General features: G+C 37.5%; 2 protein-coding genes across 13 annotated transcripts; one reads left to right on the top strand and one right to left on the bottom strand.

Moving 5' to 3' along the window:
- The first annotated feature begins 6 nt into the window (after window positions 1–6).
- LOC131873597 (rust resistance kinase Lr10-like) lies at window positions 7–2,316 on the top strand. The gene is made up of 3 exons (XM_059216443.1): window positions 7–541; window positions 726–773; window positions 885–2,316. The coding sequence occupies exon 3, from the start codon at window positions 1,170–1,172 to the stop codon at window positions 2,019–2,021; it is 852 nt and encodes a 283-aa protein (XP_059072426.1). The 5' UTR covers window positions 7–541; window positions 726–773; window positions 885–1,169; the 3' UTR covers window positions 2,022–2,316.
- Window positions 2,317–9,124: 6,808 nt separating this feature from the next.
- On the bottom strand, window positions 9,125–20,989 carry LOC131056205 (alcohol dehydrogenase-like 6). Of its 12 annotated transcripts, none has more exons than XR_009371485.1 (7): window positions 19,604–20,212; window positions 17,507–17,553; window positions 17,059–17,381; window positions 13,459–13,550; window positions 13,151–13,283; window positions 10,936–11,006; window positions 9,125–9,731 (listed from the first exon to the last, which is right to left on the bottom strand). XR_009371485.1 is itself a non-coding variant. In XM_059216442.1 (6 exons), exons 1-5 carry the CDS (start codon window positions 20,912–20,914, stop codon window positions 13,161–13,163), a joined length of 597 nt encoding a protein of 198 aa, XP_059072425.1. In that variant the 5' UTR covers window positions 20,915–20,989; the 3' UTR covers window positions 9,125–9,731; window positions 13,151–13,160. The 12 variants fall into 12 exon arrangements, 6 of the variants coding, with proteins under 6 accessions (XP_059072425.1, XP_059072422.1, XP_059072421.1 ...); XR_009371484.1 differs by lacking the exon at window positions 10,936–11,006 and having other exon boundaries at window positions 9,125–9,453; window positions 9,640–9,731; XM_059216442.1 differs by lacking the exons at window positions 10,936–11,006; window positions 19,604–20,212 and adding an exon at window positions 20,903–20,989.
- Between the last annotated feature and the right edge of the window lie 48,551 nt (window positions 20,990–69,540).

Here is a 69,540-nt window from a genome sequence, read left to right as displayed (position 1 = left end):
CGACTGCGATTCATACTTAGGTATGCCTCTAATTAATATCAGTGGACACCAATACTAAATACTACAGCCCCAGCTCTATTCCATGGACAATTTGAGCCAAACCATCACAATAGTGGACCAAAAACTATTGTGGAATTCATGCGATCCATCCTTGAGTAATAACACAGAGTTCTGAACTCGTCTAGTCCTCAATTTCATATAGTAGATGGCTACAAGAATATAACCCTACGGCGAGACTGTGAACAGGAGAAGTTACCCAAGAACGCTTCCAAATTTCAAAATAGCGATGATTGGTATTGCACACCCACTTCAAATTTGAGTTTGACTCCGCGGTATTGTAAATCAGAAGTTCAACTACCGGTGTTAATCGACCCAAAAGTACCTCGATCTCCTACTCTGAATGAAATTCTGTTGCACGGGTTCGAAGTAAAATGGAATCTCAGCAAGGGTTGCGAGAGTTGCGTGTCAAGAAACGATACCTGTCATTACAACACCACAACCATGCGACCATTTTGCCAGACAGAGGCAATCACTAATCAGGGTAAGAGTTCCAATTCTCTTTCTTCCAATTTCAATAGAAGCGAGTGGAAATGATAGAGCAGTTTAAATCCATGAGTTTCATCAAACCCTCAATTTGCTATCTAAGTTATACTAGAAACTTTTTTCTGTGTCTTGGGTACGTTGCTCACAACTATTACTAAAAATATTAAGTTTTAATGATTCAGATAATTCAGGGTCTAAGTTCAAATCCATGAGTTTCATCTTTGTAATAGGTAAGCCTTGCTTTTTGGAAGCGGCCTACATTCAGGATCTGTGTTTTTTTGAAAAGCTGTAACTATGATTCACTATAGTTGAATACAGTTTCACCTTATATACTGTCACAGGTATCCTGGGCAGCGCATTGTTAGTGCTTGTGCTATTGCAGGTAATTGCTTATCGAAAGAAGATTTCTGGCTTCAGCCTTCAGGTGCATAGGAGGCGTGATAACCCGCAGTTCATTTCCCAGGTAGAGACATTTCTACACAATTTTGTCGATCAAATGCCAACCAGATATTCGTATTCAGACATCAAGGAGATTACCAACAACTTTACACATAAACTGGGTGAAGGAGGGTTTGGTGAGGTTTTATAAAGGAAGGCTACCAAGCGCTAGTCTTGTGGCAGTCAAAATGCTTGATCAGTCGAGGGAAAGCGAGACTCAGTTCATGAACGAAGTGACAACCATTGGAAGGATTCATCACATTCATCTGGTTCGCTTGTTAGGGTATTGTTTCGAAGGATGTACAAGTGCACTCGTCTACGAGTACATGGCAAATGGATCTCTGGACAGATTTATATTTGGAAGCACAGGAGGAGGTCAAATTCCGAATTGGGATCAACTGTATTCAATTGCTCTTGGGGCGGCTCGTGGAATTGCGTATCTTCACAATGAGTGTCACAGCCGCATCATTCACTTCGACATAAAACCGCACAATATATTGTTGGACGAGGAGTTTACGGTCAAAGTAGCTGATTTTGGCCTGGCCAAACTGAGTGGGAGGAGAGATGACCACGTATCGATGACGGCAGCGAGGGGGACGCCAGGATATGTTGCGCCAGAGGTGTGGTCTAGAAATTTTGGACCCGTAACAGACAAATCAGATGTTTACAGTTTTGGCATGATGTTATTGGAGATGGTAGGAGGAAGAAAGAACGTTGATGTACAGGCGAGCCATTCAAGCCAATTCTACTTTCCAGACTCTGCTATTAAATTATTAGAGAGAGGGGAGCTGAGGACAAGGTTGAGAGAAAGAGACTTGAGCGATGCAGAGGAGGCCAGGGCAAGGAGTTTGACTAAAGTGGGGCTTTGGTGTATTCAGTACAATTCGAGGGACAGACCGTCAATGATGAGGGTGCTTCAGATGTTGGAAGGAGATGCCGACGACATACCAAATCCTCCGATTCCGTTCGACGCTCGCCTGCGACCGGCACTGTTTTCTGCCAGTGAAGAATCATCCTCCATTGCAATCGAAGCGGCATAATAGATTTTACACGTCTGGGAAATTTTACTGGTTGCGGAATTTTTCAGTCAATATGTTTTCCAATTTTCCCACAGGTTTATTGGAGCTTAGAAATTATGCCCGTGTAAAAATTAGGCTGTTTCCTAATGTTTTTTTTTTGCTTTGATAGTTGCTATCAAAGAGTGAATTTGCTTTCTTGTTTTTGCTTTTGATATGTTTTAGTATTACTCTGTAGATGGCAGCCGTTTAACATGGTGGCATAAGTGTTCTTTGTAGCAAATCATGTATTAATATTAAGATTGCATCCTTTGTTAGGGAGTAATATGTATGAACATTTTTATTAGAGTAAAATAATTAAAAGAATCTAATTAATGTTTTGTTTTGTTTTTTAAATTACATATTTTATATCACGTCTGAAGAATATTAAATTATAAGTAAAACTGTTTATAGATGGAGAAATTCATGTTGAAAGTAAAAATAAATAATTAATAAAATATTGTAATTGAGTGATTGTGTTTCATTTTCACTCATTCTTGTGATATTTTAGTTTCTTATATTTCATAATTGAAAAATAGTTAACTAGCAATTGCACCTTGGTGTGCCATGGGTACGCCAAAGAGATTCTAGAAGGACAATTGGGAATTTTTGTTTTATTATTTTCATAAATTTGCACAACACATGAGGTTAGTGGAGAAGTGCTAACTTCATATCAACTATTTGTCCATTACCAATAGGGAGTGAGAGAGATAGAGAGGGGGAGAGGGGAGGCGGAGGAAGGGCAATGAGATGGAGATGGAGAAGGAGAGGGATATGAAGAGAAGTAGAGGGAGAGATAAAAAGAGAGAGGAGACGGGGATAGATAGAGATGAAATAGATAAATATATAGAGGGTGAGAGATAGAAATGGATGAATAGAGAGAGAGAGATATGTCTAGAAAGAGATAAAGATAGAGAGGGAGAGCTAGAGAGGAAGAGATAGAGAGATATTAAGGAAGAGGGGCATATGGAGAGATGGACAAAGATATAGATGTTGAGATAGAGTGATAAAAAGATAGAGAAATAAGGAGACGTAAAGGTAGGAGCAGGAGAGTGATAATGATAGAGATATAAAGAGAGATACAAACAAAGAGAGTTAGATATTGACAAATAGAGATGAAGAGAGGGAGAGAGAAATATGGGATATCTCAATATAGAGGGAGAGGGAGAGAGGTAGATATATAATGATATAGGGAGGTAGAGAAAGATATGGATAGAGAGAGGAGTGAGAGAAAGGTAGATAGAAATAGAGAGATAGAGATGTAGAATAGGAGAGATGGAGTTAATATGAGAGAGAGGAGAGGGGAGAGAGGGGAAGATAGATCAATAGATAGAGTGGTTTAGGGAAATAGATAAAGAGACAGGGAGATAAAGGTAGAGAGATATGGATAGAGAGAGTAGCAAGAGGTGGGATATGAATAGAGAGATAGATATATCTAGAGCAGGAGAGATGGGGTGAATAATGAGATATAAATAGAGAGGGTGAAGAGATAGGGAGATAAAGATAAAGGGGGAAGAGTGAGAGAGAGGAAGAGAGATAGAGAGGGGGAAAGATAGAGATATAGAGATAGGGAAGGAGAAATAAGGAGTGTGTATGTGAATGAGAGAGAGGGAGTTACCAAAATGGAGAGAGGAGAGAGGAAAGGGAATTAGAGAAATATAGAAAGAGGGAGTGATGAGGAGAGAGGGAGGGAGAAAATGAGAGACATATGTAACACAATAAATATAGATGGGGTGAGAGAAATAAATATAGAGAGGGAGAGATGGAAGGAGAGAGGAAGATGGAGAGGGAGAAATAAAGATAGAAGGAAGGAGATAATGATAGAGGGGAAGATAGAGAAATAGATAGGAAATGATATATAGAGAGAGGTAGAGAGAGATATATATAAAGAAAGATTAGGAGAGATGGAAGAAGAGATAGAGTGAATAAGGGAGAGATACATAGTGATAATGAGATAATATAAAAGGGGAGAGGAAGATATGGGAAGAAAGAGATAAGGGGGCTAAGAGTTCAAGAGACAAATGAGGTGATATATACAAGTAATAGAAAGAGATGGAGAGATAAAGGTATGGAAAGGGAGGGAGAAATAGGGGGTGTGTGTGTGTGTAAGAGAGAGAGAGAGAGAGCTATATAAATTGTAAAGAAAGCGAGGGAGATGGAGAGAAATAGAGAGAAGATCCAGAGAAGTAGAGAGATATAAAGTGAGGGATAGGTAGGGATAGAAAGAGGGAGAGATAGATATATTGGGAATGATAGAGAGGGAAAGAGAAAATGAGACATATGTACAACACAAGAAATATAGAAGGGGTGAGAGATAAATATGGAGAGAGGGAGAGATAAAAGGATAGAGGAAGAGGGAGAGGGAGAAATGAAGATAGAAAGAAGGAGATAATGATAGAGAAATAGACAGGAAATAAAATATAGAGAGAGGTAGAGAGAGAAATATATAAAGAAATTTTAGGAGAGATGGAAGAAGAGAAAGAGTGAATTAGAGAGAGAGAGATAGTGATAATGAGATAAGATAAAGAAGGAGAGGGAGATATGGGAAAAAAGAGATAAAGGGGCCAGGAGTGAGAGATAAATGAGGTGATAGATACAAGTAATAGAGAGAGATAGAGAGAGAGAGAAATAGGGAGTGTGTGTGTAAGAGAGTGAGATAGATAGATATAGGGATAGAGAAATTGTGTGTGTGTGTGTGTGTGTGTGTGTGTGTGTGTGTGTGTGTGTGTGTGTGTGTGTGTGTGTGTGTGTGTGTGAGTGAGAGAGAGAGAGAGAGAGAGAGAGAGAGAGAGAGAGAGAGAGAGAGAGAGAGAGAGAGAGAGAGAGAGAGACCTATATAAATAGTAAATAGAGGGAGGGGGATAGAGAGAAATAATGAGAGGATAGATAAGTAGAGAGATATAAAGAGGGATAGATAGGGATAGAAAGAGAGAGAGATGGAGAGATAGATCTATTGGGAATGATAGAGGGAAAGAGAGAGAGATGCAGAGAGAGGTAAGGAGATAGAGATAGGGGACAAATAGAGAGGGAGATAGAGGTAAGGCTGTTAGATTTGTACATATTGATTTAATTTACAATATATAGTATATTATGTTATATTTATTATTGGAGTTGAGGTAGCTCCAACATTTATAATATGCGATAATCTCTTTTATAGAATCTAATTTATAATAAAAATTAACTATAATCAATTATTTTTAAAAAAAAATTAGTAAAACTATTATACCTTAATTGTATGTTATATTATATTTATATTTAATAATTTTTATTATAGAATATAATAGATAATTATAAATATAGCTCTTTAAAATATATATATAATGTTAATGTTTTAAACTATGATTTTAAAATAATAATTAATTAATTTAAATTATATAAAATATCAAATATCAAATATCAAATATAGGAAGTGATATATATATATATATATATATATATATATATAGAGAGAGAGAGAGAGAGAGAGAGAGAGAGAGAGAGAGAGAGATGGATCTAGATAATGAGATAGAGATAGAGGGAGAGATGAAAGAAGAAATATGGAGAGATGAACATAGAGAGGGAAAGAGATATAGATATGGAGGTCTAAGAGAGAGAGGGGAAGAGAGAGGAAAAGATAAAGTGAGAGAGGAAGAGGAAGACAAATAGATAGAGAGATAGAGGTAGAGGGAGAGATAAGGATAGAGGTAGAGGGAGAGGGAGATAGAGATATACAACTTGGAAAACATAGAGGGTCTGATGAAAGGAGAGGAAAAGGGAGAAATAAAGATAGAAAGCAGGAGATAATGAGAGAGGGTTATTGATAGATAAAAAGATAAAGATATAAGATGTGATATATAGAGAGGTAGAGATAAGTCCATATATATATATATATATATATATATATATATATATATATATATATATATATATATATATATATATATATATAGAGAGAGAGAGAGAGAGAGAGAGAGAGAGAGAGAGAGAGAGAGAGAGAGCATATATATATATATATATATATATATATAGAGAGAGAGAGAGAGAGAGAGAGAGAGTCATGGTGTGTGTGTAAGTGTGAGACAAATATATAGATAGAGAAATGGAGGGGGAAATGGGAAATGAATGTGTGTGTCCTATACTGAGTGAAATATGGAGAGAAAGAAGGTGGGGGCGAATAGAGATCAAAAGAAGAGAGAAAGAAAAAGGGAGAGCTGGTGGGATAGAAAGTCATATGTAGAGAGCTCTTAAGATAAATTATTATATATTTAATTATATATTTATTTTGTATAATTATTTTTATAATAATTTTATCTCCTCTTAAGAAAATATATATATATACCCACTAAATATTCTGTTTTGAATTGTACGTATATCTGTATACTTGTGAATGAATTGTTCCTCAATAAATTGTCCCTAAATGCCTAGAATCCCTGTCTTCTTTGGAGCACCGAAAATTTATACCTCTACTCAAAGGTGCACCTCAAAAGGCCATAGAATTAGATTTCACTTTTCCCAACACTGGTTTAGTAAAAATTGCCAAGAGAAAGAGCGGTTTTGTGTAACGTCTCGCCTATCTACTACAATGACAAAGAGCGGTTTTGTGAAACGTCTCGCCTATCTACTGCAGCGACATAGGCTTGACACATTTCTTCTTAATATTGTGCCTAGTGGTAGGTGAGTGTCCAGCCATGGATTGCGCCTGCCACAAATGATGATTGAGACGAGATTCAACATTTTTAAACCATGAAATAGATAATGTTCCCCTTCTTATACAACTCTTTCTCTTGGCCTTTTCTCATCTGCCACTTTGCCCTGGATAATCGACCCTTTTGTCTCAGTGAAACCCTCTTTGTAAGTGTGTGTTTCATTACACGCTATGTGAATGTATTTTTCTTACACCCTCAAGCAAAATGGCACTTCCAACGTGATGCAAAAAAACAACAATTGAGATGATTTTTTGGAGTAAATTAAATGAAGGAGACGTAGGGGGATGTGTAGAAATATGGACACGATGTTGTGTTTGGACTATGTTGTTGTGTTTTTATTTTTTGCTAAGTTGGCAGTAGTTCAGTTGGCTAACTAATTCTCCGCTCTGTGGGGGACTCTGCTTTGGCTCTGGGAAACAAGCCCATTAAAACAACACTCACAAAATTCACCACTGTTCTAGGGGAGGGAAAATGGTATTATAAAATGTAAATGATCCGTTATTTTTTATTTTTTAAGTCAAAGTTCAGAATTTCTTCCTTCTCAGCTCTTTTCACATCTACCCATCTCAACTTTTTTCCTTGAGATACATTAATTTAAGTTTGACCTCTAAATCTGAAATTTTTATGTCTGTTCAAGTTTTGGGCTGGGACAGTCTTGTTTGTAATACAAATACTGCATTATTGGCGATTTTGTTGTGGTAAGAACAACGTTCACTAGGGTGAAGAGGAGTCAAAGCAGACATCTTCCAAAATGAAGTTTATGAAGCTGGTATCCATACCAAACATATTTCAGGTAGAGGGTAATATCAGGTTAGCACTTATCATGCTAGAGCTTCAAAAATAAATTTTGACTGCACAAACCTACTCCATATTTGCTCAGGACCAATATGGAGGGAAAATAACTCAGTTGTTTAGATTATGGAGTGCTTCTGGTAGAGGAGAATGTGTTGTACTACATTCTGCTAATTAGAGTCTCCTCCAGAATAGCATTATAATGACTGATGTTGAAATCATGCACTTTTCTCTTGCTTTTGAAAGTGGAAATTAGCTACAAGGTTATGTGTTTTTACTTCTTAGACAAACTTTTGGAGAGATGGGCTGATTGTTGGTAAATTTGATTATGCAATGTTTCAGATTTTCTTCTTTTAAAAGTTTGTTTATTAGTTTTGCGATCACTGACACAGATTGACGACCACTATCTTTCTATTCTTACTGGCCATCTCAACCTCTTTTTTTTAGCTAAACCAGTGACAAATTTTATATTTTTCATTGTATGTACTTCCAAATGGATCTCAAAATCAGTCATTTTTATTCATTTTTGGTTGTATGTCTGCAGAAGGCACACTCTTAACAGGTTTAATCTCTGGAATTGGCAATTTTTGGAATGGTCTTCATGGTATTCAAAATAGCATTTACGATGGAGATTTTTGACAGGAAACATGTTTGTTTCTCATTGAGAAAAGCAGTTGGCTAGCATAGTTTTGCCATTGGCCTTTACACATGTTCTTCATTCTGGAAACCTAGCTAGCTTCCGAGCCATCCGATTCAAAAGAACAGTAACTAACGTGGCAATAGATCTGATGGCAAAAATAAAACTGATGGGATGGTGATAAGAAAAAATAGAAGGAATGATGAGATATAAGAAGTGTACTTTCCTGTACAGTCAACGAGGAGGAGGATAAAAAATCAAGGGACGAAACTGTTTGAATGGTCTTGCATGAGTTTTTGTCAATTCTGAACCCTTGATTTTAATAATCAACCGGTTCATCTCATATAAGAGACGCCTTCAGCCTAATAAACAATTAGTTTTTAGATAAGAATCTTAGTTAACTATGTCTAAACTCCATGCTAAATGCTTCATAAATACATGACAATATGATTTCATGTTTTTTCAAACAAAAACTGATTTCTAATGAAAAAATTGATGTGTTCTATGAAGATTAATATCACATTTCTCATGAAATCATATTTCTATTTGATATCACTACTACATAGCGGGGGGTTTTAAGACAATTTTTGAGTGAATTGTCTTAATTTGAGACAAAATAAAACTTGTGTATTGTCTTAAATATTGTCTTTAAGCCAGTGTCTTTAATTATTGTCTTAAAAAATTGTCTTTATAAAGACAATAAAAAGCACCATTATTATTGTCTTTTGAGAGATATATTTTTGTCTTTATAGAGACAATAACTAAAATAAAAAACATAGTCTTTATAGAGACAGATATGTCTTTAATCCCACTTATTGTCTTTCTTAAGACTAAAAATATTCTTATTAGAGAGAATACCACTTTTGTCTCTCTAGAGATGATATAAAACAATGAATTTTAAAAAATAGCTCACCATTCAGAATTTCAAACAAATTAATATTGTTATATATAAACTATAATATAATTGATTATGTTAGGGCACGATGGAATTGAACCACCATCCTCTTGCTTGTAAAGCAGGTACTCTTCCGTTGAGCTAGCATCCTTTAAGAATAATTTTATCATTCAGAATCTTGGGTCTCAAAACACCCTTTGGTTTAGCAATGAGTTTTAAGTCTAAATAATGGTTGTGAACATGTTACCATTGCCAACCATTTTGTGTTTTTGTATTGATCAACTTTTCAATTCCTTGAATATCTATATAGCTCTAGCAACACAAAGAGAATGTACCGAAATTTTGAATAATACATTTATGTTTTTTAATTGGCACCTACATGGTCTGATTCTAATCCTCAGTGTGACCCTGTTCAATGCAAAACAGGTGTAAGTCATCAGTCCACAAATTCAAACTGCCCTCTTGCTAACTAAATTTCATCAAACGCTTAAAATGGATTCTAAAACCTACTCTTTCCAGCCTTGGAAGTAAGCTATAGCATATTATTCAATAAAGAAATCCTGAAAAACAATTCCAAACAAATCAAAATCATACAGGCCGGTGTTTCAATTCACAACAGCTCCTAGTAGTCATTTCATCCATCATTTCAGCATCATCAATATACTCGTTGATGCTTTCCAATATATCTGGAACATAAAAAAAAAACAGTAATGTAATTGTCATTGACTAGATAAGTATTCAACTTTTGGAGCAGCATGTTTAAGCAATACGGTTGAGACTCTGAGGAGAGCCTGAAAAATTAGGATTAAAGGCTGAAATAGAAGAGCTTAAGAATTAGGATTTAGAAACAATATTTTATTGTGATAATCAAGGCACAATTCAAGTTAACAAATATCCAATATTTCATACAAATGGGGAGATTACTAAATCGCATTTTCAAAACAATAGAAAGCTTATCAAGATTATAATTTTATAGTTCATTTGTTATTGATCAAATCACAGATTACAGATATTTCCATCAATGCCTTGAACAAAAAAAGGTTAAGAGATTTAAAGGCATACTGTGTATGATGAAAATATAAATGATCAAGGGGAAGTGCCTTGAATATTTTATATTGATTTAGAGAATTATAAGTCAAGTTTAACATAATATTAAATCGCATTCAGAAGGTCGCTAGTAATCATACAAAAACAAATAGTTCATAGCTAAGGCTTTAGGAATAGTAACTGATGTACATAACCCAAATTAAAATATAACTGTAAAAGCAAAATTTCTTGGTTAAGAAATGCTGCTTTAGGTCAATCATTTTCATGTGATTAATTTTCTATAACTCTTCCTTGCAATCTTTAAAGTTTTTTAAAAAGGACTACAAAACTTTTGGTTCACTAAATTCAAGTCCTCTATTAACTAATTTCTAGCTTCACATAATTGTTCAACCACACTATATGTTCACCATCAGTATCTATCATCTCTAAATAGCTATAGAACATATCATGGATCCTGTCCACGAATATATTTTATTATATAAATTGGAAAAAGCTTTAGCAAGATTTCTCAAGCCATATGTTAAGTTACAATGGACATTGATCTATATAGAAATTATTCAGTTAAATCAACAGTACCTTCACATCATGTAAATCAATATTCACAAAGTGTATCAGCCATTCATTCAAAATTTCCTCTACCTCAAAAAAGACATAAATAAGTCAGTCCTACATCTAGAAAATATGTTCAGTGATTTTGTTAAACGTAAACAGAATGTTTACAATAGGAAGAATATTATTTGTCCAAGTAAAAATAAAAAGATTTCAGCCTTTCTTCTTATTTCCACATGTTCAATACAAGTACACTAGTACTAATTCTTGTACACTAAAAGCTACATTAAGTACCTGGGAGTGAAAAAGTTCTTTAAATGTCCCAATTTCTCACAAAGCAATGGTATATTCATTCATCACAGGCCCTGTGACAGACAGATTTGAGAAACCATGAAGAACAATACTTTTGAATGTCAAGATGTATGCTAGAGAAGCATCTAATTTCAGTTATTTTCACATTTTGAGCACAAATTAATACATATAACTGTTACCTATTTTTGGTTTTCAGGACAAAAATAGGCCTAGATTAAGCCTTAGGCCTCTTTGAGAAAGTTTTTGTGGGATAATGAGTGATTAAAAATTTTAAAAATCAATTTTTTTATAATATACATTGATTTCATGATTTCAAGGAAAATAGAAGAGCAAGGCAAATTTATTTGCATGTGTTCAAAAGGAATAAAATTACCTTTCCACGTTGCATATATTCAAAGAAGAAAGAGTATTAAATCAAATTCATTGGAGGGAATTAGTTATATACCTAAATTTAATTCTCCATATTACATGAACATTCCACGTGGAAAGTCAAAGAGGAGAGAAGTAGAGTTCCATGTTTCTTAGGGTTCCTTTATTCTTCATGAAGTTCTCTTTCAGTTTCGAGCTTTCTTCTTTTATGAGAAAGGAAAAATGAGTAGAGTTAAGTTCTCAATGCAAAAGAGTGATAAGAGAGGATTCAATGGTGATGATAAAGCCTCTGAAATTTTATTAGAAAGGAAAAACAAGTCTTTATTTGCATTATGTTTTGTAAAGTTCCTTGTCCTGGAATCTTTAGAAAGCATTCATAGCTATTTGAAAGACAACACAGTGGATACTAGCATGAAAGACACAAAGTTGCAGTCAAAAAGATCTCATCCACTGTCAAAATCAGTAAAGAGGAGATGAATAAGACCAATACAGTGATTTGTCAAAAGAGGACATGTCCACAGCACAAGAAAAGCTTAGTGCCTGAAAGCATTAACGTCTTAAGACCTGTAGAAAGCACAGAGCAGTGATATTATCAAAGACAGATTAGGCTCTTGAGAGAAGGTAAAGGTCAAAGAATGTGATGGTCATGATTGAATGTGATGGTCATGAGACAGACCTGATTTTTGTTTCAATGAGTTTCATTGTCAGTGCAACAATGTTGATAAAGGAGTACGAACTTTCCAAGGAAGTTTTTACAAGTCTTAAAGCCTAAATACAGTCACAGAGGTAAAGGTATTGTACACTAGGGCATAGAGCTATACAAGTGAAGACCATCATCAATATCAGTGCCATGAGACCATAGCTTATAGTCATGTTGCAGACCATAGCACAAGAAATACAATCTAAATGACTAAGTTTTGGATGGCATACACAGTCATTATCAAAGCATTAGGCCTGTCAAGATAACCGAAGTAATCATTAGCACCATGTATCTAAGACTTAAAAGGATTGGAACAGACTAGCCTCTCCTTGCATGTACCAGTTATCAAAAAGCATTATGGCATCAAGGGCAGAGAGATCAATCAAAAGGATCAGACCATACTCCTGTAGCAGCACAAAACCCAAATTTGATAAGTCATCCATAACAATGACAGTGAATAGTGAGTATAAGATGAGGAAAGATTGAAAGCCACATTCATAAGATCACAAAGGACAGTCACCATCCTAAAAGATACAATGAGGTTTCTTTCTAAACCCAGTAATTAGCAGCCCAAACATAGTAAAAAGGAGGAGTCTCAGACTTAAGAAAGACAGGCATAATAGTCTAGAGAGCCACTGTCTCGTCAAAATGCATTCTCAACAACAAATACTATGATATCATTGTCAAATCACAGACCGAATGGACAAAAGAGAATGGAGAAAAGACAGTCTTGGCACGTACATAAACCAACTCAATATATGGTGTGATTTCAAACTCCAATGCAAAGAAAGAGATGATGATGATTGTTACAAAGCATAGCAAGAATGCCATAGCTATTAATGATCAAGGATCAAAACAGTCAATGGGGGTAGCACATGCAAGGGTTTGATCCCAAGCATAGATAGTTGGCCATGGTTGGTAGAGTATAGGGCTAAGGTGTTATCACTGCCTCATGATATGAAGGTAATATCAGACACCAAGGATAAACATAGCCAACACAAGATCTGCAACAAAAGAAAGATCAAGGAGCAGTCCCAGCTAGTCAAAGACAACAGGGGTCAAATACCCATGACAGTGAGCTAGAACAAATTAGTGAGACCAGAAATGCAGTGGCCTTAATTGTCTTACCATTTGCTTGCTAGTCTTGTTTGCGGTAATAATACAACATTCCACGGCTATCAAGAACAAATAATCTTCTCTTCCAGTCACCCCTTAAATTTGAAGAATACTTGGAAAGGTAAGCTTGCCTAATTGTTTGGATCTGAAATGCATGGCAGAAACTAATTAAAGTCAGTTTCAAAAAGTCTATTCTAGGTCACAGATTCAAGATATTTTATTATGACCTACAATAGAAAAATGCTAGAAGCTCCTGAAAATAATTAAATCAAATGGAGGGCAAGAAATAAGATGAATATAAAAACATGATAACAAATTACCTTTCCCTTTGCAGTTGATTGCATTGCAGCTTCAATCATCTTGTGTGGGCTTCTTCCAACAGCCTGTATATCGTGCCCTATTGGAGAATTATCTGCATCACTAAAAAAAATCGACTTTCATGATCTATTTGCCTCTTAAATTCCTGCATTCGCTCTACAAGAGTTGCTTGCTCATGATTTGTCCTATCTCTTGACTATTGTGCATATGCCAATACCTGATCAAAATAATCAGATAGAATTTTCAGAATTTCTAATGGCATTATCAAAAAGTCAGATGCTAGACAACACATATAATAAAGATTAAATAAAAGTGGCAAGATGAGCAGCGAGATCAAAAAAAAGCAAGCAAACAACAATAAAAATGAGAACATGACATCTATACTAAAACATATTTGGATCAGAAAGTTGGAATTTCTATTATTTGTAAGTGAGTCATTTACAGCATTTTACTATGCTATTTTTTTGGAAGTTACTTGATGGACAATCTTAAAAACAGACCTCATTTGGTGTAAATGCTAAAACAAATAAACTGGATGAAAGTGATGACAAGTTTGAAGCCATATTGTTCATAGTTAGAGAATGAAAATCATGATATCCATCATTTCGCACCACCTATTCATTAGTTTTGATTGTCTATATCATGTTCATAGTTCATATTGTTCACATTTTGAATAAATGCTTTTTGTAAATAACACTGTAAAGTGTCATTGATACCATTAGCAAATCAATTGAATATATTAGCATCACATACAAGCTAGATGAGAGTCATTTCATAATTTGATGCCTGTCTAAGTTGGTTTTCCATTTGATTTTTCAGTGTTCACATACAGACATGAACTGAGAATAAATTGCAACTTTGATCTTCCTGACCTGATTGATACCGTTAGCAAATCAATTGAATATATTATTATCACATACAAGCTAGATGAGAGTCATTTCATAATTTGATGCCTGTCTAAGTTGGTCTTCCATTTGATTTTTCAGTGTTCACATACAGACATGAACTGAGAATAAATTACAACTTTGTTCTTCCTGACCTGATTGTGGGCTCATGGCTCCAGGTAAGGCTGAACTAAGTCTTTTCTTGACATTACTATAATTTTAAATTTATTTAATATTTTTTGAGCACTACATTTACTATGTATACGGAATAAATATTACTGGCTTTTAAATAATGGCTGATGTCCTCTGAACTATGGTGGCCTAGAGCCCTGAAGATGTTGACAAACTACGGGAAATAGGGGTGGACAGAATATTTTGTCTACAAAAAGATTTTGATCTTGAGCATCCTTGGAATTCAGATTTGTATTTATGAGATATGTTTAACAGAATGTCAGGATGCAGTGAAAAATCTGTCTCTAATCTCTTTTCACTATCTTTCTATCCAACTTTAACACAAATCAGCCTCTGGCTTGATGCACTCATGTAAGAACCCTTATGACAATGGCGATAGGCAACTTATTTGGAGAATTAAGATTAATCATTCATATAATATTTTGTTTCAGTTGATTGGTACAGACCTTACCTTTCAATCTGCTTGCCTGTTTTAGATATAGCTGCAAACAAAACATTCCGATGACCTATGTGCAAGTTGATGGCAATTATGATTTTACTTTTAGCTAAAATAGTTGGTAGTATAACCATTGTTCGAACTGGTTTTAAGATTCAATTAATACATTTGCCATAGTTTCGTGATTAATGTAAACATGTAATTGCCTTTTTGGTGATTAACATTAGTAAAGGAGAACCAAGGGCATTTTGGTGATTGTCTTAATGAAAACTTCATGCACATCCTGACATAAACTAGACTCTGACAGTTTTGACAACTGGGTTTTGGCCAAGTTACAAACCATTTGATCTTAATCTGCCAGCTGAAATGGTATGCACTTTTTGTATATAGCATACCTCTTAGATGTACCTATTTCTGCAGCTTAGCTTATTGACTTTTGCTACTTGATAAAGGTAAGATGCATAGAGGAGTTCAAGCAGTTCTATCAGACAAAGACAAAACATAAAAAGCTTACATGGATATATTCTCTGGGTACTTGTAATATTAACAGGAAGCTTGACCCTAAGCCTATGGAGCTTCTTGTTACTACTTACCAGATAATTGCCTTTTTTGGTCAATTAGTGGCAATTGCGTTGTTTAATTCATATAAAATGGCATTATAGGTCATTTTCTACTAGAGTCAATATTGTTAATTCCTTATTTCAGTATTTTGTTCAGAATTAGCTGGATATGATAAGTTAAAGCAAGGTTAATGTCGTGGTTAACTGGTGATGACCCTACATTGATTCTTTTAAAAGCTCTCTACAAATGCACTGATTTCAACTTATGCTTTCTTTGTTTAAAGGAAAACCATAATTGGTGGGTTATATAATGGCTCTACCATAAATCTGAAAAATGAATAAATCATGTTTATCAGTTTCAGTTTCCTCTATTACCTGAATTCATATTTTCAACCTCATTGTTATGTAATTTACCATATTTCTATGTGGTGATGATACACAGGCATCTGCACTGTTGCTCTTCAATGCATCAGAAAGGCTAAGTTATTCAGAAGTTAAGAATCAATTGAATTGGACTGATGAAGACATTGTCAAGTTGCTACATTCTCTTTCATGTGAAAAAAATAAAATTCTAAGTAAAGAGCCAAACACAAAAACTGTATCACAAACAGATTACTTAGAATTCAATTCAAAACATGAAATATCCTGTATCTTGAAGCAGCGTCAATAGGGAACACAGTCTTTTGAAAATCCACAGTATCATGAAGAATATCCTGCCTACAAATCCCATTAACCGATTTAATGTTAAAAGTCCCTTGATAATCTCACATCAGAGCTGACAGTATATTTTACAAGCTAATATGTTGCAATTTACAATTTCTTGTTGTTTTGGTTATAAATTTTTGGTGGACGCTATCATATGACAATGTGATATATGATTTTTACATTTAAACATATGCGATCTAATTCTCTTGGAGTATTTTAGATTTGACAATGCTAAACAATATTAGAAGAAAAAATTGAAACAAGAATTGAACTTGTGAATCATAATTACATATATTTACACTTAAACATATGGCATCTAAATTATCTTGGAGTGTTTTAGATTTGACTATGCCAAACAATATTAGCAGGAAAATTTGAAACATGAATTGAATTTGTGAATCATAGTTTCATATATTTACACTTATACATACGGTATCTAATTCTATTGGAGTGTTTTAGATTTCAGTAAAGCCATCTCAGGGACAACACAGACCTAGGACAACGCTGAAAAAATTGTTCAAATTGACATAGTTCCACATAAACATAAGGGTAACTGTTTAATTTTGTAATCCAGAATACAGTGCAAGATTGTGTGAGCATGCATGATTGATACTAAATCAAGTCTCAGACCATAGGTAGAATGGTGTCTGTTTGTTTGAGGTCCACATCTAAGCAAGCCACCTCTTTACAACATACTTTCCAATTCCTTTGATGGGATTTTGCATTCACTGTTCCATTATCCTTAATTCTAGAGACAAATATTTTGCATATTGATTTCAATTAAATAGTTATCAACTTATAAGCAAAGGATTAATTAATTTGTACCTGTTGCAATGCCACAGCCGAGGACACATATTTTTCCAAAGGGAACATACGAGCTCAGTTTAACAATGTACCCAGAGTGCACAACAGCGTACTCGCTAAAGCTTGAAACTGCACAAAAGTGAGAGATAGGCTTGCCATTTACAGAAAAATGGGTTTTCTGATCACCATGCATGACACCTTTTCTTACCATTCTTAATGTTTCAGACATGTTTCTTTTGTCAGATTTAGAATGCATACACTCCTTGCACTCCCTGGTGAAAAAGGTAAGCACACAATCATCCTCACGTCGATCAATTACACCTTCTCCAACACTTTGAATAATCCTGCAATCTCATTCACAGTTAGAACACAAAAATAGATATATTGAAATATTTGAATAACAGTGTCAATAAGAAGAAAACAAGGCCATGATCAACAAGAATATATGAGTAGGGTTAGATTAGCTAACCTTGTTGCCTCATGGCCAAAGATGCGTGGGAAGATTGGAACGTGTCCCTAAAAAATTAAACGAGGAAAATTAGCTTCTATAACAACATGCAGGAAGATTATCAGGAATATAAATAACCTTTCTTGCTAAGATCATCATGTATATATTATATAGTATGAACAATGTCAAATTTGACAACTCACTTTAGGAATAAGTCCTATGGGTTATAATGCCCAAGTATATATTCAAATCAATAATTATACAACATGCCACATCAAAATAGCATAATATGCTCATGCAACAACCCACAGACTTCGAGGTACCATTCTTTTGGACTAATCTATCATTCATATCGAGCTTTGTAATTTCATGAGATACTCTAAACATTTATTGAAGAATGCAAAGGAGTAGAGTTTACGTCACAGGATGTACAAGATCAAAGATCACAACGATTAAAAGTTCTAGTTTCTATCACACTTATTATTGATTTTCCATTTTGAAAGAAATCTTATTGTTGATAAATATACTCTCCTCATAATCTGTGTAAATTTTAATTATGCACGCATTCTGTGATTTCAATAAGCTAACATTGGTTTTGGAAAATAGTAAATGTTTGCCCAGATGACTAATAGAAAACAAATCTATAAGATAATTGAAATTTTTATTGGATGATATACAGTCAATTAATCATCGTTTAAGAACATAGCCTATGCTATAGGTGCATGCATGGCAGGAATCAATAAAGTATTAGAGATATGACCTACCTCATGAACCATTTTTCTATATCATACAGAACACCCGTTCATATTCCCAAATCCCTTTTAAAAGTTCTAATTTCTATCACACTTATACTTGGTTTTCCATTTTGAAAGAAATCTTATTGTTGATAAATATACTCTTCTCATAATCTGTGTAAATTTTAATTATGCACGCATTCTGTGATTTCAATAAGCTAACATTGGTTTTGGAAAATAGTAAATGTTTGTCCAGATGACTAATAGGAAACAAATCTATAAGATAATTGAAATTTTTATTGGATGATATACAGTCAATTAATCATCGTTTAAGAACATAGCCTATGCTATAGTTGCATGCATGGCAGGAATCAATAAAGTATTAAAGATATGACCTACCTCATCAACCATTTTTCTATATCATACAGAACACCCGTTCATACTCCCAAATCCGTACAAACACCCAAACCCAAAAGTCTACCGATATTCAATCTATTGATTATGGATGTTCACCCGTTGCCTCTTCTCGGGGTCCTTAAATGATATGGATAAAATGTCTTGTGTAGGCACAATCTTCCACGTAGGAATAACATAACTCAGCTTGTTTAATAGGCTGATAACCAGGGGATGAAGCTTCATATCATCTGTTATATGTAATAAAGCACAACACTTTGTAAGCCAGGTTCAATTGTTTTCTCTTTATACATTTACACTTCCTCTGATACAAATCACCCTTTGTATCTTATTTAGCCTGTTCTAAAATTACCTTACACATAGGCGCAATGAGCACTGCACTGCTCAAAAAACCAGGTTGTTTTCTATGTTATGATAGACAGAAAATGAATATATTAAGTTTAATAGTGTCTGTAAGTTGGGAGATGGTAACTGCTGGCTCGGAGGGCCTGCCTACAAAATGATGGTGCCACTTTGCCACCTTTTCTGCACCACCATTACCTAAAGTATATGTGTGGGTACATTTCTTTCACACCTCTTTCTACTCGCTAGTGTCGCCTTGTTCCCATGTTTGTAGTGCAGACCTACACCATGTGGAGTGCCATATACCTTATAAGAGAGTTACGCAGCTACAAATTAGGGAAACTATTGGCAGAAATCAACAGTAGCTAGGGCAAGCATAGGTTACAATTAAAGAAGCATGGTCATTCTAGGCTTCTCTGTTTGTCACTAGATTTGCTTTGGGCAAATTTTGTGTTAATCTTGTTGTGCATGGTAATATTAATAATACTATTTCAACCACTGAAATGGATACAAATAGTCACAATCACAATCACAATATTATTACCGTTTATCTGCAGTCACAATCACAATATAACAAAAAAAAATTGAAGCTAATCTGACAGATCTTTTCAAAGAAATGGATACAAACCTGATTCTTTTTAAACATGGAAGCCAACGACGACTTGGGGAATTGACGAGCAGTCCTACTTACAGATGGGGCTCCAGGTGGAACGTTGGGCAATGATTTCAACTGAGGAAATCTTTTAGGGTTTGTCGTTTTATTCTTAAAATCCCTCTTTGTAGGGCTGGATTTCTTTAGGTTAGGGTTTGTCGTGCTTGAAACAGAGACCAAAGAGCTCAGTTTTGACATTCCCTACTTCACCATTTTTAGGTCAGAAAACCTCACTAAATAGTTACGATGATAATGATACGGCTCCTCCTGATAGCTGTGCCTCCTCACAACAAACAGGCTCATGTCAACACTGTAAATGCTAGAAAGTGCAAATCAAGACAAAGGAGAGGAGAGCAGAGCAAACAGAACACAGCAAATGTCTAAGAATCAACTCCAATGCAGCGATAGTACCAACCTTCCTTGCAAACCCCAACTCTGAAAGTAGAACAATCATTGGCACGACAGGCCAAGAATGCCAAGGTTTCTATTGATACAAGGTGCATGCATCTACTATTCCAAGGGTAGCTATAGAAAGGCGTGACTTCGCCCGATAACATTTGGATCTTGGCGGCCCCCATCTCTCCCACCCACCCTCAATTTGAACACCTTTTGACTTCGACGAAAAAGAGATAGGGCTTGATTTGAACCCATGAAGCCAACTCCCTACCCAGACCCGATGATGGGGTGAAAGGACCCTCGTCCATCCTTTCCCAAACCCTGCCCTTGCCCGTTGTTTTTTGGGCCATAGGATATCCCGTTCTCTTGAAGCACTAAGACTTGGTAACCAGAGGGGCTTGAGATTGTGATCAGAGGCTAGGAGTGGCCTATAGGACTTGATCCCTTGCTCACCGATCCAAGAAGATGCATCAATGTATGGCCCACCATTCAAAGCAACGATTCGTTCCTTCCAAGCACACACACAGACACAGAAGCAGGGCAAAATGCTAGCTGAGAACTTAGCTGAGAGCTCATTTTGTCATAGAATATTCTGTGTATTTGTCTTTGTCGACAGGTAGTCAAGCGGAGAAGAGGATGAATTGGAAAATTAAATGCATGAATGTGTGTAACCAAACCCAAGCGAAGAAAAAAAAAATGAAATGAAATGAACCAGCTGAAAAATACAAACAGGGTAAGTATCTACGTAAGTTATGGAAGCATTCAGAGGACACATATTTACCCCTCTTTTTAAACCAGAAAAATGAATCGGAGAGAAACAAATTCCAAAATTAATTTTCAAACACCACAACCATTCAACAGAGGGTAGACTGTAAATACCTGTTGCTGCATGAGTTATAAATTACACAGGAATGCTCTGATCTGAAGGAGCCCTCAATGTGATAATCACATTGCCTTAAAAAATAATTAGCAGATGAGCAATTAAGAAAGCCATGTCAAAAATTCATTTCCCTCCAAAAATTCAATAGGCATGTTTTTGTCTTAATTTTTAATTTAAGACGATTAATAATAATTTTAATTTTTAATTTAAAATAAATAAACTAATATCTTAAATGTTTAAGATAAAATATAAATTTTGTCTTAAAAAACGTCTTAAACTGCCGCCTTCTGTAGTAGTGTTGCTAGACAATTATTTCAAACTAATAGATTTTATATTAATCGATCTTGAAATTTAAATTTATTTCTCATTGATTGTGTCTAATTGATTTTGGTACAAAATTCCATGTCTTTTTGAAGATTAAGAAATGAAAGAAGTTTTTGAAATCAAAAGAAATCCTTTTATGTTTTTTTCAAACTATTGTATTGATTTTTTTAATATACATTATACCATTTTAAACCTATAATTAACATTTTCTACACTCATCTCTATGGTAGAGCCACTTGGCCTATTTAAGAATCTGGAATTTTAACCATGTCTTTCAATCTATTTATAGAACTATTCCATTCTTAAAATCTTTGGTTGAAAATCTCAAGTAGATGAATTTTTACAATATTGCTAATGATAACATCTAATAAGAATGTGTTCTTTGAATTAGGTTTTATTTATATATATTGAAACTTTTGTATGCATATATCTATTGTGTGTTATGTATTATAGAATTGTATAAATTGATATCGAATTATACATATATTCTAAACTTCTATATAAATTCATATTAGATTATGTGTATACTTTGCTACAACCTAATCTTTATTCCATCTAAAATAAATTTCTACCTTTATAGTTGTTGCCTATGGTTTACTCCCCCAAATGGAAATTTTAGTCTTCTTCTTCACCCTTGGTTTAAGTGTGATAATTCACATCTTGATGTGTATGCGACTCCATTTTTTTTATAAAAAGTTTTGACACTTTATCACTTTTAGAAATGCATTCGGGTTTTGTCTCAGTTAGAAACTCTTATTGGATTCTAACAAGCCTTCTTGTACTTGCTTAAGCCTCTACATTTTCTTTCTTTAAGTACTATTTACATTGGCAGTCTATACTTTTAGTTTTGAAAGTTCTGTAGACACGTACACACCTTCCAGTACTTAGCTTTTGATCTCAAAATTTTTTTAAGTGTGACTTTTATATGTCTCGTCGGTGTTCGATACTGAAACTCAAACTTGATCTCCATGTCATTCTTTGTGCTCAATTATTATGTTGTAGCTGCCAAGTCAACCAGGTTTTGATGCAGGTGTCTAACTCCAATGCGGTTTCTTAACTGTATCGGGACTTGATCACTTAACTTGTATTCAAGATAAAAGAGCAGAGAAGGCCAAAGTTACACATTGGAGCTAAAAGAAATGGTCGGTCACGGAGGAGTTAGAAAAAATCGTCGAAGCCTGACGCTCACTCGATAACTAAAGAAGCACAGTAAAAATTTAGGAATAACATTCATTAACCGGAGTCCAAACAGAGTTTTAAAACTTGTAGTAGAACCCAATGAGTTACTCTAGCTGATCTAGAGTGATCAGAAATAAGTGAGAGTATTAAATATTTTAATCTCTAATTAATTTTTGTCCTCATATAAATGTAATAACCTTTCAATACTGGATTGTCTATTCGACATCTGATGAGGACATAAATGTGGTGGTTGTTCAACTTGTTTGAAAGCTTATAAATAAGCCCAATTCGAATCCAACTTCAAGGAGTTGGAGAGTTATGGAGTTATAGAGTTATAGGCATACGCTCCTTCACAAGATTGCCTAAATTGTACAGGCTCAGGCATACAACTCTCTTTTACAGAGTTTGCCCAAATGGGATAAATTCAAGGGCACACAACTCTCTTTCACAGAGCTCGCCAAAAATTGTATGGTTCTTACATATTTTCAATGAAATGAAATTTTATATGATTTGTCATGTGTTTACAATACCACAAATTTTGCTTTGGGTATTGTCCTCTAAATTGACAAAATAATTCAGATCAGTGGTATCAGAGCCATTTTCGATCGTTGCAGGTGCATCTACAGCCAATGAGTCGTTGCCCATACTATGCCAAACTCTTCCTTGTCTTCGTCTTCAGCAGAAGGAAACGAGGAAGCTACTGCAACATCTACCAAGGAACCAGTAGTTGCTACGCCTCAAGCTGACCAGGCTCCTGCTGCTACAGAAGACCAAGAAGAAGCGATTATTCTCTCGAGAGTCTCACTAGCACTTTCAAGTTACATGGCAGAATTTTATTTGGAAGATGATCGAGCAATGGGGCCCATTGCCTTTCAAGAAGGGAGTAATGATCAGAAATAAGTGAGTATTAAATATTTTAATCTTTAATTTATTTTTGTCCTCATATAAATGTAATAACCTTTCAATACTGGATTGTCTTTTCGACTTTCGATGAGGACATAAATGTGGTGGTTGTTCAACTTCTTTGAAAGCTTATAAATAAGCCCAATTCGAATCCAATTGCAAGGAGTTGGAGAGTTATGGAGTTACAAAGTTATAGGCATACGCTCCTTCACAAGATTGCCTAAATTGTATAAGCTCAGGCATATAACTCTCTTTTACAGAGTTTGCCCAAAGTGGATAAATTTCAAGCATACAACTCTCTTTTACAGAGTTTGCCCAAATGGGATAAATTCAAGGGCACACAACTCTCTTTCACAGAGTTTGCCAAAAATTGTATGGTTCTTACATATTTTCAATGAAATGAAATTTTATATGATTTTTTATGTGTTTACAATACCACAAATTCTGCTTTGGGTATTGTCCTCTGAATTAACAAAATAATTCTAATCATAGAGTTGAAGTGATAATGCAACCTCTAGAAAGTAATAGGAATTACCAAGAGTTGAAGTAGGTGGACATTGGGTGGATTTCTAAATTGAACTATTAGAGGAGAGGGTTCAGTAGTTGTGCATCATAACTTTACACTTCTCAAAATCGTACGTGGAAATTTCAAATCACTCCCAATTGTTTACATCAGCTTACTTGGCAAGTCTCCTGCTTATAACTAAGGTTTTAGGGCCACATCATCAAATATGATGCCACGTTAACATGCTTTTTCCCAAGGTGTCCAAAACAACCCCCAAAAAAAGTGAGACCAATAGGCGTGCAAAAGGGGGCCCAATACTTGTACAGCTGATGTGGCATCGCATGATTGGTTACTTTTTACAAAAAATAGTATATTTTATTCAATTATCGGTACTCATCATAACAATAACAACTTTAAAGTCACAACTATTGGTGCAATGTTGTACTTAAATTGGATATTAAATTAGCAAGTATGGGGCTATTAAATCAATAACTTCTATCACAAGAATTGAAATGCACTCAACTATTGGGTCCTTTCTCCTAATTCCTTTTTCCTTACTCCAGTGGCTCCATTCGAAAAATCAATAGGACATAAGGCGAAAAGAAAGCAAAGATATAGTTGCAATGTGCAAAGCGAACATTGCCACCATTGTTGTAGGAAAGGTATGTCATTCTAAAGCCATCAAAGAGCTTTCATTTCATAAAGCTAGGATTTTTAAGGTTAGAAATTGAAAAGTGATTGTCACGAGGGGAGGTACTGCTAAAATATTTCTAGGATTCTCAAACATGAAGTATAACTATTTGGTGTACGAATATCTAAGTGGGTTGGAAAGCTCATTGTAGGAAGTCAAAGATACCAAGTTAGCGTATGTAGACTTGAAAGAATTTTGGAGTAGAAAACCCTAAAAGGCACCTTCTCACACAAAAATTGGTGGAAAGTAGATTACTTGAAGAAACAACTTTCCTTGTTGCTATATAATGTACAAATTTGGTGCTAGAATGTATCAACATATATAACTTGAATACTAAGGAAATTGAGACCCACAATGATAAGGTCCTCGTAAACCTTGATCATGCCACCATTTAGAACTGTTTCTAGCTCTTGGAGGGAGAAGTATACTCCCATTAGGATTTTACAATTTCCCAATGTGAATTCAATGCAAAGGGTTTTTGCAAGAATATTATGGCTAAGGAATAGTTTGCAATACCAAGAAGGGGGCAATCTCAGTTACCCAAAACTATTCATAAGTCATATTTGAAAGCAAAAATTGTTGATATAATCATTCTACTACACTAACTTAGGGGAGAAGAAGATGCGTTCAACCTGGATGAGTGAATGTTTTTATTTGTACGTGCAATATTTACCAAAAGTTCATACTTAGATTGGGTGAGTTTGATTAGTGATTGACTCCACTCCATGATCACTAGTGATCAACTTCGTCCCAATTTGTAGGGAATAATAAATACAACCATGTCTACTTGTATGTAGCACTAACTCATACTGCTTTAAAAAATCCACCCATTCAAAAAATACTCTATACAAGAAAATAAAATGTCTGCCTACACTTATTAAAACAAAGGGGTGAGAAAGCATACTATTTTTCCCAAAGTGAAAGCAACAGAAAACAACTAGAAACAACATAAAATTAAAATTATATACACATGTACTTGCTGCAAAGTTTTTTAATGGTAATGTTTCAAGTAAATCGTATCAATTGACATTTCTAGCAATTCCCTCACTTCATTCTTAAGATAAAAAATATTATTTCTTTTATATGCAATGATTTGGTATGGACCACTCTAGAGTGAATCGAACTATAATTGGTGACTTGATTTTGATGCTATCTCTTCCCATTTCAAGAATAAATATTTGGCTTTAAAGTATGGATCAAAAGGATTTTTTTATCAAAATGTAGTATCCTAAAATTGAACCCTTTGCAATTTTGATTGCATTTGGGGCCCTCACCTTAGTGTTCGCATCCCTATGTTTGATCAGGACCCATTTATGCCTCTACCATACAATAATGGTCTTTATATCACATTCCACCTTGTTGGGACCCTTAACCCTTGTCCAAATATGGGGCAGGACCAAGGCATGGTGCCTTGGTCGTCAATGGGACCATGACACCACACCATGACCCTCCCTAATTGGGGCTTATTTTAAACCCTTTTCCCCATCTCAAATTTTTCATCAATGTTGGAAAGGCTAAGAGAATATTTTTCATGTCATGTGGGTCATGCATTGGACTGTTATATTTTGATTGGATGACTATATATACAAATATGTTTTTAGACACTTAAATAAACATGCTTATTGTTTTAACAATAAAATGACATTGCTTTATGATATCTTCATCAAAACGAATGATGAGTTTCCTCATGATGAATATACATTTGTTCGCGAAACAATTGACAAATTTATTATTTTTATATTTAAATATACAATTATGAACAAATACATTAAAACAAAAAAATCTAATATCTTCTCTAACATACAACCATCCTTTTCATATCACTCACTTACTATTTTTACCACGAAGTGACACGTAAATTACCTGAAATATTCTTCAATGAGCTAAAATGACATAACCCGAAAGATCCATATACCTACCTGCATTGTCTTTTCAAATTAATTATAATTGAAAGAAATACTCATAAAGAAGCGACCAAACTTTCACAAAGTCATCCATGGTGAAAGAAATTCACACAGTATATGACTTGAGCAGCACGTCCATAAATATGACTTTGACTACAGCAATTTGTACTCGAAATTACAATTTCCCTCCCACTTCTTAGGAACCATCACAAGAACTGAAATCATGGTGGAAATGTAGGAACATTTGTGGAAGAGGCAGAGTTAAAACTGGAATGCTTCCTTTGTGATCCGAATTATGGATTCAGATGACAACACCTGAGTGAGAACTTGCGGTATTGTAAATTCTGTTTACATGAACAAGAAAGCATAGAATTGAAGCAAGCAAAAAAGTGCTCTATTCAATTCAAAAATCCAACATATATCAGTCCAAGGGATTCCAAGGGTCACCAACAACTCCTTGAGAATCGAAACCCAACAGTCACTTCTTGTTTATTTACATAATAAAATCTAAAACTATGTAATTTTCAAAAAACTATATAAAATTTTGTCCTTACTTTAACTAGGCATAACTTTCTGCACAGGACTCGAAATTATGAGCCGTTTAACTCGTTGGAAAGGTCTTCAAGAGTTGGAGGCGAAGTCCTGAAAGAACCTGCCTATGGCAACGTTCTAAAGGACAAACCAAACTTTCAAGGGCTAAAAATGCCCCAAAGGCCTTAAAAAATGCCAATTACTAATGTCTAGAAAAACTAAAAAAAATATAAAAATATTTTTCCACTTTTTCAGATTTGTTTCTGATTATTACTTCCCCCTTGGAAAGCAATGGACCCCATTGCATCAACACTCTGAATGAGATACAGAAAACGTTCTTGAAGCTGCTCCTTGGTAAACCACTTTCCTTGTTGAGCAATCTGCCCTGCTCGAACCACTTTGTACAAGTAAATCTATTGTTGTTTGAGTGTTTTCACCATGGTGTCCACAATTTGATCACATTGGAATGGGGTAGCTGCATTTGGATTCAATTCTGCAGTGGAGATTGTTTCTACCATATCTACAACATCTAGTTGTGGAGGAAAATATGGCTTCAAGAGTTCCACATTGAAGACTGGATGAAGACCTATAAATGGAGGTAAATTAAGCTCAAAAGCATTATCACCAACTTGCTTGATGATGGTGTATGGCCCATAACATAGAGGATGATGCTTCCTATTGGCACCCTGCAATCTTTCCTTCTAGATATGCAACCACACCTTGTCCCTGACTTGAAAATTATGAGGAGGACGATGCTCATTATGTCTCTCCTTATATTTCTTATTGGTGTGCTCCAAGATTTCATGAACTTGTTGTTGCAGATGATGAATTCTATCAATGAACTGGGTTGCCTTATCTTCCTCCTTACCAACACATGGAACTAGATCAGGTTGAATAAGTGGTATGGCAACATCCATGGGTGCAAGTGGCTGATAACCAAGACAAACCTCAAATGGGTTGTGGCTAGTTGAACTGTGAATTGCCCTGTTGTAGCTATGCTAAACATATGGAAGACTTTCATCCCATGTGCGGGGATGTTTTGAGTGGTACACTCATAGGATGTGTATGATCATCTGATTCACTACCTCTGTTTGGCCATCTATTTTAGGGTGGAAAGCAGTAGACTTTGTTAATTTTGTGTCCATCTTTTCCCATAGTGTAGACCAGAACTTATTAAGAAACCTGTTGTCCCTATCCGAGATAATGGTATTTAACAGACCAAAATGAACCCAAATGTATTCAAAGAAGAGCTTTGCAGTGTCCTCTGCAGAAATTGTTTTTTTACATGCCACTATTACTGCCATTTTTGAGAACCTATCTACCACAACATACACACAATCATGGCCTCTTTTGGTGGTAGGGATACCAGACATAAATTCCATAGAAACTGAGTGCGAAGATTTTTCAGGAACAGGAAGTCGTGAATACAGCCCAAGTTTATGATTGGCAGGCTTAGCAATAGAACATGCGATACAAGCTTGAATATATGAAATAACATCATTTCACAATTTTGGCCAATAGAAACACCTCTGAAGTATAACAATATTCTTACCTATACCAAAATGACCAGCAACCTTACTATAGTGAGCTTCCCATATCAACTTTTTGCGTTCTACATTGGGCACATAGATTTCGCCAAGGTGACAAAGCATTCCATCCTACAAATAGAAGTCATTCACTTGATATCCCTTCACCAATTGATTATAAACATCTGAAAATTCAACATCATTCTCATTCAAGCAATCCCAGGCTTTAGTTTGATGACCACATGAGTTCAAAACCATACTTATGGCTGCAATTGGAGGCCTGCTCAAATAGTCCACTACTTTGTTAGTACTTCCCTTCTTGTGGTGAATATTGAGGTGAAATTGTTGAAGATATGTTGACCATCATTGATGTCGATCATTCTGCAACTTCCCTTGTGTTTGCAAAAATTGAAGAGGTTTATGATCTGTGTGGATGATAGTCTCCTTACCCAAAATGTAATGTTTTCACTGCTTATAGGCTTGAACAATAGCATATAGTTCCTTGTCGTAAGTGGCATACCGACGCACTGTATCAGAAAAAAGTTTGACTATGATATGCAACTGGATGACCATGTTGCATGAGGATTGCCCCTAGAGCATATTCTGATGCATCTGTTTGTATTTCAAATTACTGTTGCAGGTCAGGAAGAGATAAAACTGGTGCAGAACATAACCTTCGTTTTAGCCCCTCGAATGCTTCTTGTTGATCACTTGTCCATTTAAACTTTTCTTGTGTCCCCACCCCCCTCAATGACTGATTTAGAGGCCAAGACAAATGGGAAAATCCCAACACCAATCTACGATAAAAGTTTGCCAACCCGAGGAAACTTCGTAACTCTGTGAGATTTCTAGGAGACAGCCAGTCCTTAATCACTTGTATCTTCTCCGGATCAACATGGACACCATCACTATCAATAAAATACCTAAGTATCTGATACCCTGCATACCAAAGGGGCACTTTTCTTTGTTTGCATAAAGCCCATGGTCTTGTAAGGTTGAGAGAATTTTTTCCACATTTTGCAAATGTTCCTCCCAAGTTTTGTTGAAGATGAGTATGTCATCAAGATATACCACCACGAAGGAATCAATGAATGGTCTAAGTATATCATTCATCATTCTCATGAATGTCGCTAGAGCATTTCTTAGACCAAAAGGCATCACTAGCCATTCAAACAATCCCTCTTTAGATTTGAAATTTGTCTTCCACACATCAACTGATTCAATTGGTACTTGATGGTACCCTAATTTCAAATCAATTTTGGTGAAGAATCGGGCCCCTCTAAGCTGGTCCAAGAGGTCATCTGTCTAGGGAAGTCGATACCTATTTTTGACTGAAATTTTATTCAAGGCCCTATAGTCAATACAAAGTTCCAGGTTCCATCCTTTTTCTTTGCTAGAACAATGGGGCTTCCACAGGGTGATGCACTTGGACGAATATGTCCCTTCACAATCAATTCTTGTATTTTCCTCTTAAACTCATTATTCTCTAATATTGACCTATGGTAGACTGGTTCATTAGGTAATGGAGTTCCTGGTATCAAATCAATAGTGTGTCTCACTTGGCAGTGTGTAGGTACCCCAGTTGGTAACTTAAACAGATTTTCATATTTCATCAAAATTTGATCCATTGATCTTTTCTACAATGTTGTGGTGTTTGTGATGGCATGGGAATTATAAACTGATTTCCTTTCTTCTTCTGAACAAATCATCAATAAAATGAATGTTCCTATTTTGGCAACCAACCTCTTACATTGCTTAGCACTAATCAAAGAGGTAGTGTATGCAGGGCTTACCTCTGGTATTCGATATTTCTGCTCACCTAATCTGATTGTCACGCTGCAAGGCCTGGACTCATAAACACCATGTCATTGGTACATATATGGTTGTCCCTGTATATGGTGAAAATGGATAACAATGATAACGATATTGAAAGACTAAATGAATTCAACCACAAAACCCTAGCTTAACAATCAACAAAGATCCACCATAACATATGAAGATTACCTAAGACAATGCAAGTCATATGAAATCACAAAGATTATACCATCACATGTCCAACAGGGTTTTGATCTCCATTCTTCCTATCTCCATTGATCTTGCTTGATATATTTGCTCTCAGATTTTATGTGCACAAGAGCTCAACAAAGAACGGAATGTGGTTGCAAGTAGGATCGCAGTGTAGTCAAATTGCTCAAGTCATTTGCTCATTAGGTCATTAGGGTTTGATAATGAAGGAAGTATCTCCTTATATAGAAGACACAATATGAAATGGAGGGATAAGATTGAGACGTGTAAAAGGAGGTCGGCTATGATTAGAGGGTAGGTAAAAGAAATAATAAAATAATGAAAGGGGTAGGTAGTGTGTGAATTAAGAGATGAATGACATGTGTCATGGGTAGAAAAGGTTAATGAATTAATTAAATAAATAAAGATTTATTTAATTAATAGGAGAAGTAGGATAATTAAATAAATAAGAATATTTATTTAATTTAGGAAAAGGATAATTTAAATAAATAAATGTATTTATTTAAATGAGAAATAAGGCTAGAAGAGGATAAATGAATTAATTAAATAAATATTTATTTATTTAATTAATAGAAGAATTAAGCTTAGATAATTAAATAAATAAAATATTTATTTAATTAGACATGACAATTTTGGGTGTCTACATTTTGCCCCTCTTTGAAACAATGCGGCTTGTCGCGTTGTTTCAAAGAAGATAAGATGAACTGATACAGAGTTGCCCCAGAATGGGAATGATATGCCCCCTCGAGAGATTGGATGAAAATGTCTGAAAAGATTGCAGACAATCTCTCGATAAGAAAGACAGGATAGAATGGACTGATCGAATAAAGTGATAGAGTCACGGGATAAAGAAGACTAACTCAGGAAATGAAGGCGAGGGCTAGGGTAGGCTATAAGATAGACCACGGTGGAAAATACATCCTCATTGTCATCCACGCATCCACAAGAGCATATTGTAGAGCAAAAATAGACCAGGAGCAGTCAGCAGCGATGACTTTCACTCATAGATTCGACCGCGTTCGCCGATTCCAGAGGCCAGCAGAGGCAGGAGAGCCGGTAAGTACCACCAAACCTCCTCGTACTTTGACGCATTTAATTTTATCATTAATGCATGTCGAATAGGGTAATAAATGCGCTTAGACTAGGGTCCAAAAAGTGTCAAAAACATCCAGGTGCGTCTGCGTTGGTGCCAGGCGCGTCTGTGTCTGCTAGGCGCGTCTGTGTTTGTGTCAGACGCGTCTATGTTTGGACCCGCGTCTGTGTAAAATGTGGCCGCGTCTATGATTTTCAGGCGCGTTTGTGCCAAGAAGGCACGTCTATGTCAACTAGCCGCGTCTATGCAGAGCATAGGCACGTCTGTGTCCGGCAGGCGCGTCTGTGTCAGACAGGCGTGTCTGTGCAGTCTTTGAGCACGTTTATGTCATGTAAGCACGTTTGCGTTTGAAAAGTATGAATTTGCATCTTCTAGGTCGAATCGGCAGTTCTGTGACGAACATACGCTGTCGATTGGATAAGCTGCTGAGAGGATACACTCAAGCAGGTCCTCTAGGAAGACTAGGATAGATTAAGGCACTTTGTGATGAACAGTGAGTACCAAGATAGAGTCCTTTGTGATGAATAGGGAGTACTGAAATACGAGCAACACTTTGTGATAAACAGGGAGTGCAAATGTGAGTAACACTTTGTGATGAACAGTGAGTGTCACACACGTAGTACTTTGTGATAAACAGGGAGTACCACTAGGATAATCAGCAACACTTTGTGATGAACAGTGAGTGTCACTAGGATAGATAGCAACACTTTGTGATGAACAGTGAGTGTCACTAGGATAGAATGCCATATGCACTTAGATAAAAAGTAGCATTTTGTGATGAACAGTGAATGCCACGATGACTGACATGATTTGATTTTCTTGACTGCAGGAGTATTTGCCGATGCTAGAGTTACGGGAGAGATTCTCGTTGACACAGAGGTTGCGACCTGAGTTGTCATTTCAGGACAGAGCTGCCATCGAGGAGATGGGTTTGAGACATGTATTGTATGGGCCTGAGTTTTGGGCAAACATGGGTTTGCTGACTGCGCTAGCTGAGAGATGGCACTCTAAGACGTGCACGTTCCATTTGCCGATGGGTGAGATGACAGTCACCTTGGAGGTGTATACAAGATTCTACGGGTGTCAATCGATGGGGAGTTGATCCCATACGATCGAGATGGCGACAGAGAGGCATTGAGACGGGTATTTCAGGACCCTGGATTAGAGATGAGGGCAGGACATGTGGCATGGGACACCATGACAGCCACAGGGTTAGCATTGTCGGCAGTGATCAGAGGAGCTATCAGTGGGTTCTTGTGTCCGGACAGGGTGACACAGGGTTTGGCTGTGGGCTGGGGGGGAGCACTGGAGACGCTGATGACACAACATACCAAATATGCCTGGGGACCGTGTGTGCTGGCACACTTGTATTACGAGCTGCATCAGTTTGTTTATCATGGATCAGTGGGATTGGGCTGCGGAGTTACATTGATGCAGGTATGGGCTTACGAGCATCTGCCGGTTATCCGACCGATACACTTCAGGGGCAGAGGTCATGGGCGCAGCTTCGTGCATTTATATGATATGATCACCTCGCAGCCACGGATTGGCAGGCTAGAGTACTGGCGGCGAGTGATTAATGACATTGATGAGGTCATATGGCGACCTTATCTGGGCTGTGAGCAGTGGGAGGATGACGCAGTTGAGCTGCCGTACACCTTTCGGAGCAGGTACCTGATTGGGCGGACGCCCTATGTGCTAGAGAGGTAGCTGGTAGACAGGATTGGCCGACAGTTTGGCCGGATTCAGAGGATGCCCCGGGGCTCAGGCATGTATGCCCACATCGTCAGAAATCAGGCACAGTTTGGGCCGCTACTGTCGTATGATCAGGTAGTGACTCAGCTGGTGGAGATGATACCTCTTCCATGGGACATGTGGCCTGAGATCGAGGACGCCGGGATGGATGCAGAGTATACAACGTATTGGGCAGAGCATCCATTCCCCCGATTGACAGATCCAGGAGAGGCACTGGAGGGAGATGGTGGTGGTGATGAGGATGATGGTGGAGGTGATGGGGGTAGAGGCCGACAAAGGAGGAGAGGAGTAGTGGGAGAGAGGCGAGTTGCACCTTGGAGGGAGGGTGGAGAGGAGAGGCAGGCTCGGGTGGTGAGGGGTCGCGGCGGATTGCCTTTACAGGTGGTAGCAGCACAGGGTCCCAGGTAGGTGCAGATACAGGGACAGGGACAGAGACAGGTACCAGTACAGGTACCTATACAGGCACAGGGGCAAGCACCCGCAGAGGATGAGCCACAGGCAGGGGCAGAGGCAGAGGGGGTTGACCCAGTGGAGGTTGAGCTACTGGATCTAAGGGAGATCTGCCAGGGCCAGGCAGATGAGATTCAGGATCTGGAGAGGGAGAGGGATCGGATCAGGACCAGGCTCAGGGATACTGAGCGAGAGCGAGATCAGGCTATCCAGTGCTACACAGAGGCTGAGATAACACTGAGGGCTGGGAGGCAGGCAGCGAAGGACACAGGGGCCGGATATGCCTATGTCCTGCGGGTAGGAGAGGAGATAGCCTACTGGAGGGACCTCTACTATGGTGCAGTGCCAGCAGATCAGCGGGCGAGGAGCTTCCATAGACCGCCGCGTATAGCGACAGCTACGGGGGGAGTCGGAGGAGACAGGCATCGAGTGGTGGGGTCATGGGTCCTCCACCACCACCAGATAGAGGGGACAGGTAGGATGATCCTGGGGCGGGTCCTTCAGGGGCTCAGATTCTGTCGAGGCCAGGTGGCTCCGAGGGAGGGAGTTCATCATAGCCTTAGAGGGCTCCCTATGTATCAGTATTGTACCATTTTTGTATTGTAGACACCTACGGGTGCTTTTGTAGCCATATGATTTTGACATCATTGTATCATGACACTTTTGATTATATATATGAGATGATTCATCTTTGCGGCAGCTATATGCATGTGTACCTATATGATGAGATGTTCTTATGTGATGTTTATGTTTCTATGTGATGGATGCAAATATGTATATGATGCAATGCAATATTTTTTTGTTCTTTTATGTTTTATATGTGTATGCATGTTGCAAATGTGAATGTATGTAATGCAGATGAATATGATAATGCAAATAATTATTTACATGATGAAAATGTAAAATGTGCTAATATGTGTTGTGTGCAGGATGTGATGTAGTTGTGATATCTATATGTATGTATGAAATGCTTATATGTGGTAATGTAGGTGCAACTACATGAAATGCAAATGTTTTTGGTGTGTCATTATACTCAGTCATGTGATAGCAAGCTATGCGGACTCGAGAAGGACGATGGAAGTCAATCAAGAAAGGGGGATGGAAGACAGAAGATATGAACGTGAAAGAGCTTCTTATGCGTTATCATCATTGAGCTTATTATGGCAAATAGGTTATGACAATCAAGGCATATGTTCGACCTAGAAAGTCATTGTACCTGTTTGCATGGAGATAAGACAGTCACAAACAAGAAATGCCCCAGTTCACACTAGACTCACGGTGTCCTCATATCCTTGGACAAGTCATAGCATTACTAAGAGACAATCCACAGACAGAAAATACAAATAGGTGACGATACCCCATCCTCGCCTTTCTAGTCAAAGACATCCTGGAGATAAAATCTCTAGTCAAAGACATCCTAGAAAAGCTAAAAGACATGTCACCAGAAAGATAAAATCAAAAGAAAACCAAGACTCGACACCAACACCCACTGTAGTTCTCAAGTTTAGTGTCTCTTGTCACTTGTATAAGTCTTATTTGATTGTGGTCACAATGTTTACTTTCACAAAATGGATAGATAGCACTGAACCATATGTTGTCTGAGTCTGTTGAAAGATTTGATTTGTTGAAGCCCATTGTTGCTGCTGTGTCTCATCTAAAACTGATTGAATCCATGAAACTAATACTTTATTGTGGAGAAGACGGAACCTTATTGCGGACTGACGATGCAGATGTTTCTTTATTGCGGATTGTGCACGGATAGACTGAAGGAAGCCGGAAGAAACTGTACTCCTCGAAACATGTGATGCTCTCAGTTCCACACCCATCACTAGACGTAGGATTTGCCTTAGCCACAGATAGGGTCTGATTTATTATGAATGGAAAGGGGTGAAAAGGGAGGTTTATTATAAATGGCTAACCAATCTTGGGTAGATCAATAACAAGCCATGATGGGAATGGGTAAGTTTATTATGAATAGGTTGTGAGTGTGTGCAAAGTGAAGAGATGAAAGAGAATCCTGAAGGAGGGAGGAGCAATGTCTCTACGCATGGCGCTGGTGACCCAGTTTTCACCACGGTACTTGCCCAGGGCACCACCGAAGTGGTTTTCACCGTTGGACAAAATCATTTCTCTTTACTTTTTTCGATTTTTTCAATGTTTTTTGTGTCACAAGGCGCCTGTTTGCCAGGTTTTCACCAAGTAACGATTTTTTTGTTTTATAATTTTTTTTTTGTATTTTTGAAATTTTTTGATTTTTTTGTATTTTTGAATTTAGGATACTCTAAAAAGCTATGTGTAGAACCTGCGAAGGTGCATGCTATTGATAGGATCCTCCAAAGGTTCACCCTCTGTAGTTGAGAGCTGATATGCACCAGATCCATATGTTGCTGTAATGATGTAAGGACCAAGCCAGTTTGGTTCGAACTTGCCCTTTTTCTCTCTGTCTTGTTGATTTTTAGGATTTTCTCTAAGAACCAAGTTACCCACCTCAAATGTGTGAGGCTTGACCTTGTGATTGTAGCTGCGACTCATTCGTTGTTGATAAGCTTTAAGATGACTAAAAGCAATTTGTCTTCGTTCATCCAGTAGTTCTAGTTCTTGTAAGCGAGAAACCCTGTAGTCTTCATCACTGATGATGTTTTGCAAAGAGACCCGTAAAGAGGGTAGCTCGACCTCAATAGGCAAGATGGCTTCAGAACCATAGACTAGTGAATAGGGTGTAGCTCCTATGGGTGTACGGACACTTGTGCGGTAGGCTCAAAGTGCAGGATTAAGTTGAATATGCCAATTACGACCAGCATCGTCGACTGTCTTCTTTAGGATTTTAAGGATTGTCTTATTAGACGCCTCATCTTGGCCATTGCCTTGGGGGTAGTATGGTGTGGAGAAACGGTGGGTGATATGGAAGCAGTCATAGAGTTCACGAACATCCTGATTTTTGAAGGGACGCCCGTTATCAGTGATAATGGAAACAAGAATACTGTATCGGCAAATGATATAGTTGAGGATAAATGTAGCAATCTGTTTTCCAGTAACTTGTGTGAGAGGCACGACTTCAATCCATTTTGTAAAATACTCTGTGGCAGTGATAATGAATTTATGACCATTGGAAGAAGGAGGGTGAATCTTGCCTATGAGATCGAGTCCCCATTGACAAAAGGGCCAAGGAGATGCAAGCGGTTGAAGTTCTTGTGCTGGTGCATGTATGAGATCTCCATGAATTTGACATTGCTTACATTTCTTGACAAACTGATATGAGTCTTTCTCCATATTGGGCCAATAATATCCAGTCCTGATGAGTTTCTTGGCCAAGGAAGGACCACTAGCATGTGGACCACATATCCCTTCATGCACTTCCCGTAATGCAATCTGAGCTTCGTCGCTTTCTAAACATCTAAGAAGAGTGCCATCTAGACCTCGTCGATATAGGATATCAGCTAAAATGACATATCGAGAGGATTGGCAAATGAAAGTGCGACGTTGGTTATTTGATAGATCAGGAGGTAAAATATTGTCTCGTAGGTATGTGAAAATGGAACCATATAACTGGGATTCGGGACCGACAACGTATAACGTCTCAGTAGGCATGATCTCATATGAAGGGACCAAAAGGTTATCCACCAAGAACTCATAGTAGATCTCGTTTGGAGGTAGATCGATCAGTGAAGCAATTGTAGCCATGGCATCTGCGGCGCGATTCTGCTCTCTTGGTATCTGTTCAAAGTCTATCTTTGTGAAGTGTTGTTTCAGGTCATCCACCATTTGTTTATAAGGCATTAGCTTCTCATCTTTTGTTTGGTACTCATCAGTTGCTTGACGGATGACAAGTTGGGAGTCCCCAAAAACACGAAGTTCCTGGATCTTCCATTGAACTGCAATTCGTAATCCTGTTGTTAATGCCTCATATTCCGCTATATTGTTAGTGCAAGGAAATGATAAGCGGTATGATTTTGGTATAGAATCTCCTTGAGGAGTTATAAAGAGAATGCCAGCTCCTGCCCCATGCTGTGTATATGAGCCGTCAAAGTATAGTTGCCATGGCTTTGCATGTGACATTGTCAAAATGGATTCATCTAGAAATTCTAAACTTAGAGGAACATCATCTATCATGGGAGCATCTGCTAATTGATCTGCGATGGCTTGTCCTTTTATTGATTTTCTGTCCACATACTCGATGTCGAATTCACTCAGTATCATTACCCATTTGGCCAATCGCCCAGTAAGCGTTGCCTTATTGAGAAGGTATTTCAATGGGTCTATCCTTGCAACTAACTTTGTCTTATGAGTAAGCATGTAATGTCGTAATTTCTGTGAAGCAAAGACCACAGCGAGGCATGCACGCTCAATTGGTGTGTAGTTTAGCTCATATCCCACCAATGTGCGACTGATATAGTATACAACTTTTTCCTTGCCTTTAGTGCTTTGTTGTGCTAAGAGTGCCCCCAGTGCTGTTGGAGTAGCTGAAATGTATAATAATAGTGGTTGATTTGGAACTGGTGGCATCAGAACTGGCAGATTTAGAAGATAATCTTTGAGCGTCTGGAAAGCCTGTTGACAGTTGTCATCCCATTTAAATTTGATGTTTTTATGTAGCAGGTGTTGAAAGGGATTACACTTATCTGCCAGTTGTGCTATGAATCTTCGAATGGACTGGAGTCTGCCTTGTAAGGATCGAAGTTGACTGATATTTCTTGGTGGTTGCATTTTCAAAATAGCTTTGACTTTTGCTGGATCCGCTTCAATTCGTCTTTTGGATACAATGAATCCTAGGAGCTTCCCAGAGGTTACTCCAAAGACACATTTCTTAGGGTTTAATCTTACTTTGTATTTTTTCAACCGATCAAAGGCAACTGAAAGTATGTCCAAATGTGTGTTTCTGTCTATTGATTTGACCAAGAGGTCGTCAACATAATCTTCCACTGTTACATGCATGAGATCATGAAAGATAGTAGTCATGGCTCTTTGATATGTAGCACCTGCATTCTTTAGCCCGAAAGGCATGACATTCCAGCAGAAAGTTCCCCATGGACAAGTAAATGATGTTTTGTGTTGATCCTTGGGTGCGATCCTTATCTGATTATAACCAGAGAATCCATCCATTAATGATAGCATTTCATGACCTGTTGTGAGATCAACAATCAAGTCAATATTTGGTAATGGGAAGTCATCCTTTGGACAAGCTTTGTTGATGTCTCTGAAATCTGTGCAAATTCTGATGCTGCTATCTGGTTTACTGACAGGTACCAAGTTGGAGATCCATTCAGGGTAATCAATTGGGCGTATGAATCCGACATCAAGTAATTTCTCAAGTTCCACTTTGACTAGTAATGCCACTTGTGGATGCATTTTTCTTAATTTCTGTTTCACTGGTTTTGCCCTCGGTTGACTGTCAGATGATGCATTACCAAATCAGGTTTGTCGTTCTTTGAAGAAACTTATGAATTTTGACCTTTCGGACTTTGTCAATGATTTAGCTAGGAATATGTTGTGTGGAACCTCTTATGTACCGATGTTTGTTTTGATAGTCTCCTCTACCAACATGGATGATTTTTCCTCATATGATGCTGGGAGAATGTCGAGCCTTCCATCTTCGGGCACCTCAGAGAGGTTTTCACCCTGAGATACGTCCTTTCTTTTTACTTTTTTGGGGTCAGATAGTGCCACAATGTGGTTTTCACCATAAGACCCTTGATTTGTTCTTATTTTCACATTTTTGCGACTGGAAGGTCCGACACCCTCAACAAAATATGCCACGCTATTGAGTTCTATGGTGTATCTTGCTTTATGGTCTCCAGGGGGAAGATCATCTCGTATGCCTAGATAGTCAATAAAGGCTTCATCGTTTTGGAATGTATCCAACTGTGTAGGTCCTTCATGATCCCAGTCAATGAGTTGATGGTGAACAAGGGGAAGGCCATTAATGCCCTCAAAGTTAGTGGGGCTAAGAGTGAAGATGTGGTTATATTCGGGTATGTCAAGGTAATTATCGAGGTCATCGATGGCACTCTCCTCATCAGTCTCAATCACGAGCGAATCCAAATTCTCGTCACTAGTAGCGCGTTCCGGAACAGGTGTTCTCATCCTATGTGATTTCAACCTTGAACCTTGAGACAAGGACTGTGAAGACTCTTCATAGGTTGTTTCTTGACCAACTCTGAATTTGTTATAAAACTCCTCCTCTTCTGTGGGTTCACCTGGCTCTCTGAATGTCTCGGCGAGCTCGTAGTCACTGGAAGACTTGTCGGAACCCCATTCCCATTCGTTGGAATCTGTGGAATAGCGATTCTCTTGTTGAATTTTGGCAGCTTTGATTTGTAAGGCTTCTTCTGTCCTTTGGGTGTGGACCTTGGAAGTTAAGAAACCAAGTCCTTTCGAGCGTTCCTTCTTGAAAGTCAATTCAGGTTGTAGAGGTTCAATGATGCCTTCCTTTCGTAACCCCATAGGGCTTTTTCCATCATACCCGAATTTTTGTAGAATTTTTAAGCCTTTGCCGTATTTCTCACATGGAAGATTGATGTGGTCTTGTGTTTCCTCTTCATTGTCCCTGAAAAGCATTTGGTATAAATCTTCCTCTTCTAGTTCGCTCCATCTTTGAAAGGTAGTGGGATCCCATTTGAGTTTCATGATGGAGATTTGCTTGTTAGGATGTGGTCTTCCATATTCTTTTGGGGAACTCATGACTTGTCTTAAGTACATGGTCTGATTGAAAGTATATTCCCCCATGCCTTTGTCCTGAAACTTGCCTTTAAGCTCACCTTGTTTGGATGTCGAAGGTTTTAATGACTCAGGATCAATGTATGCCGACGAAGGAACAACTTCCCGATTACTAGGAATAATGGTCTCAGTCTTTGACTTCAGGTTATTGCAATATATGAATGGATTAGGATCACCGTTAACTATTACTTCCACTCCATTATGAGGAAACTTAATGCATTGGTGATATGTGGATGGGACTGCCCTCATTTCATGGATCCAAGGACGTCCTAACAATATGTTATAAGTGAGATTTAAATCCAGGACTTGACAGACCACATCCTTTGTAACTGGCCCAACTCTGAGAGGTAAGATGACTGTACCCTTGGATGAACGCTCTTCATCATCATATGCCTTAATGGTGATCTTGTTTGTAGAATTTACAACTTTATCAGAATATCCCAATTGTGTGATAGTGCTTAATGTGCAAATGTTTAGACCTGCTCCTCCATCTATCAGGATTCATTTTATTCGATGTTTGTGTATGAAAGCTTCAATGTGTAATGGCGCATTATGTGGCTGACTTACAGAGGCATCATCAGCTTCCGTGAAAGTAAGTGAATGTGGAATGGAAAGGTATCCCACCATGGCTTGAAATTGGTCCACGTTTAGATCAGTAGGAACAGCAGTATCTCTCAAGATTTTGTCAAGAATGGCTTTATGCGCAGGAGATATGCGTAATAGTTCAAGGATTGAAATGAGCACGGGTGTCTTCCCTAATTGTTCTACAAGGTCATACTCAGGCTTAGTTGATGAAGAAGCGGTGTTTTTAGTTGGAGCACCTTGCAAAGTGATTTTACCTCGACGGGTTGTAACATGACATTCAGAGGTAGGTTCAGAAGAAGATCCAACACCTTTTAGGACAATCTTGGGTCTCTGGGTAGAATTCTCAAACGCTTTGTCCTTGATGATAATAGTAGAGACGTAACTGTCCATCGAGATGTGATTGATAGTTGAATCATAGTTGTAGGATGCTCTAGTATAGTTGGTTTGATCCTCTGTGGCTTTAGCTTTTCCCTTGTCATGCTTTGGGAATGGTTCCTTAAACATCTCATGTTCTTGATTGGACGAATGTCCCTCAATCTCAATGTCACCTCTATCAATGAGATCTTGTATGATGTTCTTCAGTCGATGACAATTTCCTGTCTTATGACCCTTGCTCTTATGAAATTCACAATACTCATCATCATTCCACCAATTTGGTTTGACCTTTGGTTCATATGGCGGGAAATCTGGAATTGTGATCACCTTGTTTGCCACTAGCTTCTTGAAGACTGACTCAAGTGGTTCTCCCAATGGAGTGTACTTCCTTCGTGATCTAGAAGTTGTTTGAGTATTCACTTGATTGTTTGTAGAACTTGATCTCGAAAAAAAGAATTTGGGTCGCATTGTGTTGGCATCAACAACACCATCATTGACTGTGTTCTTGTTTTTATTCCAAAATCTTGGCTTGTCTTTTCCTTTAAAGTCATCTTTGTTTTCCTTGAATATTTTAATGACTCCTTGTTCAATTAGGACCTTCTCTGTTGCTAAGTCTTTTTCAATGGCGTCCTTGAAGGTGGACAAACAAGCTTTCCTTAAGTCATAGCCAATGTCTTTGTTAACATTTTGTGTGAACATCTCTACCATTTGTTTTTGTGGAATTTCACAAGAGCATCTGCTGGCTAGATTTCTCCATCTTTGTAAAAATGATGCAAAAGACTCTCCCTCTTTTTGCTTGGTGTTGCACAAAGTAGTGACTGATATGTCTGTCTCTATGTTGTAAGAGAAATGTTGAATAAATGCCTCTGCTAAGTCACCCCATGACTTAATTCCAGGTGGAAGTTGGGAGAACCATTCCATAGCTTGATCACCTAAGCTTTGTGGGAATAATCTCATCAAATATGTCTCTTCTGCTGCTACCTCAATGCAAGCTGTGAAAAATTGTCTTATGTGTGCCTTAGGATCCCCTTTTCCTCTATACTTATCAAATTTAGGCGTCACAAAGTGTGTAGGAAAAGGAGGCATTGGAATGCTCTTGTCAAATGGATAAGGACATATGTCTCTTATTGTGTATGTTGGCTTTGGTGTATTTATGTCCTCCATTTTCTTTTGTAAGTCCCTGATTTGTTGTTCCAAATTGCTCTTAGGTGGAGATCGACTTCTTGGACCATACCCCATGCTTGAGGCACCAATTGGAGGAGGAGCATGTTGCATATATGGATGGTATTGATCATACACATGTTCATATGGAGGAGGTCTGTAATGACGCTGCGTATATGGACCACTTGGTATAGATTCATGTTGAGGAACCCCATATCTATTTTGTGCATGTATACCATATTCTACAGCCATGTCATGTTCCATTGTGTTGCCCCCAAATTTGACATGAGGTTTCCTTGTGTCCAAATTTTGAGCATGCCTTTGGACATCCAATTGTTTTGGTGGTTGATTCTTAGCATTAGTATGTGATTGAGCATATTTGTCTGCATAAGACTTCCATAATGGTCTACGAAGGTAAGTATCATATGTTTGACCATGTGTATGTGGGACCTCTAGTTTTTGAAGCAAAGTTGATGGTGATTCAGGTACCATATGTGGTCCTCTATTTCCTCCACTATTAGGTCTCCTTTGATCAATGTTGGAGTGAGGTTGTTGCAAAGGTCGATTTTCCATTATTTGAGACATGTCAAAATCATGAGGTATCTTGGCTCCACTTTGTGCCATCATTTGTAAGAAGTATTGTCTATCCCTCCTCATTATTTCCTCAACCAATCGATTGAAATGGGGATTCATAATGGATTCTTCCACATCTGCTGAATGTACTGAAAAGTTGTCCACATTGTCATTGTGTGTAGCATTGTTGTTTATAGTGTCCATGTTCTCAACATTTGGAATGTTTCTATAGACATCCATATCAGGTAATGTAGTATGATCAGAATTGAAAAAGATATCATTGTCATACTCATAAGAACTCATGTTTGCGGACTCTTGAGCCTCTTTAGTTTCTCTCCTAGATTTTTGAAGACGGGTTTCAACCATGAACTAGGTATTAACCAAGATGTGTGAGACTAGATGAAAATGGAAAGAGTATGGAAGACCAAGAGTTGGATGGAATGCAAATGAATCTGAAGTGTACTTGCAATGCCCAAAGTGTAAGACCAAGTATGTATGTAGTAGAGTAGGTGTGACTTCCAAAGAGAGGATAGTTTCTCTTGATGAGGTAAGTTGACCTTGACTCTAAGTAAGACCAAATGAGACCCAAAGGTAAGAAACCTTGATGAGGGACCACTTAGCAAAGTGTTGTTGTATGTAGTGTGTTGACAAAGTATAGTGAGGACAAGCAAGTGACCTTTTGACTCAAGTTTAGACAAATGTGAATGTAATGTGAGATGTAAAGCAATGATGGACTTTGTGAGACCCAAGGACAGGTTGAACGCTAAATGAAACCCTAGAGAGATGACCTAGGAAGCTCAAGATTTCCGAAACTGACTGTGTTTGCTTGCTGGATTGTAATAGTTTTTCAATTCTAGACACAAACGCGCCTGTATACTTCACAGACGCCGCTTCCCGACATAGACGCTACTCTGTTTAACACAGACGCGCCTCTGCGATTTTTCTGTCAAATGTAATGTTTGCTGCTGGAGCACAGACGCGATTCTGTCCTTCACAGACGCGGCTAGACAACACAGACGCTATTATGCCCGACACAGATGCGTTTCTGCCAATTTTGTGCAATTTTTCCAATATGTGAAGTTGTTTTGTTGTGACCAAATCTGACTGTTTGACTGTTTTTCGTGACAAGAGGACACAATGTTGTTGAGGACTCAATGTTTGCAAGTGTTTAGACTCAAAATGACTCCAAGAAAAGTGTGTTGTTTGATGTAAAATTGTTTTGCATACACTTGAAGACACAAAAGACACAATGTTTTGCTGTTTGGTCTTGAATGTTTTGAATGTTTAAAATAAGTCAAGCACAATTCTTATGGCTGGCCAAGACAATAGTTGTTGATCCCACATGGGGTTTTACCCCCGAGGCTACGCTATTCAGAGCGGATACTTAGATGCTTGACCTCACTGGCTCCACCCTCGGCACTCACTTCTCGGGTCAGCCAAGCATCAGTCCCCATGAAAACTCCCCATGGCGAACTTTGTATCTCTACTAAGAACCGTATGTGTGTGGGCCGCTACCAAAGGTCCGACCTCTTGCCCCAACAACTAGAAGGATTTGGGCCTCTAAAACAAAAAGGTTCTAGTAAGGGCATCTTCTCGTGTGGCCATACATGCGGCACTTTCAGCTCTGTAAATACAGAAGGCTCCCAACCAATAGGGGTTATGCCCTACAAATGATCAAATAAATTTGATCAAACGGGTTTATGGGGAGACATAGTGTCGGTATGAACTAATTAGCACACGTTATCCATAGTTTTCACCATGAATACATTTGATTATAGTGGTTCGGATGAGGTGGGTTTTCCTCGCTACCACTTGGGTCGTTCTCTTCTCACTAGTAGTCCTAATGACCACACGGGAAGACAGACCCTCTAAAGATTAAACAAAAAGAGCCTATTGCTCAAGACACAAAAGACAATGATTCAATTTTAGTGCACCAATGGAAGTGTTTGCTAGTCTATGAAAACAAAGCACACAATAAAAATCCAAAACCCTCGCCAAGGATCTGCAACAAAGAGTTGTTAGTAGTTTGGATTTGTTTCAAATGATCACCCCTTCCTGCAAGCACACAAGTTAGGTAAATTTTAAAACCCAAAAGACTTTGTGAAAATAGGGGCCTTCAACCAAACGATTTTGCTTCCAAGACAACCTGCACCAATTTTGTTAGCTAGATCTGAAAATGTTAGTCCAAAAATAAACCAGATCTGAAACCCTAAATGCAAAATCTGAAAACTGAATCAATGAAAAATGCAAAATTTCCAAAACTGGTGAACACAGACGCATTTACTCTCTGCACAGATGCGCCTCTGTGACACAGACGCGGTTCTGTGAAACACAGACGCGGATAAAAACCATAGACGCGCTTTCCCGACACAGACGCGGATAAAAATGATGCAGACACGTTTCCGTAACACAGACGCGCCTTTCGGAAACCTGCAAAATAAAATTTTGTCGAAAACGCGGACGTGATTAAAGATGTCGCAGACGCTCCAGAAGATCAAAAACACGATCCGAAAGTATGCAGACGCGAAAATATCAAAAATGTTGTCGGAAATGCCAGATCTGCAACTTCAAACACAAAATCTGCAACAAAAGGTTAAATGCAAAAAGGGACAAGAGTCCCACCGGGCGTGCCAAAATGTATATGGTGAAAATGGATAACAATGATAACGATATTGAAAGACTAAATGAATTCAACCACAAAACCCTAGCTTAACAATCAACAAAGATCCACCATAACATATGAAGATTACCTAAGACAATGCAAATCATATGAAATCACAAAGATTATACCATCACATGTCCAACAGGGTTTTGATCTCCATTCTTCCTATCTCCATTGATCTTGCTTGATATATTTGCTCTCAGATTTTATGTGCACAAGAGCTCAACAAAGAATGGAATGTGGTTGCAAGTAGGATCGTAGTGTAGTCAAATTGCTCAAGTCATTTGCTCATTAGGTCATTAGGGTTTGATAATGAAGGAAGCATCTCCTTATATAGAAGACACAATATGAAATGGAGGGATAAGATTGAGAGGTGTAAAAGGAGGTCGGCTATGATTAGAGGGTAGGTAAAAGAAATAATAAAATAATGAAAGGGGTAGGTAGTGTATGAATTAAGAGATGAATGACATGTGTCATGGGTAGAAAAGGTTAATGAATTAATTAAATAAATAAAGATTTATTTAATTAATAGAAGAAGTAGGATAATTAAATAAATAAGAATATTTATTTAATTTAGGAAAAGGATAATTTAAATAAATAAATGTATTTATTTAAATGAGAAATAAGGCTAGAAGAGGATAAATGAATTAATTAAATAAATAAAGATTTATTTAATTAATAGAAGAATTAAGCTTAGATAATTAAATAAATAAAATATTTATTTAATTAGACATGACAATTTTGGGTGTCTACAGTCCCAACAGAACATCACAAACATCTTAAGGAGACACATCACAGATTACCTCATGTTTGAAAGGATTTATGGAGTATGAACGACGACACTGTTGGTGCACCTAGATATCTCTCCCTTGACTAACCCATCCCATTGAATAGGGTTGCGAGTGTGTTGTTGTTTTCAGATTCAGTCTCTTCACAGTCTCTGCTGATATTAGGTTCTTTTGACTTCCGCTATCAATGATAAAGTGCAGGGCTTTTCCTCTGACCCACATCTGTGAATGGAATAATCTCTCCTCATCCTCCTGGGACAATATCCTTGTAGTAGCTACCATGGCATATGGATCAGCCTCAATGACCTATTCATGACTTTCTTCTATGCAAGTTTCTACCACCTTAGATTCTGCTTTGTCCTCATGTGTCTCCATCATTAAGATTTTTACGGTTATGCAATCTTTTGTGTTATGAGAGGGACTCTTATGGAATTCACACCACATACCGTTCTCTTATGTCTTCTTCATACTCCATGTCTTTTTTGTTGGTGAATTGGGAGAGGGTTCCTTAGAGGTTTGTTTCCATGTAGTTTTGCCACCTTCACCCTTCCATCCATTGTTTGCGAAATTATCCCTCCTTCCTTTCTGTTTGAATTTCTCCTCAATTTTGGTAGCAAATTAATTTGCACTAGGTAAAGTCTCCATGTTCAGGAATTCTATTTTGGTTTGGATGTATCTATGGAGTCCACTCTGATATTTCAAAACTCGGTGCTTCTCACAATCTTTGATGCCAAGCTTTGCTGCTAAGGTATGAAACATATTAGTATATTCCTTAACAGTTTGGTCCTTCTTCTAGTCGAAGCAATTGCCACAGCATGTATTTCTGTTCATATGTATCAATAGGAAAATATTCTTCCTTTATGTGCTCCATGAATTCTCCCCATGTGGGTTTTTGATCAAAAATAAAAGTACTGCCATTTTTTTGCTGCCTTGGATGCTAACTTCGCTTCCCACAAATCTTTTACATGATTTTTAGCTTTGAGGAGAGCGAAAGTTATCTTCTCCTCATCTGAGAACTGATTGAAAGAGAAATATCTTTCCAGTTTTGAAACCCAATCATCAACAACATCTGCATCAATCTTTCCTTGGAATGTGGGTATATCAAAGTTCACTTGCACCTTGAATGGCGTATACCCTGTGAATGGTGGGTTTTCTTGTGACCGACAACTTTTCAGCATTTGCTTGAACTGCTCCATCATTTCTTCACGTTGTTTTGTTAGTGCATCTGCAACTAATGCTTTAATGCCATCGTCGGTCTGCAACTTAGCCATCTATGATCGTGTGCGTCTCAAAGGAAGGTAGTCTGAAGGATTCCTTGTTTCCAACCCCAATCTTTGATATGTTCATCGCGTGTGATATGACATACAGGAGCAAACTTGCTTTGATACCACTTATTTGAATTATGGATTTAGATGACAACACCTGAGTGAGAACCTGCGATATTGTAAATTATGTTTACATGAACAAGAAAGCATAGAATTGAAGCAAGCCAAAAAGTACTCTATTCAATTCGAAAATCCAACATTTATCAGTCCAAGGGATTCCAAGGGTCACCAGCAACTCCTTGAGAATCGAAACCCAATAGTCACATCTTGTTTATTTACATAATAAAATCTCAAACTATGAAATTTTCAAAAAACCTATATAAAATTTTTTCCTAACTTTAACTAGGCATAACTTTATGCACAGGACTTGAAATTATGAGCCGTTTAACTCGTTGGAAAGGTCTCCAAGAGTTGGAGGTGAAGTCCTAAAAGAACTTGCCTATGACAATGTTCTAAAGGACATGCCAAACTTTCAAGGGCTAAAAATGCCCCGAAGGCCTTCAAAAATACCAATTACTAATGTCTAGAAAAACTAAAAAAAATATAAAAATATTTTTCCATTGTTTCATATTTGCTTCTGATCACTTTGTTAGCTTCGACATAAACTGCCCCGACTAGCCGTAAATAGTGGACATGAACAGTCATGTTGTAAATAATGGACAAGAACAATGAGTTGCGTTAACACTTTTTCTTTAAGTCTAACTAAGGAAAGAAGAAAGTGGGAAATTATAGTGGGAACAAAACCCTTCTTAAAAATTTACATTAACTGAGGAACAAACCATCTCCTGCCCCTCACTTCCAAAAAATTTTTTTACTCTATGTATGGTAGCTATTATGTTTCAATATCTTTCACCCCAAGAAGGTCTTATAGAAAGTGAAAATGAAGAGCTGATGTATCTCTATAATGAAAATGAAGAGATGATGTATCTCTACAATGTGTAGTCAATGGAAGATGATCAAAACTGGATGTAGAAGATGGTCTACAATTGTCGAACAACATTTTTCTCCTTAAGAAGAAACAAAACAAAAAGTGTATACAAGATATTGTAGACACCTAAAATTAATTAAATTAATATTAAATTAATTTAAGCCTATCAACATAATTAATTAATTTAATTGTGTTATCCTTATTCCTCTCATAATCAATTAAATCTAATTTAATTAATCCTCTCAGTATTGTCCAATAATTAATTTATCAAATAAATTAATTATTCCCCTATTCTTCTAAAGTCCCCTCCAATAATAATTTCCTCTAAATCCACCCAGTTAATTAATTCTAATTAATTAATCTAGTCATGTGATTCCTACAAATCACTTTTACTAATCCCACTCAACCTAATTAATCCTTCTAGAATCTCTCATAATCATGATTATCATTATCCCTCAAATTTTAATTCCAACTCATGTCACATCAACATTGAGCCTCTCAGAAAAATTCAAATTTCTTTGAATCCCTCAATGCATCCTTATTTTGGAATTTTTAATTCCTCATGTTTGAAATTCAAATTTCTCCCCCCTTTTTCTCGAGGAATTTTATATTCCTGTTTATTTTCCAAAGGCACCCTTGATCCATGCCTTCTATCCAAAATCAATCTCAACCCTTCATAATCAAATCAATCTTGGCCCTCCATTGGCCTTCTCCAATCTATAAATTGGAGTCTATTCTCCTCACAAATCATCCACTTCTCATGCATTGTCATGCTTCCTATTTCTTCTCTCATCCTCTTCTAATCATCCCTCTATCATGTCCTCATAATCCTCCATTTATGAAATCCTTTTATCCATCATCCAAATCCAATCCAACAATCCACCTATCTTGTTGAGCACAAAGGAGATCATTCCACATCACAATCAAGCAAGCAACACATCAAGTGGAGCATCAAGGGCGCATCCTCACCATCCACTTAATCAAGCTCAAACCAAGGGAGAGGTGAAAGACAAGGTATAAAGTTGGTTGTTTGCATTCGTATTGTGTCATTATTTAGTTTATTTGCATTCTAACCTCCTTTTGTCCCTTCATTCTTCTTCTGTCTTTTCACCATCTTCAGATATCTTTCCATTTCTACTATAAAAAAAACACTAGAAGCTTTCAATGAATCATCTCTAGAAATTGATTGTTCAATGCAAAATGGATTGGTTGTCCCACTATAAAAAACCATTAGAGCCTCTCTATGAAGCATCTGTATAATATTATTACTTGCAATAGAAGACGAATGTATGACCTAAGGCTAAAATGAAGCGATTTGATCAAAACAATACATTCCCAAGGGCCAACATGTCTAAGTAATCTTTTAGTATGCCAATATGAAAAAATCTAAATATAATGCACCCAAACATGAATCTAGAAAAAGTGCATGGATGGATTGAAAGAGCTCCTCAATACTTTTACAATGTCATAACAATCACAAAACATGAAGATTGTTGTGAAAATTATAAGTTCCAGAGTTAAAAATAAACATCTAACTTAAATTAACAAAAATAGCCACCAAATAGTATAATCTAGAAAAGAAACTACTACAATACAAAATATAGAGAGCCATCTTTTGAATGATATCTCATTTTTTTTAAAAATGGACATTATGGTGAAAAGTTATGGTAATTTGAAGTGTTTTGCCTAATTAGAGTACTAGGAGGTAATTTTGGGCCCTTGGGCCATTGGCTCCCAATCAACCATATGATCTTTTAGGAGGTGCTTAGTTTAAAAAGAAAATTAAAAACTTGCAAACAATGGTAGCACAACTAGGGTGGAGGTTTGATAGGGGATGTGGGCAGTGACCATGTTACTCAAGCTTTAAGCCCTCACTCTTGTGATATGACTACATCAAAACAATCAAGTGTCATTTCAATTTGAATATTGAAAAAAAAAATATATACTTTTTAAAATAGACTTACCATGCTTACATCGATATAATGCAAATGTCCAAAGATCATATGATGTGTCATAGGGTCTGCATAGTGTATGTAAAATAAATAATATACACACAAATATTTGCCTAAAAAAATTTGTTGACCGTCAGTATGCCAACAATATTATGGCCAAGTACAAATCTATATGGTCATATGTATGTGTAGATTGATGACTCACCAAATATTCCAAACCCTCCAAAAATAGTCAAAAGAATCCAATGTCTAAGAGTAAAGTGATTTATATGAAAGTAGGGTTTTTGGAGCCTTCTAGACTCAACCTTGAGGTCCCTTTTAGCTCCAAAATGCACCCAACAAAAGAACATGCCCAAATCACTCTTAGATTTGAGGAGTTTATAAATCTAGAGCTTTGATATCATGTTAGAGTTGATAGTGAACACCCCACACCCCAAGATCACCTACAAAAAAATTTGTCCTTCTATAAGAGAGAATCACAAGAATAGTTTGCTTGATTATGGATGCAAAATTGAAAATATGAAATCTACATATGTGACATTTTTTTATAAAGACAAGTTTTATAGGTAGGATTAGACGAGGTCATGACATGTTTCTTAATCTTATACACTGAGACAACTAAAATAATAAATATTAAATGAACTAGGTATTGATAATTAAATGCCAAAAGATGAGATAAGATCTAATTGGCAATTAAAAATTCTAGAAAGATTCATAGGACCTAAGTAAACTTAACATGTGAGTAAGATCTACCATTGAATTAGTTAGGTAAAACATCTTATTCACATCAACAATTTACCTGATTATTGTCATGAGAAAGATTTTTCCATAATACAAATAATGAAGCCTATAGGATTGTGCCTAACTTACACACTATGAAAGAAAGTGAACTTGTGATAAATTCTTTGGAAAAATGTTTAAACTTGTTGCTGTGTATGGAGACAAAAAACTTGAATATCTTAGAAGAAGCAACAAACTCATCCAAGTGTTTTGGGCATATATTAATAAGATCAAATTTATAATTAGTGGTCTTAATCGAGAGTTTATCTTAGGCACAACCAAGACTAGATTGAGCTCAAGTTGAGGGTTTAAAATAGATGCAAAATGGTCAAACATTAGAGTTTTCATGTGTTAGGAAACATGTTCCAATTATTACTCTTCCTAGTACCTAAATTTCTTGGGTGATATCTAGATTGCATAAGTGATTGTTAGAGATATAGGGTGATTTGTTATAAAATGAGCACTTTCATCAACTAAAGTATAAAACTTCATGTTTTCACAAATGACAAGGAATGTGAGTAGGGTACAAGATTAACAAAGATGAAATGAGAGACTTAGAGGGTCTTAGGGGCCAATTAGAATATTATATCAAGTTTGGAAAGGCTAAAAGTTTAGCCACTTGAGAGACGTGCCTGTTTTAGTAATAAATATTCATTACTTTATGGTATCTCCATCAAGGTGAACGATAGATTTTTTTGATGAATAAACATTTCCATTAAAATAAATATAAGAAAATACAATATTCACAAAACAAAACAAAAAAAAAGAGGAGAAAAAAAGAGAGAAAGGTTTTAGTTATGAATATATATTTATTGACTAAACTACTAATAAACTTATTATTTTTACATTTGAATATACTTTTCAAAATCTACTCTTATGAACAAATACATTCAAAAAAAATAAAAATAAAAATAATCTAATATCTTCTCTAAACTAAACCCATCCCCCTCACGTCACTAGTTTTTCTACGAACTGACACTTACATTACCTCAACTACACTTCAATGAACTAAAATGACAGAGCCAGAAACATCCATATACCTACTACTTCATTTTTTCAAATTAATTTTAACTGAAAGGGATACTGATTAAGAAGCACGAAAAGTTTCGTAAACTCACTGGTGGTAAAAGAAGTTCACACGATAATCGTGACTAAAATTTACATTGGTTATGTTCGTAAACTTTTTGAGGGGAAATATAGTGAATATTGGTTTTACTATATCATGTTTTCCTTCGTTCTTTTCCAACTACATTTTTCTCCCTACTTAAAGTTAATCTTTTAGTACCTGTTTTATTTTATCCTAATTTTTTCCCCTTGTCACAACGTTTCTACAATGGACGCTCTGTATTCTCTGCCCCACAATTCTTCGACGTCCAATTTCTTTGTCCCTTCAAGCTGTAGCCGTTTTCTGTTTATGTTCTTCACAATTTTGATATCATTGTTGCCCTCTCACTGTGGTGGAGCATGCAAGAAACCTTTCACACGTGGGTTTTGTAGACGTATAAAAATGACCATATTCCTAAATGAATATTTAATGTTCATTTTATTCTCATTCCTCTATTTTAGTTAAATCTAATTAAAATCCCAAAATTCCTCCCACTTGCATTCTCCTACAAAATCCACTTGCATGCCTAAATCCCTTCTAGATTCTTCTAAATCCTTCTAATTAGCCTAATCCTGTCCTAATCATTGTCACATCCCTAAGCAAAGGGAAGTCACTTCTCAAACCTTCAAAGTCTTTGAAAACTATTAAAGGCTTTAGGTCTTCAACAACTTAACCTTGAAAGTCTTCCAAACCATTAATGGTTAACTCAACCATCTTGCATGGTTAGAGACTTTTTGACTAACTTAACCCTCATCTAACCCAAGGGTCTCATCAAGCATTCATTTCTTTGACCATGGTTATCCCTTTAACCCTTGCACATTCATTTATCCCTTGGATAAAAGGAATATCCATTAACCTAACCCTAACCCAACCCCCTAGGGTAACCATCACGTCCCCTCAAGCATTTAATGCTTCCTACCTCTCCTCTCAAGCAGTCTTATGTTGACAATTATCACCATTTCATTGGTGAAAATTGTAAACATGGATTGATAACTTTCAATCCTGACCCTTGATAACTCCTCCAATCTTGACCCTCCATTGCCCTATTTTCACTATAAATAGAGCTCTCCTTCCTCCATTTCAAAGATCATCCAAGCTTTTAGTATCTCATTTATGCTCAATTTTAGCTTGCATCTAGCCTCTCTTTGTAATAGGAAATAATCTAATATGAATTTTAGAGTATTTCTATTATCATTAGCTTAAATCATTAACTAGTATATCATGAGTATTGCTACTAACCTTGTCAGCTTATAATCTAGTTTAATCCATTTTGTAGAAACATGCATAAATATGATGCATTCATGTTAGAATTAATCTAAATCATCCCTCATTCTTGCATTAGTCATCCCTAAGTCACTTTTCTTAGTGATCCGAGAGCAAAGACATTGGCTTGAGGGACCTTGTGAGATAGAGAACCATGGAACCAACCTTGGGAAGTTGAGCTATCTTTCATAGCTCCATTACTTGCACCAAGAAGTCCCATGTGTGTGTGTGGACAAGTCTTTTGGAATATTTTCATATATTGAGTTTCATCAACCTGCTTTCCCCACATATAGGTTTTATAGTTTGCATTATCCTTTTGGAGCGAAGAATAGCGGCTGCGGTGATCCTACGCTTTAGCTCGACTGTGATCGCAACCATAGTATGCCCATACTTAATATTACGGGACATCAATACTACATCCTAGAGCCCTTAACCTACTTTGTAGGGAACTCTAGCCATATCATGAGAATAATTGACAAGAACCTATGGGGAGATTCATGCGATCCATTGTCGAGTAATAACACAACGCAATTCTGGTCCAGTCGACAATTTGAAATGGGAGATTACTACAAGAATATAGCACTATGGGCATGCGACGCCGATGTGCTTCTTAATAATGCGACCAATTTGCAATGTAACAATTCTTGTATTACATGCGCACTCCAAACTCGAGTTTGACTAAACAACATTGTGCATCACAAGTTCAGCTACCAATGAGGATGAACCTAAAGGCCGATGCTGAAATGCAAAAGCTGAATGCAATTATACAGGAAGGGTTTGAAATAAAGTGGAATTTGAGCAAAGGTTGCGAGAATTGTGTGTCAAGAAACAATACCTGCAATTATCACACTACAAACATGAAGCCATTTTGCGAGATAGATGAGAGGAAATCTAAGTGTCTCGATTACCTTTCTTCCAATTTCATTACATCTAAAATGTTTGTATCCATGACAGAAGAGTCAGAATCATTTAGCATTTGATTAGATGTACTTTTTATTTTATTAGCTTCTTGGCGTGACCATTATTTACAAACATCTGAAAAGATATCTCATGTGATGCATGTTTGATTAGATTCTTTTCAATCTTACACTCTCAGTGAATCTGCCTTCACCATTGGGTAAGTGCACAAAGATGGTGGTCAAAAAGGGGGGTATAAGTGGACACTTTTTTTTTAAAATCAGGTGAATCTGAACTTGGAGGAAAAATTTGAAAGTCATCCACTCAAGATATGAAGATAATCAAAGAAACAATATTGTAGTACTCTGAATCTAGTTTCTAAACTACTAAACTTTTTCAAAATTGGATAAGATTAAGGGGGTCAAATCCTTCGCGCACGAAAAACTGACCCTATTTTTTCTGAAAAACATAACATAGTGTCTGACGTGCGTATCAACAAAGTCATAGTTAAATTTAGTATTTTGACAAATCCTTTAGCAAAAAGATAGTTAAGAGTGAGCACTAGAAGATGTGTATTTTTTTGTAATTTTTTGTTGAGTATTTTTTTTTTATGATTTTTCCAATCGAGCACATCTTGAAAATTCAGTACCTGTTCATGCGTGAAGCATAAGTTGCACTAAACAAATAAAAAATACAATTTTTTTTTTCAAATTGTAAAGAATAAAGTGCACTACAATAATATATAAAGTTTTTTAAATTTGGATAAGTATATCAAAAGTTATTCAAAAAATGGTGCACCTATGTTTGTGAGAACTATGGAGACACTAGTAAAAGAAATTCAATAATAATATGTTATTGTTGTTCAAATTGAAAACAAATTATATGGTTAGAAAGCTCAGAAGATGGGTGAAAATATGGTGGCAATTTTAGAAATACCCACTTTATGAAGTGTAAACCTGATGATGACAAAGTCGATAAAATAAAACACATAAAAAATGAGAGAAATGGAGGGAAATCAAACTTCCAATCCGTAGCTTTGTCATCCAGGCCTATTTCCAAGCCTAAACAGTCAAAAGCGCGTACGGGGTGCTTACAGTGTAAGAAGCGTGCACACGCTTGTTTCCCTATAAACAGCGCGTACGCACTACTTTTACTATAAACAACGCGTACGCGCTATTGTATAATATGATATTCTATGTATAATATGTGTATATACATATAATATATGTAATATATAATATGTGTATAATATGACATTGTATATATAATATGTTTATATACATATAATATATGTATATATATAATATATTAAACATATATATACACATGTAATTGTATCGTCTCTCCCTCTCAAACACATACAAGTTCTCTCTCTCTCTCTCTCTCTCTCTCTCTCTCTCTCTCTCCCCCTTCTCCCTTCCTCCATACCCCATCCCTCTTTCTCTTCTTCTCTCCCTCCATACCCCACTGCAATTGTGTTTGCACTTCTATAGAAGTAAGTGAATTTATTTCTTTTCTGCAACTTACTCTTTGATTTTTATCATGTATCCTCTCCTTAAAAAATTGATTGATGGATTTTTGTGTGTATATTGAATAGGAGGAATAGGGTTTGAAATTGAACCACGGGTGTATTACCGTGACAAACAAGGAAACCTGTAGCAATATTCTTTTCGAATGTGTTTTTAATGAGCAGAGCAGATGTGGAAAATAGTGTCAACAAAGCAACATGATGAGTCAGATGTTTTTCAGAAGAAAACAACAGGTAGGAAGAGAAAGAGGGAGAGTAACACAGATGATGTCCTGTAGAATGATAGCGGTGGGTATGCGAGAGTTCCCATGTTGTTACACAACGCCTATCACCTAAAGAAATTAAAGTTTGTTTTATGCATGGTAGTGGTAGTAAATGATGATCATCACTTGTCAAACAGCTTGGAACGGTACATACCCATGAAAGAAATCAAGTGTGTAATTCCTATAGTCACAATCGAGATCAGTCTTATAACCTTGCAAATTTAATAGCATCATATGTTTTAGAACTTAGGCAATACTCTTAGGGTTAGGTCAAGCTCTTAAACTTGCTTTTTAGTGAAGCCTCGTTGTTTGTTCGCTTGGAGTCTCATTGTATGATCTTTGAATCATAACTTTAAATTTAATATATCATTTTATTAGCCCACCATATGACCTCTTAGGTGTCATTAGAGGTCGTATTGTTTCCTAAGAGGTCATATGGTATCCTGTGACCCCTTAAGACCCCTCCTCTTTCCCTCCCCCTACTCTCCCTCTCTCTCCCTCTCCCTCTCCCCCTCTCCCTCCCTCTACCTCTCTCCTTCTCTCTACCTTCCCTCCTCTCTCTCTCTCTCTCTCTCTCTCTCTCTCTCTACCTTCCCTCCCCCCTCTTCTCTCCCTCTCTCCCTCCCTCTACCTCTCCCTTCCCCCATCTTCTCTCCCTCTCTCCCCCCTCTCCTCTCCCTCTCTCTCCCTCTCCCTCCATATCCCTTCTTCTCTCCCACCCACCTCTCTCTCTCTCTCTCTCTCTCTCTCTCTCTCTCTCTCTCTCTCTCTCTCTCTCTCTCTCTCTACCTTCCCTCTCCCCTCTCCTCTCCCTCTCTCTCACTCTCCCCTCTCCTCTCCTCTCCCTCCCTCTCCCCTCTCCCTCCCTCTACCTCCCTTCTCCCTCTCTCCCTCTCTCTCCCTCTCCCTCCTTCCCTCTCTCCCTCTCTCTCTCTCTCTCTCTCTCTCTCTCTCTCTCTCTCTCTCTCTCTCTCTCTCTCTCTCTCTCTCTCTCTCTCTCTCTCCCTTCCTCCATACCCCATCCCTCTTTCTCTTCTTCTCTCCCTCCATACCCCACTGCAACTGTGTCTGCACATCTATAGAAGTAAGTGAATTTCTTTCTTGTCTGCAACTTCCTCTTTGATTTTTATCATGTATCCTCTCCTAAAAAAAATGATCGATGGATTTTTGTGTGTATATTGAATAGGAGGAATAGGGTTTGAAATTGAATCACAGGTGTATTACCGTGACAAACAAGGAAACCTGTAGCAATATTCTTCTCGAATGTGTTTTTAATGAGTAGAGCAGATGTGGAAAATAGTGTCAACAAAGCAACATGACGAGTCAGATGTTTTTCAGAAGAAAACAACAAGTAGGAAGAGAAAGAGGGAGAGTAACACAGATGATGTCCTGTAGAATGATAGTGGTGGGTATGCGAGAGTTCCCATGTTGTTACACAACGCCTGTCACCTAAAGAAATTAAAGTTTGTTTTATGCATGGCAGTGGTAGTATATGATGATCATCACTTGTCAAACAACTTGGAATGGTACATACCCATGAAAGAAATCAAGTGTGTAATTCCTATAGTCACAATCGAGATCAATCTTATAACCTTGCAAATTTAATAGCATCATATGTTTTAGAACTTAGGCAGTACTCTTAGGGTTAGGTCAAGCTCTTACACTTGCTTTGTAGTGAAGCCTCTTGTTTGTTCGCTTGGAGTCTCATTGTATGATCTTCTATTCATAACTTTAAATTTAATATATCATTTTATTAGCCCACCATATGACCCCTTAGGTGTCATTAGAGGTTGTATTGTTTCCTAAGAGGTCATATGGTATCTTGTGACCCCTTAAGACCCCTCCTCTTTCCCTCCCCCCTACTCTTCCTCTCTCTCCCTCTCCCTCCCTCTACCTCTCTCCCTCCCTCCCTCTCTCTCTCTCTCTCTCTCTCTACCTCTCTCCTCTCCCTCTCTCTCCCTCTCCCCTCTCCTCTCCCTCCCTTGCTCTCCCCTCTCCCTCCCTCTACCTCCCTTCCCCCCTCTTCTCTCCCTCTCTCCCTCCTTCCCTCTCTCCCTCTCTCTCTCTCTCTCTCTCTCTCTCTCTCTCTCTCCCTTCCCCCCCTCTTCTCTCCCTCTCCTTTCCTCCATACCACTTCTTCTCTCCCACCCCCCCCCTCTCTCTCTCTCTCTCTACCTTCCCTCCCTCTGCCTCTTCTCTCCCCCTCTCCCTTCTTCTCTCCCTCTCTCTCCCTCTCTCCCTCTCCTCTCTCCTCTCCCTCCCTCTCCCCTCTCCTCTCCCTCTCTCTCCCTCTCCCCTCTCCTCTCCCTCTCCCCTCTCCTCTTCCTCCCTTTCCCCCTCTTCTCTCCCTCTCTCCCTATCTCTCCCTCTCCCTCCTTCCCTCCTTCCCTCTCTCCCTCTCCCACCCCCCCTCTCTCTCTCTCTCCCTCCCTCCCTCTTCCTCCCTTCCCCCCTCTTCTCTCCCTCTCTCCCTCTCTCTCCCTCTCCCTCCTTCCCTCTCTCCCTCTCCCTCCTTCCCTCTCTCTCTCTCTCTCCCCATTTCCTTTTCCCAATCTCCCTCTCTCTCTCTCTCCCTCCCCCTCCCCCTCTCCTTATCCTATTCTCTCTCTCTCTCTCTCTCTCTCTCTCTCTCTCTCTCTCTCTCTCTCTCTCTCTCTCCCCCTCTCCTTATCCTATCCTTCCTCCCTCTTCTCTGTCTCTGTCTTTGTCTATCTCCCTCCCTCTACCTCTCTCAAGAGCGCGTATGAGGTACTGAAACTATTAGTTCCCTGCCCTGCCATAACTTTTTAAAGGCTTAGTAGCGCATACGCGCTACTTATCAGCCCAGAATGGCAAAAAAGAATACCGTTGGGCTTGTCAACATTTTATGGTCTAACAACACGTACACGGTTTATAGACATAGTTTTAGTTGCCCAAGAGCCTCAATGGCCTCAAAAGAATTTTTTGAGGTCATTGAAGGCCCCACTAGAACTATGTTTGCACTTCTATCACTGTTTTATACATAAAAGTAAGTGAATTTTTTGTTTTTGCATGATTTCAAATGATTAAATTGTTGGTTTTATTAGTTATTTGTTTTTGCATGGTTTCAAATGATTGAATTGTTGTTTTTATTAGTTTTTTGTTTTTGCATGGTTTCAAATGATTGAATTGTGATTGTTTAATAGTTTGATTCCAAAAAATAGTGATAAGATGCATATTTATGGTTATTTATTTATTTTTGAACTTTTCTTTACATATATATGTAATATGATTCTATTTAGGTCAACCGATATCAACCATGGGAAAGAACAAGTGAGGAATGATGGAACAACGAGAGGCTCAAAAGGAAAGACAAAGGTAGCGTATGAAGAAATTGCGTGACATAAGAACAATGGGAGAAGAAGGTATGTCAACCTCAACATCTCAATTCGATTTACCAAACAAATATAATGCACCTAATGCAATTGAAGAAGAAACATTTGATAATTTACCATTTGAACCTAATGCAATTGAAGAAGAAACATTTGATAATTTACCGTTTGAACCTAATGCAATTGAAGAAGATACCGCACTGAATAATCAATTAAATGATGAACATATTACACCTTCTCTACTTGATGAATTGAATGTACATAATGCATCAATGTTAACACCTCCTAGAATCATTCGTAGGAAACTAAAGTATCTAATTGACATTGATGAGAATATATTGAAGTCAATGCCCAATAAAATGAATGAACGAACTTGTAGGAGAATGGTTAAAAGAATATGGCAAAACTATTTTAAAAACTTAAACCAAACTGCAAGATGTCAATTAATTGTTCAAATGATTAAAAATTTGAATTTTAGAGAGACAATGAAAATTCTAGGCCTAAGATCATCTGAAAGTAACAGTGAAAGAACTATTGTCAGAAATCTATTTGATGCATATCAATCTATTGGTTCAAAATCACGTAGTAAAGATTCTAATGCTACTCGACGTGTCATTACATCAACCATAATGAGCAAGAAAATAAAAAAAGATAGTTTGATAAGCAAAACAAGTAAGTCATTAAACGTTAGTAGAACAACATTAAGTAAAGCATTAAAGAGGCGAGAACAAATAGAGGAACCTAACAATAATTCTCTTTGGGCATTCTCGGGTAGACTACCACGCAAAGACAAGGTTGTTGTAGATGCACTAAAAACATTAATTGAATTTTTTTGGCATGACAACACAAGAGTATCGCCCAACCAAAGAGATGTTGTTAGAAGATGAATTGGATCTAGAAACCGTCAGCCACATGCCAAACACTATTTGGATATGACACAAACTAAATTTTATGAAAGATTCCTTCAAAAGTTTCCTCAAATAAGAATTTCTCAAAGATTTTTTGAAATGGCAAAACCTTTTTATATTAAGATTAATCATGTACGCACCACGTGTTGTTGTAGGATGCATATTGAATTTTCCATGCATTATGATATTTTTCGTCATATTTGTTCTACTTTGCACACTAACGATGTTTTGCAGGAATGTAATATACAAGCACCTCCTAAGTCGGCAAGAGAATTTATTTCAAGTGTGCTATGTAATAGACATGATGGTTGCATTTATTATAAGATGCCTTGTTTGGAAGGTTCTTGTGCTATATGTGGTGGTTTGCAACGTTTACCAAGATGCATACATTTGGAGAGCACACATGAAATTGGTACGAAACTAGTTTCTTTCAGAAAATACAAGACAGTCACATATGGAGTTAAGATGGAAAAGATTTGAAGAGATGTGAGCTAGTGAAAAATGATATATGTGTAGCTCAATTTATGAAAATGTTTCAAGAGAAACTAGTTTATGAGTACATAATGCATACACATAGAGCTCGATGGTTAGATGAGCAATTCAAGTTATGTAAGGACACATTTCCTCTTGGCACCATTGTCTCTATCGTTGATTTTGCTGAAAATTATACACTACAACCTCAAAATGAAGTGTAATCCATGTATTATCACTCTACACAAGTTTCTATTTTTGTACACATAGCATTCATGCATGCAGATGATAGCATAGAGGAGGATAGAAAGGTTGTAAGAGAGTATCACTTCTACATAAGTGATGATCGCACTCATTCATCGGAGTTTGTACAAGGATGTTTTAAAGTTTTCTATGATAGTTTAAGGGAAAAGAACATACGATACAACCGACACTTAATATGGTTAGATAATTGCACCGCACAATTCAAGAATGCAAGGATGTTTTATTGGTTGACAAGGATGCATGTGACAAGCGGTGTACAACATTTTTGGAATTTCACTGAGGTTGGACATGGTAAGGGAGAGCACGATGGTGCAGGAGCATGTGTGAAAAGAGCCCTAGCCAGGGAAGAATTGAAGTACGAAGGTGGTGCTGAGTTGGTAGATGCATAAACAATTGTGCGATGGTGTAAGTCTACGATGGATCTAGGTAATCAAGGTACGTCATTGGTTCGTAGATATTTTTGGTTGATCACTGAATCTAACATTGAAAACTATCTAGATTGTTGTACAGTTGTAGGATCGAGTGACATGCACTCATTTATGAGTTCAAATTCAAGTTCACTGGTCATTTATACAAGACAAATGGTATGTTTTTTCTCTTCATGCATGTATTGTTTGTGGGAAGAATGTGAATCACAAGAGTGGGTTGACAAATGGTCTACATTGGTTCCCATTGATTCATATCAAATTCCCAAAGCACTACAATTGAGCCAGATGGAGACATCAAAGGATTTTGACCATGTATCCGACCTAGTGGATTTAGGTGATTTTTTGAGTTAATTTTTTTGCAAGTATTCTTTTTGGTTCATTTTGTTGTACATCATACTTTATTTTTGGTATTAATTAACACTTTATAAAATGCAGGTCATGTGTATGCAGTTGTTGCAGAAGAGAACAATGAAGAAGGAACAAATTACTATTTGTGTCGTTGTGTTGAGCCTAAAAGAAAATTGACAACCACAATCATTGACAGAGAGGGTATTGAGTACCCAATAGGGTTTGTTGTTGTGACAGGAACATGGCTTCGGAGATACCCTATCAAGAATTATGATGTTTGGTTGTTCGAGGACTTTGAAACACACAGACATATTCTTCATTTCTTTAACCTTGTTGTTGCAACAAATATTCATTTGATGAAGTATCGTGGTAGACCTCATAACAAGATTTTATGGAAAGTTCGTGAATCTGACCACGAGGCAATACTTGACACAATACGGGTTAGAGTCGATCCTGAAGGCTCACTTGATTGATTCTACGGTTCAGAGTAGAATGATTTTGAGAATTTTGTATAAATCGTCGACGAATTGTTCTATATTCATTTTTTGTATATATAAATGCCCATGAGCTGATTTTTACATGTTTAGGGGCATAATTTTGTATATTTAAGTGGCAATGAGATGATTTGTACATATGTACATGCCAAATTTTGTATATTAAAATGGCGATGAGCTGAATCGCACATATTGTAATGCCAAATTTTGTATAAAAGCCCATGAGATGATTTGTATATTAAAATGGCGATGAGCCGAATCACACATATTGTAATGCCAAATTTTGTATAAAAGCCCATGAGATGATTTGTAAGACAATTTTTTGTATAATCAAATAGCCAAGAGCTGATTTGACCATATTTAGAAGCAAATTTTTGAATAATATGTGACAATGTTTTGTGACTATCTTGTGTGTTAATGTTTTTGTGACTATGTTTTGAGTATATGTGATGTGTCCCTGGTCAATCATGAGAATTCTTGATTCTTGTATAATCATGGATAATTATTTGAGTCATTATTGGGTCATAGGGGTCATAGATTGAGACTAGATACAATTTGAGCAAAAATTGTCATTGTTGTCAAAAAAGTTGTCAAGCAACTTCTACATTGCGTTGGTAGGGTATGACTCTCGACATTCTGGTGCTTTGGGATGCACGACAGGGCCATGCCTAGCGTAAAATTGCCCACGCGAACACGCTCACGACATCGGTTTGCGCATAAGATGAACCGAATCAATTCTAGCCAATCTTGCAACTTTTCCTTGCACGCAACTAACGATTTTTGGAGCAGGCGAAAAAATGCTATTAATTGAAAATGGCTCTGAGTCATCAAAAATCGAGATAGGTCATTATAGAGGAGCCTCACACGACCCCACTGGATCAAACAGATTGACCGTATGTGTCGTGGATTGGAAGAAACAATCCGTCAAATTTTGATAATTTTTTGGACTCAGGGCACTTGAGAGATCGCACCGGTAGGGTATGACTCTCGACGTTCTGGTGCTTTGGAATGCATGACAGGGCCATGCCTAGCGTAAACCTACCCACCCGGATGTACTCATGACGTTGGTTTGTGCACACGATGAACCGAATCAATTCTAGCCAATCTTGCAACTTTTCCTTGCAAGCAACTAACGGTTTTTGGAGCAAGAAAAAAAATGCTACTAATTGAAAATGGCTCTGAGTCGTTGAAAACCGAGATAGGACATTGTAGAGGAGCCTCACATGACCCCACTAGATCAAACAGATTGACCGTATGTGTTGTGGATTGGAAGAAACAATCTGTCAAATTTTGACAATTTTTTGGACTTAGGGCACTTGAGAGATCACACCGGTAGGGTATGACTCTCGACGTTCTGGTGCTTTGGGATGCATGAAAGGGCCATGCCTAGTGTAAAATTTCCCACCTAGATGCGCTCGCAATGTCGGTTTGTGCACACGACGAACCAAATCAATTCTAGCCAATCTTGCAACTTTTCCTTGCAAGCAACTAATGGTTTTTGGAGTAGGCGAAAAAATGCTACTAATTGAAAATGGCTTCGAGTCGTCAAAAACCAAGATAGGCCATTGTAGAGGAGCCTCATGCAACCCCACAGGAACAAACAGATCGATCGTATGTGTCATGGATTGGGAGAAACAGTCCGTCAAATTTTGACAATTTTTTGGACTCAGGGCACTTGAGAGATCGCACCGGTAGGGTATGACTCTCAACGTTCTGGTGCTTTGGGATGCACAACAGGGCCATGCCTAGCATAAAACTGCCACTCAGACGTGCTCACGACGTCTGTTTGTGCACACGACGAATCGAATCAATTCTAGCCAATCTTGCAACTTTTCCTTGCAAGCAACTGACGGTTTTTGGAGCAGGCAAAAAAATGCTACTAATTGAAAATGGCTTCGAGTCATTAAAAATAGAGATAGGCCATTGTAGAGGAGCCTCACGCGACCCCACTGGAACAAACAGATCGACCGTATGTGTCGTGGATTGGAAGAAACAGTTCGTCAAATTTTGACAATTTTTTGGACTCAGGACACTTGAGAGATCGCACTGGTAGGGTATGACTCTTGACGTTCTGTTGCTTTGGGATGCATGATAGGGCCATGCCTAGCATAAACCTGCCCACCCGGACGCGCTCACGACATCGGTTTGTGCATACGACAAACCGAATCAATTCTAGCCAATCTTGCAACTTTTCCTTGCAAGCAACTGACGCTTTTTGGAGCAGGTGAAAAAATGCTACTAATTGAAAATGGCTTTGAGTCATCGAAAACTGAGATAGGCCATTGTAAAGAAGCCTCACGCGACCCCACTGGAGCAAACATATTGACTGTATGTGTCATGGATTGGAAGAAACAGTCCATCAAATTTTGACAATTTTTTGGACTTAGGGCACTTGAGAGATCGCACCGGTAGGGTATGACTCTCGACATTCTGGTGCTTTGGGATGCATAACAGGGCCATGCCTAGCATAAAACTGCCCACCCGGACGCGCTCATGATGTCGTTTTGTGAACACAATGAACCAAATCAATTCTAGCCAATCTTGCAACTTTTCCTTGCAAGCAACTGACGGTTTTTGGAGCAGGCGAAAAAATGCTACTAATTGAAAATGGCTCCGAGTCATCAAAAACCGAGATAGGCCATTGTAGAGGAGCCTCACATAACCCCACTAGAATAAACAGATCGACCGTATGTGTCATGGATTGGAAGAAACAGTCTATCAAATTTTGATAATTTTTTGGACTCAGGGCACTTGAGAGATCACACCGGTAGGGTATGACTCTTGACGTTCTGGTACTTTGGGATGCACGACAGGGCCATGACTAGCATAAACCTACCCACTCGGATGCGCTCGCGATGTCGGTTTGTGCACATGACAAACCGAATCAATTCTAGCCAATCTTGCAACTTTTCCTTGCAAGCAACTGACAGTTTTTGGAGCAGGCCAAAAAATGCTACTAATTGAAAATGGCTCCGAGTCGTCAAAAACTGAGATAGGCCATTGTAGAGGAGCCTCACACGACCCCACTGGAATAAACAGATCAACCGCATGTGTCATGGATTAGAAGAAATAGTCCATCAAATTTTGACAATTTTTTGGATTTAGGGCACTTGAGAGATCGCACCGGTAGGGTATGACTCTCGATGTTCTGGTGCTTTGGGATGCACAACAGGGCCATGCCTAGCGTAAACCTACCCACCTGGACGCACTCGTGATGTTGGTTTGTGCACATGACGAACCAAATCAATTCTAGCCAATCTTGCAACTTTTTCTTGCAAGCAACTGACGGTTTTTGGAGCAGGCGAAAAAATGCTACTAATTGAAAATGGCTCCTAATCGTTGAAAACTGAGATAGGCCATTGTAAAGGAGCCTCACGTGACCCCACTAGAACAAAAAGATCAACCGTATGTGTCATGGATTGGAAGAAAAAGTCCGTCAAATTTTGACAATTTTTTGGACTTAGGGCTCTTGAGAGATCGCACCGGTAGGGTATGACTCTCGACGTTATGGTGCTTTGGGATACATGATAGGGCCATGCCTAGTGTAAACCTACCTACCCACCCAGATGTGCTCGCGACGTCGGTTTGTGCACACGACGAACAGAATCAATTCTATCCAATCTTGCAACTTTTCCTTGCAAGCAACTGACGGTTTTTGGAGTAGGCGAAAAAATGCTTCTAATTGAAAATGGCTCCGAGTCATCGAAAACCGAGATACGCCATTGTAAGGGAGCCTCACGCAACCCCACTGGAACAAACAGATCGAATGTATGTGTCGTGGATTGGAAGAAACAGTCCATCATATTTTGACAATTTTTTGGACTCAGGACACTTGAGAGATCGCACCGATAGGGTATGACTCTCGATGTTTTGGTGCTTTGGGATGCACGAAAGGGCCATGCCTAGCTTAAACCTACCCACTTGGACGTGCTCGCGATGTCGGTTTGTGCACACGACGAACATAATTTGACCATTGCGAGCGTGAGGGTGCTCTCGCACCAAACACATTGTTGTTTATATTCATATTGTTAATTACATATGCAAATATTCATTTAAATTTATAAAAGGGAAGCCACCAAATATAGCGAATACACAATAATGAACTGAATACAAGGAGTTTTGTAGGGTTAATTCAATATTTTAGAAATTTTATCAAATCATATTCCACGATTGCAATGCTTTATATCATATATTTTTGTTGTTTATATTCATATTGTTGATTACATATGCAAATATTCATTTAAATTTATAAAAGAACAACCACAAAATACAACAAATACAAAATAATGAACTCATTACACATTTATTGGATCGAATATCAATATTTATATATATATATATATAAAAAGGCATGTCTGCCAATTCAATACAAGTATTACAAAAATGTGGCATATGCCATGTCCAAATCGATATGCAATAAAAATATAGAATATATCTATAGGTATTTGTCATTCTATGACCAAAACTAACACTATATGATCCTAAACTTGTGGTGGATCATCAAAATCAAGCCTCTTCGGTGCAGTACACGACTTTGTAGATGGCTGCAAAACCACAATTCAAAAGCCAAGTTAGAATTCTTTTGTAGAAAATAGTTCACAATTAACAACATAATTATGCATTTAACTTTAATTCCTTTGCAATTGAAATGTAGATTACCTCATCGACTGATCCAGGAGCTAATGTCTTCGGTCTCCTCTCCTTGTCACTCTTAGGAGTTTTCTTGAAGACATACTTAAATGGATCCACGTTATGGCCGTACCGCGAAGGAGTCTATTGTAGATTAAATGTACAATTAATACAATGTACTAACATAAATATAAAAGCAATAATATAGAGAGCAATGACGTACCTGTGCCTGAGATGCTTCTCCAATGGATTGAGGATGGCTCACCATCAATGTAGAAACTATCGTTATTACCTATACAAAAAATGTACAAAGATTAAATACAATTAATATAATGATAAATATTGAAGGTTGAAAACAATTAATTTTACATATCAAACAAAAGTGCACCGGATCCTGAGATGCTTCTCTTGTGCAAGTAGGAGGGTTCGCCAATGATGAAATAGGTATGGATATTTCCTGTATGAAAAAATTATAAGATTATAATATATCACAAGTTCACATGTACGCATGCATATAATCATGAAATCAAGAAAATAAAGCAGAGATACATACCTCCGCCCTCTCTTGATCTGCAGGTGAATCAGGCGCATTCAACATATCCACAAAGCTCAATGGCCAACTAATCAATATCCAAACCCCAACTAATACTTGATTTCAACATTTTCAAACAATTGTACAACTAAAAATGTGTTCAATTACCTTCTTCACACGTTTTGGCATCTTCGAGGAATTCTTTTTCTTAGGACGAGCCCTAGATGCGGAGGGGGTAACCTAAAAACACAAAATTAACATGAGATATTAGTACAGATAATAAATTAAGCATAATTTTAAAAATCTAAAATGAAATGACTTGCATATTCCATCAAAACAATACATAAAAAGAGTTGTACAAAATATGATACCGTATAGCCTTGTAGGCCAAAATCGATGGCTGAGAGCATGATGTCATCAATCCAGGACATTTCGTCCCCTGCCAACACCTAAAAATCAGAAATTGGACCAAGCATTAAAGATAGTTATTATATCTTGTATTTTTTTGAATTCAAAGTGTACTATTCTATTTTAACATGTTACAAAATTTATACCTCAGGCATCGAAGTTGCAGCTATGGTAACTGGGGGAGGTGTATGGGATACTGCTGCTACATCCTGGAATGCATATTATTTGTCTCAATTTAAATCAATGTATAAATGAAAATTCATTTATGTAATTACAAATTTAAAGTGACTAATAAATAAAATGTTATGAATTCAAATCAACACACCTGTGTCTGTGGCTCATGGGCAAACACCATGTCCATCAACTCATCTGTCAGTGCGACATCCTCAACCGTGTGAGCCTAACATCTACAACCACAAATCATGCACAGATGATATGAGTATCCATCTGCACCAGTTGCATCATCTATCCCCGAGCATATCCCCAAGCAACTGACACACATATGCTCGATGGGCTCTCTATCACCCTCTAACGACTCATCATCCAATACAATAGGGTGTGCTAATGACGTCCCATTTTTAGTTTGGATTTTATCTTTGACTTCAGAGTATTTTATGTTCTCTTACTGCTTTCATTGTGTTTCTTTTGCTGCTTAATTCAGTTGACTCTTTTGAGGGTTTTTACCGGTTATGGCTGCATCAAGTAGTATCAGAGTTGGTTATGGATTGGTTGGTGGAAGAATCATTTACAAATATTGAGGCATTCCTTGGGGTGGATGGATCACTGATTCGAGGCAAGTTGTGCATGTGTTAAATAGATTGCCGAGGGGAGGCAATTAAAACCAGTAGTCGGATCGTCGAGTTGAGGCAGTTCACCAGAGTGGAAGGAGAGATGCCACTAGGGAGGAAAAACCCCTGTAGAGTAGAGAAGATGATGGAAGACTTCAAGAATGAAGTAAGGAATGAAATCCGAAATGCTTTGGCTAGTTTATAGAGAAACCCTGATTTTGAAGATGAATAT

This window comes from Cryptomeria japonica, chromosome 2 (genome assembly GCF_030272615.1).
Source record: "Cryptomeria japonica chromosome 2, Sugi_1.0, whole genome shotgun sequence".
NCBI classification, from domain to species: domain Eukaryota; kingdom Viridiplantae; phylum Streptophyta; class Pinopsida; order Cupressales; family Cupressaceae; genus Cryptomeria; species Cryptomeria japonica.
The sequence above is the reverse complement of the archived record's forward strand: the minus strand, read 5'-3'. Positions and strand labels throughout refer to the sequence as shown.

What these genes read in the sequence shown, in the direction of transcription:
- LOC131873597 (XM_059216443.1), top strand. Translation starts at nt 1,170, where the DNA reads ATGCTTGATCAGTCGAGGGAAAGCGAGACTCAGTTCATGAACGAAGTG.
- LOC131056205 (XM_059216437.1), bottom strand. Translation starts at nt 19,825, where the DNA reads ATGTCAAAACTGAGCTCTTTGGTCTCTGTTTCAAGCACGACAAACCCT. An exon ending in CCATGTTTAAAAAGAATCAG is followed by an intron (nt 17,554 to 19,603) that starts GTTTGTATCCAT and finishes TTAATTTTTTAG; the next exon opens with GGACACGTTCCAATCTTCCC. An exon ending in CGGCTGTGGCATTGCAACAG is followed by an intron (nt 13,551 to 17,058) that starts GTACAAATTAAT and finishes TTAGTGATGCAG; the next exon opens with ATAATTCTCCAATAGGGCAC.